The sequence below is a fragment of the Eschrichtius robustus genome, chromosome 3 (genome assembly GCF_028021215.1).
Source record: "Eschrichtius robustus isolate mEscRob2 chromosome 3, mEscRob2.pri, whole genome shotgun sequence".
NCBI classification, from domain to species: domain Eukaryota; kingdom Metazoa; phylum Chordata; class Mammalia; order Artiodactyla; family Eschrichtiidae; genus Eschrichtius; species Eschrichtius robustus.
Genome location: NC_090826.1, coordinates 146920467 through 146992555, shown reverse-complemented (window position 1 = coordinate 146992555; position 72089 = coordinate 146920467). Strand labels below are relative to the sequence as shown.

At 43.3% G+C, this 72089-nt stretch overlaps 1 protein-coding gene across 1 annotated transcript; it reads left to right on the top strand.

Annotated features, from left to right (window-relative positions):
- The first annotated feature begins 21278 nt into the window (after positions 1-21278).
- SMYD2 (SET and MYND domain containing 2) lies at positions 21279-71697 on the top strand. Its single transcript, XM_068541438.1, has 12 exons — positions 21279-21781; positions 42482-42545; positions 51612-51722; positions 54136-54196; positions 54894-55018; positions 60061-60128; positions 62718-62820; positions 65099-65209; positions 65886-66006; positions 66943-67117; positions 69180-69288; positions 71263-71697. Exons 1-12 carry the CDS (start codon positions 21609-21611, stop codon positions 71341-71343), a joined length of 1302 nt encoding a protein of 433 aa, XP_068397539.1. The 5' UTR covers positions 21279-21608; the 3' UTR covers positions 71344-71697.
- The last annotated feature ends 392 nt before the right edge of the window (positions 71698-72089 follow it).

Here is a 72089-nt window from a genome sequence, read left to right as displayed (position 1 = left end):
TAGCATCCTAGGAAACTTCTTTCTCCTTGTGTATGTTTCCTAGATAACATATCATTCCCTTTGATTTATTTCCTTATTTTGGTATACCACATCCCCCAGTTAGTTCTGGGCAAAGGATTCATAGACTTCATGTTTTTTGAGAACTTCTGTGTCGGAAAATACCTTTACTCTGAATGATAGTATGGCAGGATATAAAATTCCAGGTTGGAAATCATTTGCCCTCACACTTTTTACATTATTCCATTCTCTTCTAACTTCCGGTGTTATTATTACTAACTCAAATGCTATTCTGACCTTCTTTGTATGTGACTTGGTCCCCACCTTCCACTCCTTCTGGAAGCTTTATGGTTTTCCCTTTGTCTCCAGTGTACTAAAACTTTATGGTGATCTCTCATAATGTAGATAGATCTATTTTCATCCATTATGCGAGGCTCTCGGTGGGTTCATTCAATTAATAATAGAAAATTTCATGTTTCTCTGCTGATTTCTATTTCTTATGTTTGTTTATTTTCTCTTTCTGGAACTCCTATTATTTAAACATGGGAATTCCTAGACGGATATTCTAAATTTGAAAACATTTTTCTATGTCTTGTCTTTGTCAAATTGTTCTACTTTATTAGAAATTTCCACTATTTCATCTTTCCCCTTTATTTTTTTTATTTCTGCAATCATCTTTTTAATTTCAAGGATTCTTTTATAGTTTCTGAATTTTTTTTATAGCATCATGTTCTTATTTCATAGGTATAATAACTTCTCATATTTCTGAGACTAATTTTTCTCCTCACAGCTTTCTTCTCTACACATGGTCTCTATTTCCTCCACATTTCTTTCTCAGTTTGGTCTGTCTTTCCTGTTAGAAGTTTTCCTCAAATGTATCTATTCATACCTTATAATGGAGAACGAAAAAAAAAAACAAATTGGAAGTTGTAAGAGAGCAAGGCTTCATGAATGATGGACTTCAATCTAAGATAATTTTGCTTGGCCTTTTCATTAAGGGATGCTATAAATACTTATGAGTCTGTGCTCTTGGGCTAGTCAGATTCCTCAGAGAAAGGACTTCCAATCTCCTGCCTGGCTCCTGGCATTTATCCCCTGTTGAGGGGATAAAGTTGAGATTCTCTCCTTTTTTATGATCATTCTAATCATCTGTTTTTAGAGGTTACCCCTCCCCTCAGCTGTGCTGGTGTCCTGCAGTCCAGAGCTCCTTGGGTTCACCTCTTCAGAAAATAAAACTCTTCCCTTCATATTATGGTGTGGAGGAATGGAGAAGGGGGGCAATTGTCAGTATGAGAATACTGATCTGGGGCTTAACTGATTCTTTAACAGCCTTGCAAACACTTCTGTTCTCAGCCCCATCTATACCTTAACTTTCAAAGACACCTTGTACTGCCAGCTCCTGCGCCTTTTGTGGTTTGGAAGTTCAAATCCAGTTGCTTCTGTGCTTTTTTCCACTGCAAGCTTTCAGTTTTCATGGTCTAATACCTGTGCGTTGCCTTTCTAACTTCCAACATTGCGTCATTGTTGTTATCTGCTCTCATGTTCTCTATGTCCTTGATGATCTATGCCTTTAAAAACACCTTTATTTTCATTTTAGTATCATTTTTGGAGGAAGCTGTGGTAATCACATATGTTCAATTCATCAACTAGTTGAAGCCTCCTCTCTCCCATTAAACTGTGACATAAATATGATGTCTTTCTCTGAATCACCTATATAATGAAACTTGAAGGTGTCAGAAATAAGCTTCTATCATAAAAATTTGTTAAACAACATCAGTGACAGAGAAATGCTCATATAAAAAGGATTTTATGTATCTGTTGCTCTGGTAACAGAAAAAAACAAGGACATTATAGATGCAACAAAGACATTCTCTAGAGACGCAACAAGGCATTGACTGTTTATATTGACTAGTAGATGAGGAAAAGTAAAAGTTTTTCCTCTTGTCTATGTCTCCTGAGTTTTAGTTAAATTTTTTTTCATAACTAGATATAGTCGGTTTTCTGTCACTACCAAGTGGAGAAAGGCCCTGAGCGAGAGAAATATAGTCAAGGTTAGGAAGCTGAGTCTCAACAATAAATCAAAGTGGAGCATCTGTCAAGTCTGGATCATCTGGATGATTCAGACCCATAGATTTTCTGTGATGACTGTCTGCCCAACAACGTGCCACTCCACCCCTGCTGTGTAGCAGCCCACGTGCTTCAAAGGGCATTGACCCCACTGACATCTCCAAAGATGTAAGCAAGTCAAGGGAATCCGATCCCTGGGTCACTGAGTGACCTGGGCCTTAACACCATCATCACATGGCATTCTACTGGTCACAAGGATTGACACTAAGCTCTCACTTGCCTACTAACTGAAGAAGGCATTCCTTTTCCTGAGGCATTTTCAAGAAAGCAAATAGCCTAGCTATTTTGGCAGCCTCTCTAGGCCTGTCAAGAAAGCCAGCTTTGGGTTGAAGACAATACATTGGATGGCAGAGCAGAGAGGCAAGAAAAACCCCAATATTGGAGTTTTGATAAACAAACCCAGAAGCCTGACTACCTCCATATTTTCTATTATACATGGGTCAGTAAACTCCCTTATTTTTAAAGTTGGTTGAGTTTGGGTTTTTCTTTTTCTTATCACATGCTTATGTTTTCTAGATTGCCTAACCACTATTATACAGTTCATTATGAAAAAAAAAAAAATGCTCCTGAACTTGCCCATATTTACCCAATTAACTATAAAAGAGTATAAAAATAGTTCTGACATTAAAATTCAGATCTTGACAAAATGTATTTATGCCATGGGCTTATTTGCAGTTGAGTGAACTCTTCATCTTCATGAATTGTCTTTATTAGATAAAACAACAAATATGTTTACATATTTTTATCTTTGCCTGGAGACAGCATTTCCTTCTCTCGCTCTCTCTCTCTCTCTCTCTCTCTCCTTGATTAGTAGTAGTTCTGCTCAGGCAAAACTTTTAGAAGCCATTTACTATATCATCAAAATGAGAACTGTCAAGTCATAAGCATTAGAAAGTGAGGAAATGATAATCATATTCCAACAAAACATTTTATTTAAATTCAGAAAATAAATACAGATGAGGATTACTCCACCTCAAGGTTTACTTGAAAGCATTTTTGAACTTTACTGCCCTAAAGATGAATATATTATTGATTAAATAACACTAGTCTAAAGCAGCTCAAATTGTAGCTGTCCTAGTGTCTGAATAATGCTGACATTTATAGAAAATCAAACCAGATAATGGATGAAAGTTAATATATTTTGCAAATGTAATTATTTGATGGACTACCTTCAGTAATTTAGGTAACTGTCAATTTTCCCTTTTATTTTGTGCAGTGTAATATTTTTCTAAACAAAATGAGAAACAAAACAAGTATAAACACATAAAACAGAATATTCCAAGGCACAGTCCTTAATATTCTTCTCTTCTCTATTCACACTCACTGTCTTGGTGATCATACCCAGGCTCATGGCTTTAAATAACATTTGTACACCAATTATGAGCAGTTTTAAGTCCCCACCCCTGACCTCTCTCCAATCTCACAACTTCTGTCTCCAAATACCTTTTTGACATCTCCATCTGGATGTCTAATCGTTTAAACTCAGCACGACCAAAACTCAACTCTTGCTCTTCCCCCTCAAAATCTATCTGACTTTCGTCTTCCCTATTTCAGTGCAAGGCAACTTCATTTTTCCAGTTACTCAGGACAGAACACTGAGTCACCCTTGACTCATCTCTTTCTCCCAAACACAACATCTAATTTATCAGTAAATCTTTCCTGTTGGCTCTACCATCAAAACATACCCAGAACTGGATCACATCTCTCCACCACCAATTCCATTTGCCTATGTGGAGTCACTGTCACCTCTTGCTTGGATCATTGCAATAGCCTCCTAATTGGGGACCCTGCTCCCACCTTTGTCTCATAACTTACAAGATAGATCCTTTTCAATGTCAAGTCACGTCATGTCAATTCTCAGCTCAAAATCATCCATGGCTTCCTATTTTTACTCAGCATGAAAACCAGCGCCTTCATAATGACCTCTATGCATAGCCCTCTACTTCCTCTCTGACTTCATATCCTTCTATGCATTCCCCCTTGATCACTCAGCTCCAGCCGCACCAGGCACACCCTCAGCTTTGATGGTCTTTCTTCCCTTTCTTCCACTTTCCTTCCAGATCATTGTGAGGTCATATTTGAATGAAACCCACCCTGGGGAGCCTATTTAAAATCGCAAACTCTCTTCTCTGCAACCACCTGTTCCAATTTCCTGCCACACTGTTCTATTTTTCTACTTTTCCTTGGCACTATCACTGTCTAACATTCTCTGCACTTTACTTAGTTATCATGTTTATTGTCTCTCTCTCCTGTCAGAAGATAAGCGCCATGCATTTAGGGATCTTGGTGTGTCCACTTGTGTATCTCAAACACCTTGATCAGTGCCTGGAAGATGGTGAACATGCAGTACATATTTCCTGAACAAATAAATAGGAAACATAGACTACTTACTATACATGCCTTACTTGTTGGTGACAAAAATGGAACAATCCTAAGACTGAAATTAGACCTTTTTTAGTTTTATAAAGGGCTTTACAATTTGCTTTATTTATTTTCCATTGCATGGAAACGTGAATATTTTTTGAAAATACGTACTGATGCATGTAATACTAGTACTAATAGAAACTCATTAATAAATAAGCTTTAACATCTCATACACCCACACATAACACATGTCTACAGATTTCAAAGCTTGCCTATGGGTTCCAACCCCAGCACACTTCTCTCATGTGTCCTAACTCAGTCCAGGCAGATATATTGGCTATATCCTTGGCTGGATTTTATCTTGAGATGAAGTTTATTTCTCCTCTAATTTTTACTCCCCAAATTCTAAACCTACAAAAAAGTTTTTAAAATAGTATATACCCCTTTATCTATTGTTGCCAATTTTTAACATTTGCCACATTTGCTTTCTTTCTTTCTTGTATATATTTTAATTTTTTTCCTGAACCCTTTGATAGCAATTTGCTGATATCATGATATTTCACCCTAAAATACTTCATTGAGCATCACTTAAGAACAAGAACATATCCTATATCACCACAATAAATGAATCCTACTCAAGGAATTTAACATTAATATAATATTTTTACCCAATATAGTCCATATCGAAATTTCCTCAGTTTCCCAGTAATGTTGTTTGTAGTCTTGTTTTTTATATTTAGGATATAACCATAGACTCTGCATTATATTTAGATGCCATATCTTTAAAATAGTTCCTCCTCCCTCTCGCCTTCTCCCTCCTCCTATGCCTCTCCTCCCTCTTCTCCTTTTCCTCCTTTTTTGTCTGTGATGTCATTGACATTTCAAAAGTGTCCAAGCCAGTCACTTCCTCATTACTAGATTCAGGTTAAAGATTTTCAGCAAAACCTCTCCCTTAAAATTAGGCTCTTGATGGATACTTTAATAGCTATAAAAGTGGCAGTTCAATGAAGTAGTTACAAGCCTAGATCATGCAGCTACACATACCTGGGTTTAAATCCAGCTCAACCACTCATGTACTGTGACAAATACTTAATAGTTTTTTGCTTCAGCTCCCCTATTAGATGGAGATGATCATGTTACTCATAGTGTTATGTAGATTAAATAGGTTAGTGTATGGGAAGCACTTAAATAGTACCTGGCATTTGGCAAAAGCTCTGTGTTAGCTCTACTTATAGTTTTCAAAAAATCTGGACTGATTTCTATTTAGTGGCTGAGAGGGGGACACAGGAAAACTATGAAAGGCCTAGCTTAGAATTTAATTGTCCCATTATTGTTTCTGGAAGTTCAGAGTGTTTTTTACCTCATCCCCTCTTGACAAATGGCATTGGTTGGAGATTCAGAAAGGAGAGTAAGGGTGGCATGTGTGTGTAACCCAGGGGAAAGGTTCAGAGATGAGCTGTCATCATCTGACACGCCTCTAGAGGGCAGCAGAGGCACTAGCGGCTCTCGGCTCGTTGCAAGTGAACCCCACGTGAGTCACTCCATAACCGGGGTAGGAGGTCGGCTGTACTTAACAGAATAAAGAGGTGTGCGATTCTTTACTTGGGAGATGAAGCAAATAACCACAAGTAACACCGACGTACATTATCGTTTTGGTAAGAAAGCTAAGCTTAGATTTAACTGTTTCCAAGACTAAATATATCACACTAGTGTGCATGCCTCATCCAAACCATGGTAACATGAAACTCACTAGGTCTGGTTCCAGCAATTTAATTCTTAGCAAGCAGCTGAGTGTTAAGAGTGACTCTGATATAATTGCTGCCAGTGCCAGCTCCCCATGGGCAGGGAATACCATCCTCTCCCAGCAGAACAGAGAGCCCATCGGCACGACTGCCACCTCTTCTTCTTTAGTTTCCAAACATGTACAGGGGTTTTCTACTTCATATCAACTTTGACCTCACGGTTAATGTTTCTAACTATCAGAATTCAAGTGTTCTCCTATAGCTTAGCTATTTCCAAGTGTTGAAATAGAGGCCTCCTAAAAATCTTTCAGAGCATTCAAAAATTGACTAAACTACAAATAATTAATTATCAGCAACATTCTTAGCACATTCTCAACATTTCAGATGGGCAGTACCTGGTCATGGGTAAGGTCGTGGACTGTGAAAACAGATAACCTGGGTGTGAATCCCAGCTCCACAACTAACTAGCTGTGTGCTCTTTTTTTTTTTTTTTTTAATTTTATTTATTTATTTATTTATTTATGGCTGTGTTGGGTCTTCGTTTCCGTGCGAGGGCTTTCTCCAGTTGCGGCAAGTGGGGGCCACTCTTCATCGCGTTGCACGGGCCTCTCACTATCGCGGCCTCTGCTGTTGCGGAGCACAGGCTCCAGACGCGCAGGCTCAGTAATTGTGGCTCACGGGCCCAGTTGCTCCGCAGCATGTGGGATCTTCCCAGACCAGGGCTCGAACCCGTGTGCCCTGCATTGGCAGGCAGATTCTCAACCACTGCGCCACCAGGGAAGCCCCAGCTGTGTGGTCTTGAACAAGTTAATCTCTCTGTACCTCAGTTTCCTCTTCTGTAAAATGGGGATATTAATAGTACCTACCTCATAGGGTTGTTAGGAATATTTAAGGAGTTAATATATGTAAAACTCTTCGAACAGTCCCTTGTACTTAATAAGCACCATAGAAGTGTTAACATTTATTAGCTAGGGTCTCAGGATCTTTGCCAAGCATTCAAGCCTTTCCCTTCCCCCTTCTCCCCTTTTCAACAACCATGGTGGCAGAGCAGCAACTAGGATTCAACGTACCCACAGAGCATTACTCTGCACAGGTATCTGTAAAAAAAGGAGCATTTCTCCTTTCACCCAAAACACATGGGAAGAAAACTGTACAACTTCAGCATCTCCTAAGCCTTCTCCTTTAAGTGCCCTTGATCCATCTAAGTCCCTTTCTATAGGCTCTGCATCATCTTCTCTGGACCAGCAAGGTTCTGGCTGATTTTCTTGATGCAGGTTTGGTTATCACTTGTTTCTCTCTTGATCACCTGCTCTAGCACAGCCATTCTAACCTCTTGAGGGAATACTTAATTGGTCACCCACAACTATGCACAAGCTTTTCCCCTCGTTTAACCGAGCGGAAAGAGATAGACAAGAATTATACATATTCCCCATGTTAACACAGAAAAATGAGTTCCTTTAGTAAAAATAAAGTGAACTCTTTTAAAGTTTAAAAAAAGAATTTAAAAATGTTTTGGAAAACAGATATTGTTACACCAAAACCAAAAAAAAAAAAATCACTTTAGTGATTTGGAGAGGAAAATAAACTTTGTTTAAAAAATAGGAGATTAAGAGGATGATGATGAATATATAGAAAACCAGATCAGCATTTTAAACTGACATCATCTTATGTAAAAACAGGATCTGTGTGAGTACATCTTGTTAAGAAAGACTTGTGGAATCACTTTTTACATAATTTTCTGAGAACCAGGCAGGTTCCATTGCTTAGAGTGGTTTGGGAGCAGTACAAATACACCAATTGTCTAGTTTTTTAGTCTGTCCTCTGAGCTTACCTTAGGCTTGCGGGCTTGGGTATCTGAAGCTTAGTTCAACAAATTATTGATTGCTCCTCAGACATACTTTCAGCACTTCTAGAAACCCAATAAAATCAAAATAGTTTATGCTATATAGTCCATTGTGAAAACTGTAGAGAACTGTAATAATACCATAGCACACTGTAAAGGTATGATCTTTCCATTGTAACATAGTGGTTTAAGCACGTGGCATTTGGAATCGAACTGCAGCGTTTCAAATCCCAGCTGTTCCACTTACAAGCTTTGAGATCTTGGGCAAGACTCAGTGGCCTCAACTGTCCCATGGAGATAATAGTACAGACATACCTCGTTTTATTGTGCTTTGTTTTATTGTGCTTTGCAGATATTGTGTTTTTTACAAACTGAAGTTTTGTGGCAACCCTTCCTTGAGCAAGTCTATTGGCGTCATTTTCCAACAGCATTATTTTTAAATTAAGGTATGTATTATACGTTGTCTTTTTAGATATAATGCTACTGCACACATAAAAGACTCCAGTACAGTGTAAGCATAACATTTATATGCACTGGGAAGCCAAATAATTTGTGTGCCTCACTTTGTTGCTATATTTGCTTTATTGCAGTGGTCTGGAACTGAACCCACAACATCTCCGAAGTATGCCTGTACATACCTGTAGCAGACAATATAGGCGTTTCTGACCCATCGCCTTCGGTAAGCAGCTGATGCTCTTCCTTCATGGATTCTCCCTCCACCCCACATTCCTTGCCACTCCTGTTGGTTGTTAACTAATAACTCTGGGGGAGAGTGGAAGCCAAGCTCCCTTTCCTAGCAGTTACCCCAGAGTTGCCCCTTAAAGACTTTGGCCTGATATGCATCCTTCCTTGGCTCAACTCCATTTCCTGTCCTGCTTCCCCCACTCCATACTGGTCTCTTCTGGGGCCACCTCAGGGATAAATCCCTTGCATTTGAACCTCATCTCAGTATCTGCCTCTGGGGACCTAGGACTTCACATTTAACCCTCGCAGAGTTTAGAAAGGATAGAGGAGGATAATACACCCAAAGCACCTAAAACAGCATCTGGCATATCGTGAGTGCTGTGTAAGTGTTAGCTATTGTTCTTATCTGAGGTTGGACCTCTAGTACCAAGAAAAGCCGAGGGAGCCGTATAAGGACTTCAACCTAACATAAGGCCACAAACATACAACTGCTTGAGAATTGTTGAGGGGACTGAATAATCCACATAACTGCTTTCATTTGCATCACTGGTTGCACCCTTGGCCTTAATTACAAGGGAATAAGTGCTTCTGGCTGAGTTGTAATATAAAGAGGCTGCCACTGTGTGCTCCCATGAGACCCACCACAGGCATTCAATTTAGTTAATAAGTATGGGTACTGAAGACTTGAACGTTCTCACTCCCATGTGCTACTTTTTTTTTCTTTATAAGTGGAAAGTCTTTGGTTCCTCCTTTAACTGGGTTTCATGGAGTAGTTTCAAGGTTGCTTGTCTGAAGGTAAACAGCAGGAGTCTTAAGAACTTAATTTTAAGAAATTCAAAGAGCAAAGGATGCACTTTGTTCTTCGAGTTTCTTAAACCTATATTTCATATCCTTTCATAATAATTTGTCTTTTATGGATAAAATATACACAAATCACTTAGAGAAAAAGACATCTAAAATGACCTTGGGAGACCAAGTTCTGTTTTTAAATGGCAGGCACAGGGTATATTATTAAGATTTCTATATGGTAGCATTTCTAGCACAGCTCAGAAAGAGCATTTACCATTTCTTTATTATTCAGTTCAAATATAAGGGCAAAGAAAGTTACTCATAGGATTTCTTTTTTCATGGTTTTCATTTATCAGCTCCTGGAAAAAAAAAAATGATATAGGCAAAAATCCCAACATGATAAAACCAGAACTAAAGTAATAGTGGTTGGGGGGAACCTCTAAGTGAATTATTATGATCCTAGGTCCTAAAAAAAATTATTCTTCTCTGCTTCTCTCATCTGACCCCACTACAGACTGGCTTTTGTCCACTTCACAGCACTTGAGCCATTAATGATCTCTTCCAGGACAAATGGAATGTTCTCTCTTCTACCCTTATTCACTTTAATCTATTTGTCGCCTTTGTTCGACTCAACCACTATCTTCCTCCTCCTCCATAAGCCTCTCTTCTCCTAATTTTGTCTGATCCTTTAGTATTTCCTTTCTTTTCAATTTTATTATATATTTTAAAAATAAAAATGAAAATGACAATTAGAGGTGAGGGGAAAAAAGCACCCCCCCACACAAGCCAAACACTGTTATTTCACTGGATTCCTCAGGTTTTTTTCTTATTGGTTTCACATACTATGTATAGGGTTTTGTAATCTTTTTCTACCAAATTTTTATTTTAATTATTTCACATGTTGCCATATAATCTCCATAACCTCCATCCTTAATTCCTTTGAATAATTTCATCTCTTTCTTTGACTCGCTCCTCTCCCCAACAAATCTGCTGATGAACAAAAGACTACTTTATATCCCACATTCTCCTTTTACATTCAACTCTCTCTTTTGTTCTAATGATATGAATACTATTAAGGAAACAAAACTCCAGGGTCCCACCAAAATACTTGTACCAAAATACTACTTATTCTGAAACTTAATCGGGCAATTCAGATCAAAGATGTAATCTTCTGAAATGCCTAAAACATAGGCATTTCTTTCCTCTAAACAAAAAAAAAAAAATCCCAAGATTTTTTCAGAGTTCCTAGAAAAATGACAGGTAGGTACAGGCACTTAATTAGTAATTTTTAACAAGATACTAGATTAGCACTTTCGAAATTCTGCTCCAGATAAAATCAGTGAAATACTAGTAGATGTTCTACTTTAAAAAGAGGAAGGGAGTGAGAGGAATTTCCATTATTAAAAAAAAGTTGGAAAATCTTAAATTAAAAAAAAAATTAAAGGGTTTCCTTACTGAGAGAATTTTCAGAACCTTTACTATATTAATCCCAGCACCTAGCACAGTTGGTAGGTGCCCAATAAGTATTTGCTTAATACATGAATGTGCACTGTGAATCTCCAAGAAATAATACTACATGTGACATGTACATTGCTAAAGAAAAGCAATTTATTTATTTGAGATATTTAAACAACTATTTAAAAGATTGTTTACTGCGGCATTGTTTAGATGAATTAAAAACTCCAAACAACCCTAACGTCCATCAACTTAGAGGTTGGTTGAATGAATTATGGTGCAATAAAAGGCCATGTAGCCATGACAAATTATAAGTTAATATTTATTGACACTAAAAGATGTCAACGACATATGAGAAAAAGTAGATTCTAGAACACTATGAAATTTTGTATGCTATCTGTCTAAATAGACAGATATATCATATATACATATTATATATATATATATATATATGATGACAAGGATATATACCAAAAAGCTTATAGTAATTATTTTTGGTTGGTGCAATGATTTTCACTTTGTATTTTATATCTTTATTATTGTGTATGATGGTTTGTGCAATGAACATGTCTTATTTAGTCAGAAAATGCAATAAAGCTATTTCAATATTTAAACAATAAATAAATATAAGCAGCATCGATTGAATGGAATTACACAGCACTTGGTGGCCACCAGTATAAAACTGCAGATAATAAACCAACCTTTTAGAAAGCTTTTCCAAGCTGAAAACTTTGATCACAAAATTATTTTTAAATACTCTATCTTGCTAATAGCAGCAATAACAAAATTAGTGGTGAAACTTATACTTAGAATCTATTTACTTCCTTGCATCCCAATTCTCAGTGTTACTTGAATATCTAAAGAACAACTTGAACTTCAGTGAACACCTTGGGAGCAGAAGACAGTACCTGGGGCCAGGATTGGATTGGCTCTCTCCTTGTTAACTATTACTGTGAAGAGGATCTATAACAACTTTAGCCTCAATTTCCTGAACTCTAGAATAAAGCTTAGGGACCAGATGATATGTAGGATTCCTTTAGCCAAAGTTGTATGATTTTATCTAAGATGTCTCATCTTAACTGTAATGAAATGCAGGGAATGCTATACAATGATTTAAATTATTTTTCTATCCTCTTCACCGATGGTAAACATTACAATAAATCATCAAATAAATATATACGCATATTTTTACATCAGTTTCACACAATGTATCAAAAGTTTTATGAATTTGTATGTGCTTTACCCAGCAATTCCACTTTTAGGATTTATCCTAATGAATTATTCAAGAATGTATATAAAGATTTAATTTGACAAAGATGTTCATTTCAAGATTACAATAGAAAAAAAAGAAACAACGGACATCGACAGTGTCCAACGGGATACTAATCTATACTAAATAGATTACTGTACATTATAGAATACCACAATAGTCATTAAAATGATGTAGAAAAATATTTGTCATAGAAAGAGATTTACAACACATTTTTAAGTTGAAAAAGCAGGTTATAAAACAGCATTTACAATATAATCCGTATTTGTTGTAAAATATTTATATGTTCATAAACAGAGGTATGGAAGGATCTACAACAAAATTCTACCTGACAATCACTGGGTTTATATGTGTTTTATAAACTTTATAAAGTTAATATACATTGCTTATGGAGCATTACAATCAGTGAACTTATGAATTTTTTCCATAGTTTGTTTCCCTTAGCACTCTGGATAACATAAATAAATCACTTATTGTCAAAAAAAATATGACTCAATAAAACTATATCAGTAAAGTCTTGCTTAAAATGGTAATGTTAATAACACCATCATCAAAGATGCCTAATCACTTTTCTAAAAATAATAAAATTGTGATAAGCACAGAAGTGAATTTTTAAAATGCCTTTGAAGAAATCATAGTTTCAACTGAACGTGGCCTTGTATTTCTTGAGCCACAGTAGTCTGTACATTAGATGGTACAGACAAGTCCCAGGGTCCATGACCAAGAGGAAGATAAAGAAAATCAAGGTGCTGTAATTCTGAATACTTAGCATTGGGTTATTTGAAGACTCACCATTCTGCACTAAGGAATAATTCCAAGTAGTCTCTGAAATGACACTGTAAAGCCCTTCTTAACATTCACACCTCTAAATTTCACAAAATAGTATAATTTATTAAAAAGCTGATGGGATCCCCAGAAGACTGACAATTTTTATTTTGCCTAGAATATTCTAAACAATATCACTTACAAATATTTGCAAATGAAGCAACTGACAAAGGATTAATCTCCAAAATTTACAAGCAGCTCATGCAGCTCAATATCAAAAAAACAAACAACCCAATCCAAAAATGGGCAGAAGACCTAAATAGACATTTCTCCAAAGAAGATATACAGATGGCCAACAAACACATGAAAGGATGCTCAACATCACTAATCATTAGAGAAATGCAAATCAAAACTACAATGAGATATCACCTCACACTGGTCAGAATGGCCATCATCAAAAAATCTACAAACAATAAATGCTGGAGAGGGTGTGGAGGAAAGGGAACCCTCTTGCACTGTTGGTGGGAATGTAAATTGATACAGCCACTATGGAGAACAGTATGGAGGTTCCTTAAAAAACTAAAAATAGAACTACCATACGACCCAGCAATCCCACTACTGGGCATATACCCTGAGAAAACCATAATTCAAAAAGAGTCATGTACCAAAATGTTCATTACAGCTCTATTTACAATAGCCAGGACATGGAAGCAACCTAAGTGTTCATCAACAGATGAATGGATAAAGAAAACGTGGCACATATATACAATGGAATATTACTCAGCCATAAAAAGGAATGAAACTGAGTTATTTGTAGTGAGGTGGATGGACCTAGAGAGTGTCATACAGAGTGAAGTAAGTAAGTCAGAAAGAGGAAAACAAATACCGTATGCTAACACATATATATGGAATCTTAAAAAAAAAAAAAAAAAAAAGGTCATGAAGAACCTAGTGGCAAGATGGGAATAAAGATGCAGACCTACTAGAGAATGGACTTGAGGATACGGGGAAGGGGAAGGGTAAGCTGGGACAAAGTGAGAGAGTGGCATGGACACATATACACTACCAAACGTAAAATAGATAGCTAGTTGGAAGCAGCCGCATAGCACAGGGAGATCAGCTCGGTGCTTTGTGACCACCTAGAGGGGTGGGATAGGAAGGGTGGGAGGGAGGGAGACTCGAGGGAAGAGATATGGGGACATATGTATATGTATAACTGATTCACTTTGTTATAAAGCAGAAACTAACACACCATTGTAAAGCAATTATACTCCAATAAAGATGTTAAAAAAAAAAGAATATCACTTACAGCCTCCATCATTTAAAAAGAAAAGATATTCTAAACTTAAAAAGATCCTAATCTCAGATTTTTTTTTAAGTCCTTTAGGAAAAGTCACTTTATCTTTATAAATATAAGCAGTACATTGTTCGTGTTTGTCTCATTTTACTATAGACTGGTGAAAGTTGAGCAGGCACTAGCACTGCTTTTTGAATCAGTTATCTAGTAAAGAGGTTCCTGTTTAAAAAAAAAAAAAAAAAAACCCAGGACAAACAAACACTATGTGTATTTAGTCAACTATTCAGAAACTTGTTGAGAAACGATTCAGATGATTTAAGAAAGTGAACTAAGTTTAATATTATTTAGGTTAGATAAGGACAATTTTTTTTCCACTTGAAGTTCATTTAAATAACAATACAGTAAAACTAAAATGAACTTAATCATCTTTCTTCCCATTTCCCAAACATGTCATTTATGTGTTGTATTTACAAGGTTTGTCATATTTGCATAACACCTCTACTATAATTTATTATTTTTCCTTTCAGCCTCTCTCCTAGGCAATAATACCTATGAAACCAGAGATCTGATGGGCAAGTGTACACATTTAACCGTTCTGCCATCTAAAGGATCTTGCATATTTGTCTCCACAAACACTCACCTAGTCTAACTTCCTCATTTCACTGAGGAGCAGCATGTTAAATAGTGTGCTTTTTACTTATGTGTTCATGATCTTACTTGAAGAAGATGGCAGAGCAGTTGATGGACTTGGAAAACGATAGCAATGCACAGAATCTCTTCATGGCCTGTCAGCTTAATTGTCTGTAAGATATGTGTATAATTTTAAAGATACTGCAAGTTGACCTAACTCTCCTATTACCAATTTCAATTTTTTTTTATGGTTCTTAAATGGCTCAGCACTCTCTACCTGGTATTATCCATTCATCCAACAAATATTTCTTGGGTGCCCAACTTGTATCTGGCACTGCCTGGGTAAAGCAGTGGGCAGAACAGACAACATTCCTTGCCCTCATGAGGCTTACACTGTAGTAGATTTTTGTTGCTTTCTAAGTATATGTCATGTTTCCTCTTCTAGATTCTAAGTCCCTAGAGAACAAGATCTGGGTCTAATTTAACTTTAACTCCTCCATAGCACCCAAGGGAGCGCTTTGCACTGTTATATCAGTAAATAATTGACTAGGGAAAGGATGCATAGCTCTTTGGTCTGTTTGACACTTTGACCCTGAGAACCACACTTATTAATCATTTTCCCTTTTTTCCACTTAATCTATTCTTTTTTCAGTTTTCAATTTTTCTGATTTCAATTTACAAAATGCTGAAGATGAGAAAAAACAGAGAGAAGGCTTGTGGTGGAGGAAAGCTAGCAAATGATGGAGCAAAAATGCACATTTCATCTGTTGCATTCAAAGTGCTATAATTCAGAAATGTGTCAGTGAAATAAATGCCTGAATGTTTAAATTTTCATAAAAAGTAGCCTTTAAAATATATTCAGATAAGAAAATGTTTTGACCTGTGTATACTTTCCAAAATCATTCAAAAAATTATTGGGGTCTTAACTTTGCTGTATTTAAAAACACTGTTGCATACATTCATTTTGTATCAAGTAAAGTCACAAATCCTCTTTTTCCAGCTTAAGAAAATGTATTGTATTTACCTTAAATTTTCATGATTTAATAAACATTTAACCTTACTAATTTTAATGCTTAATAGGAAAGAAAACTAAACCAAAGATTTTTTTTCAAAGTGTTGCCATAGCTCGCAGTTGAGATAATGACAGTCATTTTTGCACGGATTCTTCTTCAAGAATTCAATTCACAGCTATCGACTTTTTCCTCCTGTATTTTTCTCCCCTCTTATAAAAGAAATAAACTATACTGATATATTCAAATTCTGTGTAAAGATTAAACCTATAAGAGGGGTAGACTCAGGCTTTAAGGCTTTAAATATCATATCTCATCTCTTTTTTTGGTGGAACTCTTCTGCCCTCACATAAATCGGTGGGGATTTTACACGTAGCGCAAAACCCTGAAAATCTGGCTCCAGGGGAGTTGCTCAAGGTCATGGGCCTTTGGTAACAAGTCAAATTCTGTACCCAGCACCCCTCCTCCAGCCAGAGACACTGCTTCCCCCAAAATAAGGAAGTTGTTAACAGTTCTCAGTAAGACGGAAGTATGAAAAACCTCTAAACTTTGTTACAGTCAGTACTTTTTTTAAATGGGGAAAAAAAGGTAGCAAGAGATAAAGAAAAAAGTTTACTAGTCTAGATCAGGACCAACTATGTCAGTAATGGGCCTTTTCTTGGGTCTTTGCTGCCTTTTTTTTTTTTTTCTAATTTATTTTATTGAAGTATACTTGATTCTTAACCACTGCGCCAGCAGGGAAGTCCCTTGTGAAGACTCTCGTGATTGCATTGAGGGCCCACCTGGATAATCCAAGACAATCACGCCACTCAAGATCCTCAATTTAACACATCTGCGAGACCCTATTAAACCATAGAAGGTAACATTTACAGGTTCCAGGGATTTGGGCCTAATATCTTTGGATGCCATTATTCAGCTACTACAGAACTGCTTGCATGTGTGTTGGTCTTTTCACCTTTGTATAATAAGGGTCTCTCACAGTGTAAGCACATCATGTGTAGTCAATAAATGAAATACACGCAGAGGTATAGTGGTATAGGCTAGGGGTCCACTATCAGTGGTAATTGGTATTCCTGCTTTGCTAAGGCTTTATTTCCCCAGGCCAGAGTTATTTCTTTTATGTGCTAATCTGTGGTTGGAAGGATATTTTACTCATGAATCAGATCAACTTATAGGTTAGAGAAATTAAGTGAAGGGGGCCTTCATGCTCTCATGGCTTCTTCTGAGCTATGGTGAGGCAAAGTAACCAAAAAACTCCGTTCAAACTCCATTCCTTCCAAGCCGTGGGGTGGGAGGTAGTGGAAAATGTGGAGGGGCCCTGGCAGCTGAATGGCGACTTTCCCAGAATGTGAGAATGTGGCGTAGCTGTCTGACAAGCATGAGCTGCATTAAGAGTTCTGTCATCGGTCTACGGGGCTGGTGAGTTACCATTCCTTGGCAGTTTATTTTAAACACAGTATTCTTCATAAGCTAAGCTCCTAAATTCATGGCTGTTACTTAACTGACCATTTCTCCATCTCGAGTCATTTGAGTTCAGTACAGGCATTTTTCTGAAATGAGGCTGTTTCTTTTCCAGTGTTCTTAAAATCATAGCCACCTTCACCATAAGAATAAGTCTGTTCCAGCCACCACTCACTTGGAAAGACAACTCGGGGGTTACACGATTGTTTTGCTCAGCTGTTGGAAATCTTTCTCAGTGAAAGAGGAAAAAATGACTTGCAATAAAGTAAACAAGCAGATCACTTTGCACAAGTAATCCTTGAAACAGTCAATTGTTTACTGCATTATAATTGTTTGTTTACTTCTATGTCGGTCTTTTCATCTTTGTGCTGGTTAGAGCTTCCAGAAATCAGAAAGTTAAAAAAACCAGAGTCCCCAAATTTATCCAAGATTTGCCCAGGGAGGTGTGTATTTGGAAACTTCTGAGGCTTGAGAAAATTCTTTCATTAACATACAACATCCATTTGTAATAAAACACAATTGTCAAAATCGATTTAGGTGAAGGCGACTGGCATAAAGCTCATCTAACATAGTCTGGCATCTGCCAGAGGTTTTTTTCATCAGAGTGGACTCCTTGTAGGTTGTCCAACAGGACCTACTTACCTCCTAAAATCATCTAGAACAACACTCTCCCTCTAGCCCTGCTCTAGTCACCCTTTCATGGAGGTCATACTTCTTGCAATCAATGAAACTTCGGACATGTGTTTCTAAACCAAACTTGGATCTGCTCGCCCATGCACCATAAAGCCAATCTACTGATACTGGGTTGTGGTGGAGGAAAGTGCAGCATTTATTGCAGGGTGCCAAGCAAGGAGTCTGGGTAGCTAGTGCTCAAAAGGCCTGAACTCCCCAGTGGCTTTCAGGGAAAGGTTTTTAAAGGTGGGGGCGTTGGGGTTGTGGGGATGCATGCTAGTGGACATTCTTCTGATTGTTTGGTGGTGAGGTAATCAGGAGTCAACATCATCAACTTCCTGGTTCCAACCAGTCTAGAGTCCACGTGCTTGTGGTGAGCATGAAGTTAATTAACTTCTTCTACCTGGTAGGGATTTCTGTATCTGCAAAGCAGCCCAGAGGATATGGCTCAGAATATTATCTATGTTCCTTGAGAAAGAACTAAAGATCCTTGACTTTGTTTAATGGCTAAACTATTATTATTTTGTCTTGCTTGACTGTTTTCCTTTCTTTCTGCATTTTCTCGCTTCTCTGATTAAATTTACTGGGGGAAGGCCTAGGAGGCTAAAGTTTTTCTACAGACAAGAGGCAGGCAGGGGACCCTGTGAGGGTGGGGTCTGTTCTGAGAAGGCCCCATAGGGTCCTGCTCGATTACACACGCTGTTCTCTCTGCTTACATTGCTTGTCCCTCCTCCTCTTCTCTTAATCATTAAGTTCTATTCATCCTTCAGATCTTAGTTCAGTCATTACTCTCTCTGAAAAGCATTCCTAGATTAGGTCATACCCTCTAAGCACTGCCCTAGCACTTGAGACTGTTGACAGTTTGTATTTGTTTATGTGATTGTCTGATTAATGTCTGCTTCCTCTGCCAGACTGTACAAAGCTCCGTGAGGACAGGGAATAAGTCAGTTTTTTTCGTTGTTGTTGTTACCGTTATATCGCCAGCCTTTATCACTGTTGCTGGAACACAGTGAGCATATCATAAATATTTAAATGTTGAACGAATATGTCATGGAATCTTACACTAGCTCTGCCACTGGGTTATTAGGCAACTTATTTAACTTCACAGGGCCTCACTTTCCTCATTAGTAAGAAAATGCCTCTTACATTCCCCAAACTCTAGGATATTTATGGTTCCTGTTTTGAGCCTACAAGATTTACTAGGCTAGAAAGCCAGCACTGTTATCTGCCTGCCGTGGAAAAGCCATATGCCAAGCTAGAAATTAAAATTACCCTTGACACCTTTGCCTTTTTCCCTAATGCCACCGCCCTGATTCCAGCTTTCTTCCACTCTCATTTAAAATACTGCAACTGCTCTCTTTACTGGTGGTCCTGTGTTTGGTCCTCTCCTCTTCCAGTCTATCTGCAAAGCTGCCAGCAGAACTGTCTGTAACACTAGACTGATCGTGGCGCCCCTCTGCTTAAACACTTTCAGTGACTTCAACACCACCTGGGACAAAACTCACCCCTTGAGAAGATGCCCTTCCACTGCTCCTGCTTCACCTCCTGCCCTCTCCTTGAGAACTCATGCTCCACTCAGAACTCCTCTGGGGGCTGCAACTAGACACCTGTTTCCCATGCAATTCTCTCAGCCCAGAAAACTCTCCTCCTCTCCTGCGCTTACAAAGTCCCATCTATCTTTTAGACTCAGCTCAAACGTTACTGGAATGTGGCCCCCGCCTTGACCAAACCCTCATTCTCCAGGCAGAGTTTGTCACTCCCTGCCTGTATTCCCACAGAACACTTTGTACAATCCACCATAATAACACTTAGAGAGCTCTCTTTGCAGAGGGACATTTGGGTTAAGTGCATGGGCCTCAAATTCAGACTGCCTGGAGGCTGAAACCAAACTCTGCAACCTAGTTGTGTGGCCTTGGAAATTATTCTGAGTTTTAGTTTCCTAGTTTTGGAAATGGGAGATATATAACACCTACCTCATTGGGCAGTTGGAATTACAGATTAAATGGGATAATGTGTTTAAGGCACTTAGCACAATGCCTGGCCCATAATGTTCAATAACTAAGGGTAATTGTTGTTGGATTGCGAACATGTCAAATGCAAAGAACCTGGCCTACATTTTGCCCATCTTTGTATCCCAGCGACTGGCCATAGTGGATGCTCAGTGAATGCTTCTTGAAGTGCCTAAATGGGAAAGTATCCATGATTTTTTTTTTTTCAGGTAGGCCAGAGGCTTATTCATTTTAGGAATTTTATTGACGTGTCAAAAATTCTACTAACCTTATGACATACTCCAAATCACATTTATCTTTCCCTTTGCTAAACCAGTCCTTAACTTACACATGCAACATAATGAGATCAAACCTGAGTTTTAAGTATTAGTGTTTTTTGCTAAATTCTCTCTTCATACATTGAGTCCTTACTGCATGCACATCAATTTCAGCCTTTACACACTCCTCGGTGAAACAGATTATATCCTTCTTTCTCATATCGCATGCAAGTGTATAGGACTTACGTGCTCAGCCCTGTTCTATGAGCTTTGCGTGTCTTAAATCCTCTATGAGACTTATAACCTAATTGACTTTTCTAAGATGACAGTGCGTGGTCAAACCGATTAGAATCACCGCAAATTCTAGCCGTGTGTTCTGGCCACAGCATGGCATCGCCCCAACAAGTCTAAGTTCCTTGACTGCAAGGTTATCTCCTTCCTTCTCCGCATCGCTGCCTGTATGCAGAGACTGAGTGAGCAAGCCTGACCAGTGCATTTCCTTTTCCGTCTACGTAAGTAACTTCCACCAGAGGGGCAGAGGCAGAGTAGGTTCACAATGAATACTTGAGAGACTCTCTGGAAGATTTGAAGTCTCACAGGGTTTAAACACCTTTAACCTTGGGGAAGCACCCTTTAACCCTCAGCACATCAAACTTTGCTACTGCGGTTTCTCTTCGGTGTCCCCCGAGAACTCCTTCTAGGGTCCTTGACAAGGACAGAGGAACTGAACTTAAGGTTGAGAAACATCTTGGGCCGCCCCCTTCAATTAACCAAGCGCGGGTCACGCTACGGGATTCTCCGGGAGGCGTTGGCTACCTGACCCCCGGGCGACCCCATCCCGCCCACCGGAAAGCCGGCAGCGTCCAGCGCTCTCCGTGGAGACGCCGCGGAGGCGCAGACGCCTCCCGCCCTCCTTCCAGGAGCCGCCTGGGATGCAACTCCCCGCGGCTGCCACACCGGAAGCGGCCCCGGGCGCGTGCGGGGCGGCAGCCGAGGGTCCCGCACGCGGGGCGGGGCCGCCGGGCAGGTCCCCCGCCTCCCGGGGGCGCGCGAGGACCGGGCGGGGCCGCTGTCCCTTCCGGGGAGCGGTGGCCGCCGCCGCCGCGTCCGCCGGGCAGCTTCCCACCCCGCCCCCCCGCGGCTCTGGGTGACGCTTCTCCAATAACAGCTCGCGGGGAGCCGTAGCTGGGGGCTCCGCCGGCGCCAGGGCCCCTCCGCGCCAGCCCGGCCGCCGGCATGAGGGCCGAGGGCGACGGCGGTCTGGAGCGCTTCTGCAGCCCCGGCAAGGGCCGGGGGCTGCGGGCCCTGCAGTCCTTCCAGGTGGGGGACTTGCTCTTCTCCTGCCCGGCCTACGCCTACGTGCTCACGGTCAACGAGCGGGGCAACCACTGCGAGTTTTGCTTCGCCAGGTAGGGCGGTGCGCGCGGGCGGCGGCGGCGGCGGCGGCGGCGGGCGGGAACCGGGGGTGCCGCACGGACGGGCGGGCGGACCGCGGCGGGAGGAAGTGCGTGCGGCCCGCGGGGTCCTAGCGCCGGCGGCTCGCGGGGGAGGGGGCGGGCTGCTCCCTTGAACCCCGGGCCGGCTGTGCCACGTGCGTTAGGAAGGACCAGCCAAGTTCCCGCCGCACGTCCTGCACGGCATGTTTTCCGCCTCGCTCCCGCGGGATGTGCAAACTGGCGAGGGGCAGGGTCCTGCCCTCACACGTGGGCTTGGAGCCAGGCTTGCTCCCAGCGCTGGCACGCACTGCCCACTCGGTGCGTTGCCAGCGGGGCCCCAGGTTCGCGCAGCCACAGCCTGTCACCTTTAACTTGTGCTTCCTGCGGTGTGTTCTGTGCCCACAGTCTTTTCTGCCGCAGACTTGCCGTGTTTCCTCCAAGGAACTTAATGACACTTAATATTTCATGTAAAGTACATGGCCCCTCTTCTTTCTTGTCACCCTTTGCACTTGGTATTTGGAGAGAAGCCAGGGGAGTACTGACCACACACCCGTGGTTCAGAGGGGCTGCACTGGTGGGACGTATCTAGCCCTGGTTTGGGATTGGGAAAACATGGCTGCTGGGGGGATGAGGCAAAACGTATGGCTGGAATTGGTATTTAATTGTAGCATATCATGTATGTGTGTATATGTGTATATTTTCACATACACCAACACATAATTGTATCTTCAAGCCTTATGATAGTTTCAGACCTGAAAGTCACGTTAGAAATCATGAATGCAACACTCTTTCCATTTCACAGGGGAGAAAACTAATGCCCAGAGAGGAAGTGTCACTATGTATGTATAGTCACACCTATAGTTAAGAAAATGAAGTTTGGTGTCTTCAGTTCTGCCCATTTCCTACCTAGTTAAGTGCTCAATAAAATTACTGAGGCAGCAAGCATGGCATTGGAGTTAAGTTTGTACAGGGCCTTCCAGGACCCTGCTTTACTTTCTTTGAACCTCAGTTTCTTCCTCTTTGAAGTGGAGAGTCCTGGGCTAGATTAAGCCCACCTGAGGTCCTGCGGGTACCTTTGGAATACAGGTCTCAAGTCCAACACACGCTGAAGTATTCAATCTCCGAGACGTGTTCCTCTCATTCCACGGTAAGACAGAGCAAAAGAAGGGACAAAAGCTAAATACTATAGTAGTCTTGTCCAGACTCCCTGCCAGAGCTGTCTTCCGCTTGGGGGGACCTGGAAAGGAACTAGACACAGAATCATGCCGTGGGCAGCTTAAGGGCTGTATGTGATGTGGCTCTTTGAATTGGTGAGCCAAGAGCTAAAGGGTCATGGCACCACTTTGCGACGTTTGAGTGAAGTGAGCATTGGGTTTTCCCAAAGTTAAAAAGGCTGCTGTGTCTGGTCCCTTGATCTTCTGAGCCTTGCTGTGGCTCAGAGTCTGAAGCAGTGTGGGTGTCTGGAGTGGCAGGAGCAAAGCAAGGTCACCCAGCACAGAAGGGGCCTCCCTCCATCAGGGATCCTGGTGATTCCTGGGGTCCATCGTGGGAGAGAAGACTGCGGTACCAGGCACATAGTAGGTGCTCAGATGGTAGTTACCTGACCACTCCTCTAGTGAATTAAAGATCAAATCCAGCTGGGTTCTCAGTGGAGAAGCAGAGCTGAGAGATTCTTCTCTTTTGCTGTGAGCCTCCAAACTCTATCTACTACACACACCCCTGACCTTAGAACAGGAAGGTAGAGTCAGGTGCAACTTGGCAAATCACCCTGCCGCATGGGACAGTGTTTGCCTTTGTTTTCCCTTTTTCTGAATGACATTCATCAGTGTCACTGTTGCCTTAGATCCCTCACCAGGGCTACCCCCTGCATTGGGGTGGGACTGCTGCACCTCCCCCCGCTTTTCTCTGGCTTAGGTGAACTTCTGTCAACATCCACAGCTCCTTTCCTCTCTCTCCCCAAGGACTCATTTGAAATCAACTAAAATAACGCACAAGAAATGATGACATCATGATACCTGTGAAATTAGAAATATATTTGTACTTCACTCTGTGGTTTCCATTAAATGCGATTAGTTTGGAATTAGTGGCTAGATCATTCTCATAGATTTAGCACCATTTCCTCTGTCAACTGTCTGTATAGACCGAGGACAAATTATTCTGTCCAGCTGTACTAGAGGAACGCATATATGTCCCCACGGTTCCCCCAGGGGGTAGGAGCAGAATTCTCACATACTGAAGCATACAGGGCAAAATCCACGACTTCACCTCCCCTCCCATAAAAAGAAAACTACACCTTATCGTTTCTTGTGCCAGAAGTTGAAGGTAAATAATGTTGCTAAAGACAAATGAGCCACTACAGATCTCCCCTATCATATTAATTGTATCAGGGTTTGACTTATTTTGAAGGAAAGTAAGTGATTTTTTTTCAGGAATAAGTATGTTCTATAAGTTGAAAAATAATGGGAATTCTCTTAAGTCACAGTGGAGTGGGATTCTTACTGTCAGGGCAATGCAGACAAAAGTTTGTATTTGTATCACATTTTCTCAGGGTGACACTTGGGAAGATGTGTATCTTGCCTCAGCTGCTAGAAGGCAGCCCCTAAAAATATAAATGTTTTCCAGTTGGGAGCTGTCCTCATCAGACCTCTCAGAGGCGTTTTATGTACACACACACACACACACACACACACGCGCGCGCGCGCGCGTTGGCCTGGCCAACATTTTGTGGCACATTTTTTACATTATATTTCACTTGGTATTTGACATATTTTAACACTTGCTAGTATTTGTCTCAGGGAAAAATCTGTAACCCTGGGTTCCATCTGAACATTCATTGTGTGTGCAGTTCCTCAGGAGGGCGGATGTATCCCTCTTGATCTTTCGTTCTCTTGGCTCGTGGGTCATTTAAAGGCAGGAATATTGTCTTTTTTGTCTGTTTGTTCAGAGTATCGGGGCAAAGTAGGAAGGCCCACTTCACCTCCTTGGACTAGAGCTGTTTGAACCTGGTTTCAGGAAATTTATATTCTGTCTGGCTCAGTCAGAGCGGTTGACTTAAATATTAAAATGTTTGCGCGATCAAAATACTGTGATTGAGATGGCCTATTTCAGCAGTTATACAGGTGTAATGTCCCCCCGATTTTTTTCCTGTAGCAGCATTCATCTCTTCCCCACTGTTTTACCAAACTGAAATCATCTTTAGTTGATCTTAATCAGTATTAAGAGATGTGAACCCTTGATCCTGTTCTTAAGGTTCTCTGAAAGAGCCCTGGGCCTGAAGCTGCTGGCAGAAGCGGGTGTCATCCCCAGGGCTGCTGTGATTCTGCTTATTCCGAGAACATTCTCTGAGACTTGGAGAGTCTCTGAGGAGAGAAATGGCTTCAGATTGTTCTCAAATTATCTTGTTCTGTGAATGAAAAATTGGACACACGTGCTCCAATAAAGGATTCCCTCCATCTTTTTACATGTATTTTTAAGAAATGGGTAGGAAGATTAAAATACACAGACAACAGATTTCCTCTAAAAAGTTACATTAAAGAATATAAAGTTAAGCCATCTGTACAGTAGATAATGAGGTATTGGGTTGCCATTTTCAACATTTCAGTATTTCAAGTTTTTCGTTTATTTAGAGACTACAAAGGAGGGACTTTGGGGCCAGATTGACTGGGTTTGAATTCTGGCTTCATCCCTTCCCGACGGTTTGTCTTGAGGCAACTTATTTAAGCTCTCTGAACTCCCGGGTTCCTTTATCTGTAGACTGTGCACATTAACACCCACCTACTGAGCTGGCCCTGAGACAGTGAAGTCAAGTGCCTAGCACGGCCCGGACACTTCGGGAGCTGTCAGAATTGGCCCCGTGTCTCGCTTGTATGGATGTGTTTGATAAGCTCTCTTGGCTAAACGTTAAATAGTGTGATAACATAGTCTCACTTCAGGGGCATTTTTTTGTGGTGGTGGCATTGGGGTGGGGAAAACTGGGAAGGAGATACTGTACCTTATTGGCCAGTGGAGTCATCATTCAGATGGCATGTTGACCCAGAGTTAAAAGTGGCAGTTCTCAACCTCGGGTCCTCCAGCATAATAATGGGTGTCTGGGATCAATTTTCAGTATTTTTCGAAACCTGACAGAACTGATATGATTAGCCTACACAGATAAAGCTTTTTGAAGAAAATGAGCCTCGTGTAGCTCCAAAGTGCTTAGATACTTTAATACTCTTTTACCGTGGGATTAAACAAATGTTTGAAAAGAGAAATGGAGGAAAACAGAATTTTCCACCTAGCAAGGATACCATGGCTCCTCTCTGCTCTTTGCTTCCAGCATGATTCTTTCAGCTGTGGCAAGGAGCTGTCCTGCAAGACTTCAGATGTGCCGAGTGCCAGAACACGCACATTTTTCATACGCGGGAGCATAATTTCTGTTATAGCTTATCAGGGCTCAGTGACCAAGCTGCACATTTGGAAACGATTTGAGATGAAAGAGAACGGCAGCAGGATATCCTGAAGTGAAATTCAAACCCTGGTGAGTTAAAACCACCATCTAACACCTTTCCCTCCCAAAAGCAATTGCACAAAATCCTCTCACAAAAATTTGAAGATCCCATATAAAATGACGTTCCTTTAAATCGTGTTGCTCTTAGCAGCTCATAAAGCATTTCCAGATACATTCTTATTTTGATCCTCCCAAGGATGGCTTGTGTAGAGAAGACCTTATCCCATTTTATGTAGGAAGTAACTGAGTGCTGGAAAGGTTGTTTCCTTGAATTTCACATTTTTGAGGTCAGATATTTATTGAGCGCGCACTACGGCCAGTGTCTGTGTCCTTCATGGAGGGAACAATGTCTTCCTATTCTGAGTGTTGTTTTCCTTCCCTGCCCCTTTTGACCTGAATCTACCGTGTGGTTCACACCTGGACACCAGGACTTAATTCACTTCGGATTTCTCCTCAAGTGAATGCAATTTTTATCACCTCTTTTCTTTTGCTGCCCCTTCCCCCAAGAGATAATTCAACAGATTAATGCATTGTTTCTAAAAGTTCAACAAATAAATTGATCCAGCTGTCTTTTATCTTGTGCTGCTTTGGGTTCAGAGGTTTTTTATTCCAATGCTTTGGAATTTGCATAAGAGCTACATATATTCTTCTGTATTATCCACTATTACCTGATAAAATGTAAAAAGAAATACAAGGCTTTGGTCCTTTTGTGGGTTTGGGACATTTTTCAATATGCTTGAGTTATTTAAGACAAGTTGAGCATCTTAGTCTTCATAGCTATGTATAAAGAGTTTGTTTCTGTGCCCTCTGGTAGGGCAGCATGAGAGTATAAACCTCTTGTCCTTTTTTTTCCTTAAACATACCCAGTCTTCAGAACTCTACTCTGTGCAAGGTTAAATGGGCATGGTTTGGAAACAGAATTCATGGTGCAGCTGTGCTAAGAGGCCCCAGGATGGTATTCCTGTAGGACAAGCATATGGCACACTATCTGTCAGAAGATTCTTTAAAAGATCCTCAGAAATGTCTTAAATTTCTTTGGGAAGATCCAGGGCTCAGGGCTGTAGTTTGGCAGCAGCTGGTCTTCAGGAGAACTCAGAACGGGTGAGAACCTGGGACAGTGAAGTTGTCTGTTATAGAACTTGAAATAGAAAAATGCAAAGAAGTTTCTACTTGATTTTGGTGTTTGAGACGTACCTCTTTTGCCTGAGGTTATTATCCCCTTTTTCTTGCCAATATAAAGAAAATATGAAATAATTACAATTTTAAGCCACTTTATTTCTGCTTCCCAGGAGGCAATCAGTAATTACAAATATCCCTTATGTAATTGGAATCATCAATAATAACTAAGGTCACTCCCACCATACACACACCTTGTTTTCTGAACGTCAGATGTGGAGTAATCACATTTCTCAGTTCAAGGCATGCTTTCATCTGATCCGCATAAGGACAATTTGACTGAAACGAATTTCTCCTCTGTTATTGATTCTGCATTCCCATTTCCTGTTCTCTCACAGACAGCCCCTCTCTGGGTTTGCCTACTTGTCTTTGCACCTGTGAGTATATATGTCCTGATCACCTCCAGGGAGCTAGACAGACCTGGAACAGGCCACCCTGATTGTACTTGACCAGATGCAGACTTTGCGCCGTCCTTTGGTCAGCCTGGCGGCGAGGTGGTTTCTGGAGCAGTCCTCTTGCCCTGGAGAGGGGCCAGCTCTGGCACTAGAGGTCTCTCTGTCCTCTCTCAAGGGATTCGTAATATCAGCCTCTGTACACCACCATCACTCTCCCGCTCACATCCCCAACCCTTGCATCTCTGGATTTCTAGCAAATCTGTGGTAGTTTAGGGGTGCAGCCCTCCAGCGGGGAATTGACTGAAGTAACTGCCTTTTCAGGGGCTGAACCCATGACCTTGGCCTCATTAGCACAGGCGCTCTAACCAGCCACAAAGCCACACACCTCACTTTGTGTAACTTCTGCTGACTCTGTTCCTACCACCCTCGGAGGCCTCCTTTTCAATTGCAAAGGCGTTCACACCAACACAATAGAACAGAAGGAAACCAGATCTCTTCTAGACTTCTCTGAAGGCCAGAAATATGCAATTTAGCAGGAAAATAATACCAAAACGTCTTGAGGGTTCAGGAAAAAACAACTTATCTTTCTAGTGTATGCACTTGCTGAGAATCCAGCTGTGTGTCTCAGATTTTTCTTCAATCAAAAATTTAAAAATACTATGGAACTCCCTGTGTCAATTTATTAACGTAAAATCTAGGGACAAAGTGGAAGGTTTCAGATGACTGAGTGGAAATATGGCATGTACGTGATTAACATGGATTGGGTTTGCTTTTTAAAGAAGGAGAATCCAGAAGTACTTATCTTTGGCAAGTTTATAGTCCCTAGAAACCAAAATAAATGCTAGCTGTGATAGCTGAGACACCGGCGTGTATCAGCAAGTGCACTATGACGAACTAGGCGTCTCAGAGCCCCGGGAATCTGCAGTCACCGTGGGGGAGAGGAAAAACAAGGGCGACTCGCTTACCAAGAAGCGAATTTCACACTGAGGCCTGAAGACATAGGCACATATCCTGGGGGGAGAGGTGGAAAGAAACTGGCTGACCAACAAGATGCAGTTTTTCCTCTGAGTCAAGTAAAATCTCAAGGATTTTATATCCAGGCACTTGAAAGGAGTTATGTTGCCATCTGTGGCAGAATGAAAAGATCTTGGACAGGAGGAGCTTTTTCTCTTCAGTCTGTGAGGACCAGGAAACGCTCTTAAAGGGATGTGGGCCCTGGGCTCACATCTTGTTGATTTTCCTCACCACAGCAATGTTTGTATAGGAAGCACCCTTGTGCAATCCGAAAAATCTCTTATCTGTCAGTTGCACAAATCTGTAGCAGAGCGATGATTGCTGTTCACAGTGATAGCGTCACATGTTCTTAAAACCTCAACAGTAAGAGACATTTAATTATGAACAGATGGTAAACTCCCTGAGAGCAGGGATTCTGTTTTTAATGTATTCAGCAAATATTTATATTTATGGAGCCCTCGCTGAGTTCTGAATCCCTAGGAAACAACCGTGAAGAAAAGCAACACCCTCCCCTCCACAGAGCTTATATTCCAGTAGGTTTTATTCATCTTTATAAACCCGTTGTCAACTGAAAACAAGCACAACATGAGAGTTAAGTTTTATTTGGGGCAAAATGAGGACTGTAGCCCGGAAGACAGCCTCTCAGAGAGCTCTGAGGAACTGCTCTTGGGAGGTGGGGTGTGAGGAGGTCAGTGTATATGCGATTTTGGTGAAGGGGCAGACATGCAGTCAAGCACACATTTTGGCAGAAGGTTCCTGCCAGTCTCAGGAAGGTTGCTGCGAGTCATGGCAAGCACATGTCTCTGTTAATCGTTTCAGTGCTTTTCTGGATATGAGAAGGTGTCAGAAATTGGGCTCATAAAATCTTCTGAACATTTCTGACTATCCGAAGGCCTGTTCTGCCGGTTCTTTCCAGAACACAGAGTGCCTCGTTCCTGATCTCCAGCCTGAACTCCTTTCGGGGGTGTCGAAGGTCAACGACTGCAGTGGCTAGTGACTTCATCCTTGTAGAGGCAGATGGCAAGTGACAGTTTTTAGTTGACACTGTAGTGTATTGAACTTTGTCATTTTAGCAGATTTTTTTGTGAAAGGCAGTAAGGTTTTGGGTTGAGTGTTTTTCTTTTATGGAACACTGATAATGTATGTCATAAAGAAAACTCTTAACACGGAAGTTTAACCACACACGCTGGTTCATGACTTATGCAAACTAAGGGAGGGCTTTGATCAGATAATAGTTTGGTCTAATAAAATTGTGGCATCCCTGCATTGTGTTAAAATAGCAGCACTTTGGGTAGACATTTTTTAGAAGTTGATGAAATTTAGTCTACTCATACACCTGAATAAATATTTCTAAATACTACTTAAAAAAAAACCTTTAGGGTTTTTTGACCTTAAAAACTTTCAGGCTCACAAAGTAGTAGAGATTTAGAAACAGTCTACTTATTTCACTCAATATTTAATTGATTTCGGCACGTGTTCGGGCCTTTCAAGACACCCAGCTGCTAAATATTTTCTAGGCACAGAGGGGGAGAGCAGCCCACTGCCACCTTCTCTTTCTGTGGGTCTTCAGAGAGCGGCCCTGGTAGAACTCCACTGCAGGGTCAGCGCTGCCTGCTGGCACGCTCCCAGGGCTGGGCATCTGGGGTGATGTTTGGGTCCAGCTTGCTCTGCAGTGTTAGTTTCATTCCAGCAGCTCCAAACTGCTTATAATGGTACACACACACACACACACACACACACACACACACACACTCGTGTGTCTTTGCACCCATAGCACCTTGTGCATACTTTCTTCATCACACTCGCTCCTTGACTGCAGGAACCAGGTCTTACTCAACTTTGTAGCCTAGCACTTAGCCTGAGGCCTGGCACCCCATAACCTCAGTAAATATTTATTAAATGAATAGTCTCATTTATGCAACTTATTTTACTAGCGGTTCTTTGGTCAGGCCTCATCACCTATCTATATATGTACATCACGTACCAATATATATACAGCTCTGCTTGTTCTTGGAAATGAATCCTTATAAATAACCGCAGAACCCTTCATTGATCACTCTTTTCTTCAGGACAAAATCTTGACTGCTCAGGTCCTCCGTATTCAGTGCTCTTCCTACGCTGTTTAGCGTTATCCCTTGCTACTTTTTCATTTAAACCCTAAACAAAGTCTGAGTGGTCTTTCCAGTACCCCACAATGGTGCTGTGTCATTCCTCACTCTTCCCAATGTCCTCTTGAACCAGGAGTGCTCCTCTGTGCATTATTCCCCTACTTACCCTCTGCCTTCTTCCCTGGTAAGGCCTCCTACTCTAAGTCTGTTCATCCTGAACAGAGACCCAGCTCAAATTGCATCTCTTTTTTTTTCTCTTTCTGGCCGCACCATGAGGCTTGCAGGGGCAGGGGGGTCTTAGTTCTCTGACCAGGGATTGAACCTGGGCCACAGCAGTGAAAACGCCAAGTCGTAACCACTGGACCACAGGGAACTCCGCACATTGCATCTCTTTTTATGAAGCTTCCTCTTCAATACTTCAGCCCACAATCTCTTCATTTTATTTAGTTAGTACTTTATATTTATTTGACAGGAGTTTACTCTTTAGAGTTTATTTATATCTGTTCAAACGATATGTAAGTTTGAGTTATCAGGGTCCAGTCCAAAATTGGGGTAATTCACCTAAGTAAATTGACAATTCGATTTTTTATTGTTTGACTGTGGGAAAATGAAATGAAGAGGATGGGAGTGTCACCTCTTAAAATTCTTCTGTAACCAGTTAAGGTGCACTTTCTTGCAAGATTTAGAGCAGGTCACATGTTTCTTGGGCCAGAAGTTAATGCTTGTGTTTGGCTGCAGAGGGCCTGACCATATTCTGGAACTTAGGTTTATCATTAGGTTAGAAAGGTAGTTTTACATGGTCTATTTCTATTCTGTGGCCAGAATGTTGAAGTGAGGGATATTGTTAGGAGCATTTTAAGCTTTTAAATAGTTACATTTGTATGACTTTGATTTTGTCCTTTTCCTTGATATTTAATCACCTAGGTGTTGTAGAACTTAGGGCAACAGCAGTCATAGGAGAATCTAGTATTGTGTTCGTTACAAAGTACTGTTGCTAACGTCTGTCATTTATTGTACCATTGGAAGAAATGGTGGCTGTTACTTATTGTCAGTTCCTATATGAGAGAACTCATTCGTTGTTTCTTTCCTTTTTTTTTCTTGTTTAAATTGCATATTTATTTTTTCAGCTTTAAAAAAAGCTTTAAAATATACATAAAACTTAAGCATTTTTAATGCTTTACCATCAGTGGTATTAAGTAAATTTGTGTAACCATCACCACTATCCATGTCCAGAATGTTTTCATCACCCCAGACAGAAATTTTCTATCCTCTAAACATAACTTCCCATCACCCCAACCTGAGGGACCGCTGAGAAGGGTCGCTCTGGAGGGAAGCCCTTTCCCCAGGACCCGGTGCCCCACTCGGCTGGCACCCGCCAGACGCAACACCAAAACGCAGCCCCCAGCAGAGCCTACACCCTAGCATTTTCTCAGACTTAAAGCCGAGAACAAGTTAAGCAATTATGTGCTTCTTTAACCTCCTCTCTCAATATTGCACGTTCAGAATGAAAAAGTGAGGTGGACAGTTACATGTGATGTAGTATCCTTGATGGGATCCTGACACAGAAGAAACACATGGGGGAAAAACTAAGAAACTCTGAACAAACTATGGACTCTAGTTAATAATGTATCAATATCATTTCCTCAATTGTAGCAAATGTACAACTAATGTAAGATGTTAACAATAAAGGAAATAGTGTGTGTGCGCGGGTGTATGTGTGTATGTGGGGGGCTGTAATGAGGGCACTCCGTACTCTTAACTTTTCAGTAAATCTGAAACTGATTGATTGCCACGTTGCAGGGCGTGCGGGATCTTCATTCCCCACCAGGGATGGAACCCGTGCCCCCTGCAGTGGAAGCTCGGAGTCTTAATCACTGGATTGCCAGGGAAGTCCCTAAAACTGTGTTTTTGTTTTTGTTTTTTTTTCTTAATATAGTCTATTAACAAAGAAAGTGAGGCAGGTCTGTTGTGATGATCTCTTGTGTCAGAGAGCCCCTCCTCTTGAGGGCCAGACATCCTAACGGGCGGTGGGTGGCTTAGGTTCTGGGGAAAAGGATCCTGACGTGGCCATGCCTAGACTGCCCAGGGGCAGGCCCCGCCCTGTACGGTGAAACTCACAACTCTGGCCCCGTGGTTCCAGCATCCTAAGTATGCTCCCAGAACACCACGGGCCTGTTAAGGTTTTCCAGACACTGGGGCTGATGGTGGAAACAGAGGGGACACGAGTGACGGGTGGGTCTCATGGACAAGGGCCGAGTCCCTTCTGGAGGCGCGGCACAGGCCCCCTTGGGGTGCAGGAGCCACCTGCTGGAAGGCCTGCGGGTTGAGCAGATTGACGCCTGGGTCCAACGCGGGCTCCTTCACTCCAGGCTGTGCGGCCTCAGCAAAGTCTCCCCGTCTACAACACTGACCCCACACGGCTGTTGGAAAGATCTAGTAAGACAGCAAAAGTCAAGTGGTTCGCACCCAGAGGGTGCACGCCCGCCGCATACCCACTCTCTAGGGCTGGTCCCTGAAGTCAGCCGAGGAGAGGGGCGCTGCTCTGCTCAGCACGTGATCCACTGCCAGCTCTCTGGGCAGATGAACGGGGTACCCACTTCCCCAGGCCACTGTGTCCCGCCAGGCCTTCGCCCCGCTTCTTACTTGGCAGGGCATTCCGTGCACCCTGCCTTACCTAGGCCTGAGGCAACCCTGTTCCCCCGGTAACACTGTACCCATGTCACAGGCGAGGAAACTGAGGGCCAGATCACGTTTTAGGCGGGCTCTTTATTCAGCACGTGTTCGAACTTGACTTGCCCACGGCCGTGTGCGGAGGCCGAGACGGGCGGCAGCCCGCGAGCCTCTGAGTTTAGGTCTCTCCGGCCCTTCGCACCTGTTCAAAGACGCCGCTGTCACCTCGGTCAAGTACCCGGGAGTTGGCTCGGTCACGTGCCCCGTGGCCCCTGTTTCTTTCCTTTTGACTTCCCAATTGGTAGGCATCAGAGAAGTCAAAGGCAAATTGCAAGGAAGTGTCATTCTCATCTCCCACAAAAGTTGATATAAAGAGTTTCAGAGGAGAATGTTAAATTCAAAAGCGCAGACATCTGTTCTTCTGGCAGGCTTCAACTGTTAGGGATTTTACAGGGCCTGCAAGATGAGGCTTGGTTGTAGGTATTGTCCAGTGGCTGAAAAGAGTAATATAATGTTCTTTGTTCTGTAGGGTCAGTAGTTCTCTGCTCTGTCCATAAGCCTCATGAGTTTTTTTCTTTCTAAGGCAAAGGTAAATTTCATCTCAACTAGAGCCTGCATTAAAACAAATCCTAAATCAGCATCCTCACCGTTTTTTCATTGCTGAGCCTGACTTTTCATGAACCAGTGATGTGGAGAGTCACGTCTACAGTATTTCTTTAGCTTTATTGAGGAATAATTGACAAATATGATTGTATTTAAAGTGTACAGTCTGATTAGCTGATATACATAGAGGTTGTAGAATGATTACTAAGATCAAGATAATCAACACATCCATCACCTCACCTAGGTAACTTCCTTTTGTGTGGCAAGAATGCTTAAGCTCAGCTCTTAGCAACTTTCAAGCATACAACACTGTATTATTATTTTTTAAAATTAATTAATTAATTTATTTATATTTTTGGCTGTGTTGGGTCTTCGTTTCTGTGCGAGGGCTTCCTCTAGCTGCGGCAAGCGGGGCCCACTCTTCATCGCGGTGCGCGGGCCTCTCACTATCGCGGCCTCTCTCGTTGCGGAGCACAGGCTCCAGACGCGCAGGCTCAATAGTTGTGGCTCACGGGCCTAGTTGCTGTATTATTAACTGTAGTGACTGTGCTGTACCGTCGATCCTCAGACCTTATTCTTCCTACAGCCGAAACTATACCCTTTGACCTGCGTCACCCCGGTTCCCCCAGGGTCATCGTTTTATAACAAGGTCAACCATTCAGTGCTGACCACCAAGCCCAGCTTTCTCCTTGTAAATCACAGCTCCTATTCCAATATTGGGGAAAACCTATTAGTTGCTGCCTTACTGCCCTAAATATTTCTCGCCTCCCCGGGCGGCCCTGGGCTCTAACTTTTAACAAGCCTCAGAACAAAGCCCGATGCCCAGGGGAAGGTTCAGCCCTGCTCTGGGAAGACGGTCCCACAGCAAGTGGTCCCATTTTCACTGTTACATCATGGATTAAAGTGCTATGTGGAGCATCTTTCACTCTTACACAAAAACCAGCACCCTGAATATTATGCTTGTCCCCTGACCGGGGTTATAATAGGGTTCTGCCACAATTTCTCCCATTTTTATTTCTCTCAAATAGAAATTTGCTAGTGTAACCACTCTCTCTGGGTGGGAGGCTAACTTTGTTTCTGATTGTCTTATTTCAACCCGCGGAGAAGTTACATTGCGCCACTGGGGCTTTTTTCCTTTTCTCTTTTTCATTTGGCCGGGACTGCCTCTGTTCAACAGAGCCAACTTGTCATTTCTTCTGTCACCATTAGCTAAAAGTAATTGTTACTGCAAACCCACTCCATGCCAGTATCATTCTCTTTCATGGGGAAAACCCACGAAGCATTCATTTCAGTAGCAGAAAGGAGGGAGCTTGCAGGATCAAATCCTTTAGATCTCCACCAACAGCGCCTGTGGCAACACATTAACTAGCACGAGTTGTTAATTACAACCCTAACTTGTTGATCTTCCTGGCTTCCGAATTTTAAAAGCAAGAAAATTAATCACTGCCTGTGTCTCCTCCAGTAGAGAATGACAGGAGTGTGTCTTCTAAGTTCCGTCCCAGTCACCAATAATCAGATAGTTGCATTTTCCTGTAACATTTCTTTCCTCCCTTTGTGGATAGAACCATTTCTGAAGTTCAAAGAGCCCTTCCATTCACAGCAGGGTAGATGTTTGCCTGTAAAACAAAGGCTTTTAGAAGCATAAATCCTCTGACTATGAGTCTGAGTGACATTGTACTGAAGATATTTCAGGAGTTGACATCACTTAAAAAAAAAAACAGAAGAATGAAGGCTAATTAAAAGTCTAGTAGTCGCAGGCTTCAGGGGTTATTTTCTCATTTAATTTGCATAACAAACCTATGAGGTAGAAACTGTATCTTTACAGTGGAGGAAACAGGTTCAGAAAGGATTAATAATTTGCCCAAGATCACACAGCACCTCAAGCACCAGAAAGAAAAAAGGACTTGAGATAGGGAAGAAGGAAAAGTAACTCATCATTTTCATCCAACATTGTGAAGCGGGAATCAGGAGGAGGCGGAAAGAAAGCTGAGCCTTTCTTTTTTAAAATTTGCACTTGGCTTCTAGAATATTTGCTTGTCATAGTTAGAAAATACGGTGTCTGCCACTTTATTCTGACCATCATCAAGGTAGCTAAACAACCTAATAAATCCTGTGTGTGCCAGTCATTCTTAAGAAGAGTTACATTGTAAAGTTTGCATTGCAGAGAAGAATGCTTCAGCACTTTTCTTCGGCAAATTCAGCACTCAGAAACACTCAACCCAAATGGATGACCATAGGCCTAGGCCAGTGGGTCTGCATTCTGGAAGCACGTTAGATCCGGGTAGTTCTCTAAAACTCCCAACACACGTCAGTCTGATGAGAATTGCTAGACACAACCCCACCCCCAGACGGGCACATGCAGCCGAGGTTGAGAGCCACTCCAAGAGGTTATGAGTGATTCACCAGTAACTTTCCTTTAGTTCCCTTCCTTTTCAGTTATTTCACTTCATTCCTCCAAATGACCTTTATTAATCTTTTCTTTGAGGGCAGTTTTCTTTTCTTGGTTTTTGCAGTCTTTCCCCAAACCTCCTGGACAATTCAGATCAGGTTACATTACAAATGAAAGATTTACAGCTATGTCTTCTGCAGGAACAAGAGTGTATTCTAAAAGCCTGTATATTCCTACGGTGAAAATGGATCTCCCGTATGAAGTTTCCCTCTGGCTAAACTTTGCAGTCAGCAATAGTCACACTCTCACAGGAGCTCTCTCTTTCTCTCTCAAACACATACACAGTGCACGTGCCGGCTCAGCAAATTTTAGTTTGGGTTTCAACCATTAGACTTATGAAACGTGTGCATCTCTCCCTATGAAAAGCTATGGGAAAAACTGAAGCACGTATCAGGGTAATTGAAACAGAGCTCCCATCCCTACCCCATTTCGTCGCGAACTGCTATTACCAAATAGATCAAAGTAGACTCTTATGCTATTCACTCTCCGTAACTGGCTTAGCTTCTCTCCTTTTCTATTGTGAAGGCAGTTTGGCTCAGGAGAATCTTTGCTAAGAAAATTCACATGTAGCCAGGTAGATGACTCCATAAGCATATATATATACAGTAAAATCTGTCTCTGAGTCAGGCAAGACTTTTCTGTTGTTTGTGAGAGCTGCAGTGTTCTATCACCCAGTTCCCAGAGGACACAGGCCTGCTTGGACTGGCCCAGTGTCTGAGAAACACCTGGATTTAGCGCACTGAATGAGACAGAGGGACCTTCTTTGCACAGACTGAATACAAAATTAATCCTTATTTTATTCCAGTCTGCTTCAGGTGATATTGATTCCTCTGGAGTAGCTGATTGAGAGACCCTCTGTGGGGATGCTTCCTCCCCAGATCTCATTTTCAGAAATGATCCTGGATTCTCCCCATTGCATCTTTGAAGCCAAGTAGCATTAATGGGATACCACTGGAGCTGGGACATTATGCAGACCAGAGTAAAGAATGCCTCTATTTACACTTTGTTATTACTGTTATCCAGACACATAGATTATTTTTGTTTCATGTCACAGTACTCAAAGAAGGATATTTTTGCACGATGGAGACATAGTATGTACCTTGATGTGTGAATTCTGATTCTGCTACCTACCTTCTGAATGACCACGTTGGGTTAGATATTTCACCTCTAGGATCCTCAATATCTTCATTTGAAAAGCGGGAATAATAACTTCTTCACAGCTGATGGAATTATTGCAAGAGATCAGGTTTCAAACTTTTTGGTCTTTTTTTTATTGGAGTATAGTTGCTTCACAGTATTCTGTTAGTTTATACTGTACAGCAAAGTGAATCAGCTATACATATACATATATCCCCTCTTTTTTGGATTTCCTTCTCATTTAGGTCACCACAGAGCACTGAATAAAGATCCCTGTGCTATACAGTAGGTTCTCATTAGTTATCTATTTTATACGTAGTCTTAATAGTGTATGTATGTCAATCCCAGTCTCCCAATTCATCCCACCCCCGCCCTTCCCCCTTGGTATCCATATGTTTGTTCTCTAAGTGTGTGTCTCTATTTCTGCTTTGTAAATAAGATCGTCTGTACCAATTTCAGATTCCACATATATGCGTTAATATACAATATTTGTTTTTGTCTTTCTGACTTACTTCACTCTGTATGATAGTCTCTATGTCCATCCATGTCTCTACAAATGACCCAATTTCGTTCCTTTTTATGGCTGAGTAATATTCCATTATATATATGTATAACGGAGGTCTTAAGAGCCCTCGCTACCCTTAGAAATTGAGAACTCCAAAGAGCTTTTTTTATTTACCTTGGTATTTATCAATACCATATTTGTATTAATAATTAAAAATAAAGAATATTATAAAGCATTGATTTATTTTAAAATGACAGCAACCCTTACTGTTAATGTAACATTTTTTTAAATGAGGACTGTTTTCCAAAACAAAAGAATTAACGAGAATAGTGGTGTTTTACAGTTGTGCAAATCTCTTTAATGTCTGGATTTCCAGAAAACAAGTGGATTCTCAGATATGCTTCTGAATTCAGTCTGGAGAATTATGTAGTTTTGGTTGAAGTATGTGAAGGAAATCTGGCCTCAAATAAATATGTAATTGGAAGGGAAGGAGTATTTTAATAGCCTTTTCAGTTAATTGCGGATAGTCTTTGATTCAACACTAGATAGAACTCAGTAAGTGATTTTGTCTTAAAGACTAGTTGTAATGTGCAATCTGAAGCCATCTGTGAATTTTATGCACTCTGATACGTAAAATCCCTTAGTCTGTCTTGTACTTTGAATGACTTTTTTACCCATGTGTAATTTTTAAAACATCATACACTGGTCATTTGGAAAACATTGGTTCACTAAATTATGTAGACCTTCTGAAACTTTATTTCATCGAACCATATCAAAAAATCATAATTATGAAAACCACCACCAGTCTCATCAGACAAGAGACTGTCAAGCCTAGGGCAGCAGATGTATGTTCTGAAATTTTAATTTTTGCTCAAAAGCCCAAATTTTATCATTGGCAACAAACACTGCTAGTTATTTTCCTTGATGTGATGGGCTCACTTCATTCATTTCCATAATATAGCTGCCAGATACACAAGTCTGAATAACCAGTTTGTCTAAAGTTGTTCTTTCAGGTAAAAGTGGTATTTCAAGAAAACAGTGGCTAGTTCAGCTTACGGCTCCAGGATTGGCCAAGAGCTCTTCCTTGAGACAGCCCTCATCCTTCAGTAGGAGCAGAAATGCTTCCTGCCTTCTTCCCATTTCATCTCAGAATGTAAAAAAAAAACACATACCAAAGAGTTGAGGTTTAGTGACGTTAATATTTGTTACTGCTTCATTAGGGACACTTTTTTTTTAATTTATTCAAGTATAGTTGATTTACAGTGTTGTGTTAATTTCTGCTGTATAACAGTAATTCCGAGATATATATATGTGTGTGTGTATATATATATATATATATATATATATACATATACATATATATATGTATATATATATATACATTCTTTTTCATATTCTTTTCCGTTATGGTTTATCACAGGATATTGAATATAGTTCTCTGTACTATACATTAGGACCTTGTTGTTTATGCATTCTATATATATAATAATTTGCATCTATTCATCCCAAACTCCCAATCCATTTCTCTCCCACCCCTCCGCCCCTGTTGGCAACCACAAGTCTGTTTTCTATGTCTGTGAGTCTGTTTCATAAGTAAGTTCATTTGTGTCATATTTTCGATTTCATTAGGGACATTCTTAAGTGATACTGGCTTTCCCCCCCTTGCTGTAGTGTGTGGAAGTGAGGAATACAATGACCACTCAGACAGTTTGGTGCTGCTGCTTTGATTTGTACTAAAGCATCGCAGGTTTCACCCTCCAGGCACCTTACACCTTCTAGAGCGCAGATGTCAAGACAGAAAAGGCAGTAGTAGTATTCTGGAAATAGTTTTCACCTCACGGACTCCTTGAAAGGGTCTCCGGGCCCCCAGTAGTCTACAGACCACATCTTGGGAACCACTGGGGTGGACAGTAGGAATTATGTAACCTCTCGCCAATCCTGACAAGTTAACTCTTTCTCCCTGATCTTCATTGTTTGTGGCCGTGGACTTGGTGACTGGCTGGGCTGAATGAAACCCGGCCTTTGGGAGATTTATCATGTTGATGTAATCCCACTAGAGTTCTTCCCGAGCTCACCAGAGCCCAATTGCTTTTTTTCTCTCTGGGATGTTACCTTGAAACTGAAAACAAACCTTGGCTTCATGTTAGCTTTACTGCTGGCATCTGTGCAGGAAGATCTCTATATATAATCCTTGTTTTTTTGTATGGTGTAGAGCTAATAAAGACATTATTGTTATAATTTCCTAATCTTTTATATCAAGGGGTCTTAACTCGAGTTTCAGAGACTCTTCACTAGTCCATGTATAGACTTTAGGTGACTCGTGAGCCCTTGAAATTTCATAAAATTTTCTGTTGTTTTTTGGGGGTTGGGGAGAAGGTGGGTTGTTGGGGAGAGTTAATAGCTTCAGATTCTCAGAGAGATTTTTTGTGACCTCCTCCCCTGCAAAACCAAACCTTAACTAATGGTTGTTTCAGATGGACATTGTTATGGGTGGCACCTACCCATCCATTGTCCATTTCCAAACGCACTTCTTTTTGGAAAGAATTTTCAAAGTTCCCTCCTTGGCTTTGCCCGTCTGTACTTGCCATCCCTTTGGCATTCCTTCACGGTCCATGTCACTTAGCGCTTGCTCACGACTCACTTCACGGCTGTCTTCACGCGCATCATCTGTCTTTTTCCTCTTGGCATAAAATGCAGGAGAGCAGGGACTGTGCATCTCGTCCAGATGCATCTCCTCGGAGGGTATTTCAGGCCGGAGAATACACTCAGCCAAATCAGTGGGTTCCTTTTTGAACCACTGAGATGTGCAAACTTGGAACATTTATTTATACCTCAACCGCAAGATGCGTTTTTCTCCCACACATTCTTCAGTCTGCTTCTTGGAACCCAAGCGCTGTCATGAAAACTGCAAGGCAGTCTGTTTCGTTCCAACAGTAGCATTTTTTGGAACACTTTCCCGATTCCGTAGGAGTAGTGTGGTGACTACCACTTGCTGATGAGACGCAGAGGAGGACTCTGCAGCGCGATTATATGTATATCATGAAATATCAGCTCTCCCGGGAAGCTGCAGAAGGGGTGGGGGTGAGGGGGCTCCGCTGCAGGGCAGGGGGCACCCCTGACGGTAGCAAGAGTGCTCTTCGCGACATCAGCATTTCTATAAGTCAGGAAGCTGGCTTCAGTGTGGTGGGTGAGAATCAGACAGCGGGCTTTACAGATAGTGCTCTGATTCAACCATGTGGTGGTTCCCCACCTCAAAAAAATTTCTAAGAGTTCTATCGTATGTGGTTTAACTTAGTGGCTTCACAGTTTTTGAAAAAACTGTGGCTTGTCTGACGCAGCAAACACACCAGCACCTAACAGTTGGGAAACAACAAATATCCCTGTCCTGTGTGGGAAGCAGGAAGATAAATAATATGGCAGTGAACAGGGAGGACTGACCTAATTATGATGAGGCAGAAGAATCGCTCAGTAGGATACCGACAAGGTGGATGTGTGTACCAATCAGATCTGGGACTATTTTATTCAGGAATATGTTCCCACTTGCTGGGTTGCACTGTGTTTAAACTTAGCTTCCCAGACAACATTTGAGTTACTGACATCCTCCATCCTATCTTCTGCATCACTTTCGTCTCTAAATACTAGAAGTTGCCACTCACAGTGCATTTTCACCAGTGTGGGTGGACCCCAATCCTCCATCTGTACAGACTCAAACTTCCAAGATGGCTTTGTTTATTTCCGTCCCTGTCTAGCAGGTGAGAAAATCAGGACATAAGAGCCTTTGACTTGCCCCAAACTATTGAATGATAGTGCAGGTGATGGTAACAGCTGTGGTGTCCCAGGCCAGGCTCATGAGTCAAAGAGTGTGTCATTCGCCTCTTTGGAAAGTGCCTTTCATGCTGTCGGGGTCGGTAAATGTCGGTGCGTGTCCTCTTTGACTAACTCACTCCTACTCAAGGGCTGAATCTGGTCAAACTCTCCTTTGGGAAATTGCCACCTATCAGTGGGAGAGCAAGGTAAGGTGACTCTTGGCTCTGCTTTCGGACCAGATGGCTGTTGCTACTGCATGATAAAATGTGCAGCTTCACGTTTCCCTGCCTCTCGATACTACAGTGCCCTTTCTGTTTTTTAAGGAAAGAAGGATTGTCCAAATGTGGAAGATGCAAGCAGGCATTTTACTGCAATGTGGAGTGTCAGGTAGGTGTTGGGCCAGCTGGCAGGGAGGGCCTTGTTTCCTCAGAAGATCGGGACCCAACAGCCTTCTCGTCCTTGTCACGGCATCCCAGAGCCCTCCTGCAGCCAGAGCTACAAAGACTCCTTGTGGCATAGGAAGTGGCTGGGTCCCCCTGTGTGCTGGCCCGGGGCTGACGGGCAGCCAGTGATGGGCAGTAGCATTTTGGGGCCACACAGAAGATCAAAAATAAGGGAGCCATGTTGGATACAGGCATGTGTATCACTAAGGTCGACAGTCTGCCCCCCAAGGCTACCAGCAACAGACGGAACATGCAAAGATGACCAGTGAAAAATGTTAAAATGCTATCTTTAAAATTGTTTAATCTTTACTATCACAGGTCTGTATTTGTATATGTCCCTCTAGCAGGCCACACGTTGCCCTTGGGCTGGTCTAACCCAGCCTGATTCCAGCTAGACTTAGGTGAGCCCCTGGCACAGCCTTTGTACAGCCAGAGGCGAGCTGCTCTGAACTTGGACCTGGAGACTTGGGGATGGTGCCTCGGCAGCAGTCGGGGCTGAGTGGGTTCCGGAGGCGGGTTGCATGTAGACCATGGGCCATCTGGCTTGATGGGTACGTCTCAAGGGAGTCTCGTAACACGGAACTGGGAAGCTCAAGGGGGAGTTTGGAGGAGCTCTTGGTAGATTCTTTGAGGCACGAGGAGTGGTGTTTTCCAGACTTTTCTACTTGATACTATATAGTTACACAAAATGTTCATAGATATTTTACAGACAAAGTGTTCCATGTTCCAGCAATTTGAATTTGGGGAGAATATGATCTTCGACTTCAGTATACCCTCCCCAATCTGTTTTTTTAATGGAAACCTGCTGATACTCCTTGGGAAATGCTGATGCCGTTAAACAATGGCTCTATATGACAGGGAGGATTTTCAACATGTCTGTACCTCTTTTTGTTGTTGTTCTTCCCATACTTGATGTCATTCCCCTCTGTCCCCTCCCCCCTCCCTGGTCTGCCTTATTACCCACGATTTCATTTTTTTCTCTCTCTCTTCTCCCTATGCAGCTGGTCTCTGAAAGTCTCCTAAGGGCATTAGTTGGCAGTGGGAGAGGTTGCTAAGCTCCGATGTCTAGCATGTCAGTGTCATCTAACCGTAGCGCTCCTGTCATGGGCCCTGGCGAGAATGAAACACAGGCTGAGCCACTGGCTTGGGAAGGTCAGCCTTGGTTCTGAAGGCCACGTACATGGTCCCTTTCCCTGTGGGCTTCCAGAGATTGTCAGCCTGTGGGGCAGTGAGAATATAGATGGGTTTGTCGTTGAGTTTTTAGGGAGTGTGGCTTCTTTTGAAGAGGAGAGATCATACTTTGCTCCTACAGATCGTAGACAGAGAACTCTGTGGTTGGATTGCTGCGACATTGGAGAGATCAGTGAGCCCTGGAATGACATGATTTGGTTCCAGGCCTGATAAGTTAGCTGTTTCTATATTTAAGTTAAACACTCCTAGAAGAAATAACTCACGATGTTCTGGTTCTTTAAAGAAGCAAGCTAGTAACTCACAGACAGTTCAGACTATTGAAACACAGAAGAGTAGGAGGACATGGTCCCAGCTCTGCAAATGACTAGCTCTAGGAACTTCATAGGACATAGGCAATTCAAAGGACATCTCAGAGTCTCCGTTTCTTTAAATGTAAATGAGGACAGTGGCCCCTGTCTTGATGAATTATAAGGACCAAATGATTTGACAGATATGAAAGTTCTATGTAAACTGTAATGCTGTGTACAGGCGTGAGGGCTTATAAATAGTAATATTACAGTAATTCAGGCTGGACTGAAGCTTAGCTCTATGCAGAGAATAAAGTATACAGCATATGTTAGATTTAAGGGGCTTGTTTTTTTCTTTTTTAACTTTTTATTTTATCTTGGAATATAGCCGATTAACAATGTTGTGATAGTTTCAGGTGCACAGCAGAGCGACTCAGCCATATATATACATGTATCCAATCTTCCCCAAACTGTCCTCCCATCCAGGCTGCCACATAACATTGAGCAGAGTTCTCTGTGCTATACAGCAGGTCCTTGTTGGTTATCCATCTTAAATATAGCAGTGTGTACATGTCGATCCCAAACTCCCTGACTGTCCCTTCCCCCCACCCGAGGGGCTTGTTTTTTTTCACCTGAGAGAATGGATGGTTTCTAAGAACTTGAGATCCGTAATGGTGTACATTGTATGAGTAATGCTTGTTAACTTCCCTGATGAACTGTAAGCTCCGCATTAATATAAAATATGAGAATCTGTGAGATGCTGAGCTACCTCTGGGTCTCCTGAGCGTGCCGCTGAGCTGTCTTCCATTAGGCCTCACCAGCTGGTATTATTCTGATGAATCATCGTGGTCCAGGTTGGGGTCTTGAGGTGGCCATTGTGGTCCCCCTGCCTTTAGGACCTAGTCTCCCGGATTTGCACACTCACAGTAATGGGTGCCCTGCCTCGGGAGGTTCACAATGATCGAGTTCATCAACCCATGTTAACCAGAATGCCTCTTTTTTCTTTTCTTCTTCTTTTTTTTTTTTTAAAGAAGGTTTTCTTTTCTTTTTTTAATTTTTTGGCCGTGCAGCGCGGCATGCGTGATCTTGGTTCCCCCAGCAGGGATCGAACCCATGACCCCTGCAGTGGAAGCGAGGAGTCTTAACCACTGGACCACCAGGGAAGCCCCCCAGAATGCCTCTTTATTACTTTACAGCAAGCAGCTTGAAGTCTGTACGTTCTCCTCTTATAGACAAATTGTACAGGTTAAAGCATAATGCGATTGCTTGTATCAGGGAATCCCAGGATGGGGGAAACAGTGCTGTGACTGTAAGTCATGTTGAAGGTCTGGGCCAAAACAGCTTCCTGTGTCCAGCCTCGTGATGTGTAGTCTTCCCTGCGTCTCGCCCAGTTTCTGTGCTAGGACACCCTCAGTCCTGGAGAGCACTTCTGCAATTCAGTTTTCCTGTGCTCTGTGAAGTATCTCTCGTGACAGAAGTAGCCTCCTAGAGGACAAGTGATAACACAGCTCCCAGAGCCACTCATTTTCTACAGGTGAGGCTGGATTTGACCTGTAAGTTTCGTTTTTGTTTCATCTCTCTCCTGTTGTGGAAGGAAGAGGCGAATAGTCATTAAGGTATTCTATCCTACGGTACTGAAGAACTGAATAAGTGCAGGACACTGTCTTACAATGAGATAGAATGGTCATAAAGTTTTAATCAAAGTAAGTGCCTAGAAATAAATGGCTGTATAAGGGCTTCATCCATAAAATCATTAGGGAGGAATCTGGGGCATTTGCTCCAGATAAAAATGTATTCAGGGTTCTGCCCAAGGGACTGCTTGGATAGGATCAAAGTGGAGATTTTGCTGCAAGTGGCACAGAACAAGAGCAGCAATGAAGAAGGTAAATGAGTGATTCTCCACCTAAGAAAGCATGGCCCTCAGCTGCTAGTCATTTACTGGGCCTTCTTCAAAGGCAGACCCCACCCACCTGGAGTCACCAGGGGGTCGGTACCACACATCAGATGATGGGGTTGGAAAGGAGGTTATCAGTAGATAAGAAAACAGTGTCCACCTTGATTGGGTGACCCACCCAAGGGGACACAACAGCAGAACCGAGACCAGACTGTGCAGACCGCCTGGGGAGGGCTTTCACTGCTTTCCAACACCGTGCTTGGGGGTGCTGAGGACCCTCCAGGAGAAGAGGCACTGTGGGAATGTGTCAAAGACTGAGAAGTGGCCTTTCATTGAGGTGAAAGGGAAGACCCCTTCCAGTGGTGTTGTCTTTCCAGAAACCTCTCCACGAGTGTAAGGCACACATCCTTCCACAAACGCAGCATCTCAGGAGACCCTCAGCACTGTGTTTACTCTCCCCGGGCCCTCCTCTCTAATTGCAGGGCTTTAGGACCGTGCTTTGTTGTATACAGTTTGGCTCTGTCTTGTCCCATTTCCTTTCCTCTTCATTCACTTGGCTCAGTGTGATCCTGCCAGAGGAAAGATTTTAATTGACGATGCATGAAAGGGTAATGGGAGGAAATACAAAAGAAATAGGAATTCCTTTTTAGTTAGGCTTGGTTTGTAACCTGTGTGTTTTAATGAACTATATTTATTTTTATAAATACGCTTGGAAAGCTAAGTGTATTATTCACTCACTTAAGACGTTTTCATTAAATCGTACTATGACACGTTGAAGAGAATAGTTTTAGAAAGGTATTACATAGAGGAATTGCGGAGTAGAACTTTCTAGGGTATTGTTTCTTAACATTAACAAATAGAAGAAAACGATTTGTGTTTTGTAAACAGAGGTGATAGGATTATGAGTGTGCTTTTGAAAGTAGGAAGGGGCATATCCCAATGGAGATTTTAAAAAGCATGTGTGAGGAGCTTATGATCAAAGATTCGAGAACATTCTTGACTTCTATCATCGATTAGAAAGTAACTGAAGTGTAGAAAGTGTCCAAGAAATGCTCCCATGACCCTGTCGTTGTTTGGGTGATTAGTGAATGGGGCCAGAGTCACAGGTTTAGTCCTGGTTACCTTCGCTTTGTCCTCTTAACCCAGACACAGGAACCGTCTTCAATAGAGCCACTCTTTTTTCTAAATGGTTAATATCACCAGTAGGAAAAAACGTGTAGGAATGAATGAGTGCATCCCAATCACTCTTTTATGGGACGAGAAAACAAAGCAGATGTCCTTGTGACGGGGGCTCAGCAGTGTCTGTCATCTTGGTTTGAGATGGTCTCTAAGCCCCTGATTCCCTCTTCATTCTTCCTCTCGCAGAGGATGGCAGTAGAGAACAGCAAGCCTGACATTTTCTTAACTATTCCACATTTCAGGAAATCACCTATGCGTGTGTACAAGTAGACATGGTCTAGATTGAAAGCCCCATTAGAACAAGAGAAACACCAAATGCGAGAGTTAGAAAAGGGGACGTCACAATAAAAATCCGGTCTCCTTATGCAGGGAGGCAATAATATCGTTTGCTCAGCAGAAAACTGGATGACATAGCAATCACTCTTTTCTTCCAGTGTTGGAAGTGCCGATGTACCATGAAACAATTTTGCAACTCTCTTTACGCATCTTTAAGCATTTTTGTCCATGCACAAAAAGGAAAGTCATGCAGAGCTGTTATTACATTGGCTGAAAATGAACTAGACGTTTAAAAAGTGTACCAAAAAATTCCCTATCTTACTTTTACAATAGATTTAAGTGTTCAAATGTATTGCACGAATAATCTGTGCTCAATATAGAAAAATCAGAAAGTAAAGACTGAAAGAAGAACAGAAAGAGTAGCCATACTTCATAATTTTATCCTTCCAGAGAAAATCACTAGTAACACTTCGGCATGTGTCTTTCTGAATCCTTCCTGTGCATTTATTTGTATATTACTTTCCTGGGAAATGGGATCCATTTGAGTTTACATAAAATTTTATAAAGATTGCAATCAGGCAAGGAGTAACAGCTTGAATTTTGAAGAAAACTAGTAGAGAAAGTTTTGGAAAAATGGGCAAAAATATTTTTAAAAGCATAAAGGGTTGCAAAATCATTCTGCGTACAATGAAACTGCCAGTGCTAAAAAACAAAACAAAACACAAATAAAGCACTATTAATTGATAAGACTTATTCCTATCCATCAGGTTAGCTTAATTTTTTGTTTCAATTTTGTCCAATCTGATTGTTTATAATTTCTTATGGGCAAAATTGGGGCAGATTATATCAGGGTATGCTCAGAACCTATCTGACATTTCTACCAGATGTTCTTTCCCCCCCCACACCGTTTTTTTTTTTTTTTTAAGAATTAAAACCGAGTAGTACCATTGTGGCACATCTCTGTCATTTCCACCTTCTGACAGAAAGTGAAAACTTCTTATTACCTAGTAAATTTCCCTTGATGAAACTTATATGATTCTGCACGTCCTTGAATTTACCCAGCTCTCTGATTTAACTGCTCTGTGTGGGGCTGTATCACATTCTAGGTGCTCTTACTTTTACCTTGTGTTCCAATATAGTCATAAGCTTCTTGAAGTCAAAGACTGCATCTCCCACCTCTGCCTCTACGGTCAGTCGAGGGCTTACTGGATGAATGAAAGAACCGGTAAATGAACAGTTACCAGCATTTGTTGAGAGTGCAGTGTGTGCCAGGCGCTGGTCTGAATGCTTCTTGTGGGTTAGCTTATTTGCTGGATACCCACAATGACCCTTTGTGGTTGGTTGCATGAATGCCTAATTATCCCATTTGAAGGTCCTATATTTGTTGGTAGTCTTCAAGCTTTTGTGTCTGATTATCACTGTTGGAAGGCATAAAATCATAGACTCAAGAATTCTGGACCTGCTAAATAACTTAGGGATCATGTTATTCACAGCCAAGGATATGGATGCAGAGGGATTAAGAGGCCTGCCTGGTGTCACATAGCTGCTTCGCTGCAGAGCCGGGGTGAGAATGCAGGTCTCCCCGAGCCCCAAACCAGTGTCTTCTTACTTCACAGCACTCTGCTCGCCCCCAGAACGTGCCCTGTAGTTCGGTTCCCTTCCCTTTGAGGACATTAACGTCAATAAATGTCTACATTGTATGTTACTTTTTATTCACATTAATTTGACATTAATTCTATTAATAATATGTAAGTCATATTAAGAAATGTTAGCATTAAACTTATTTCTCCCAGGAGCTCATTGTTAAACACCAAAAGACACCACCTACAATTCAGAAAACTAGCATCTTCAAGGCCCTGCAGAGACCTTGTATTAGCGTTCCTGGGGTCATAGTGGACACGTGTGTGTTCCTAGTTGTCAGTTATCCATCTGTCCCCAGCTGGTGGTCCTCACTTCCCTTGGATATCCCAAGGCCAGGCTTGAAGCCCTCTTTGACTTTCCCTTTCTGCCTTGCATCTGGGGAGGGAGCTGGTTTGTCGGCTGGGAGCTAGACCCACCCGCCCCTACCATGTTGCCTCATCACCGTGCTCTCCTTTTAGGCTTTGGCTAAAAACAGATCCTCTTCTTCCCTGTGCATATCTTGTCATTTCTTTCTCCCCCTGTTCTTAGTTATATTTGGCATGGTGTTATTTAACACTGCAGAACATCTTGGCACAGAACTTGAGCCAAGGGTCTGTGCCACGGGCTGCCTTAAATCACTGTGACATCGTGTCTTTCCTTCTTGGCACGGGGGAGGGCAGAGAGACATCTTCATTCATTCAACAACTTTATTGAGTGCCCAGTAAATACCAGACACTGTTCTAGGTTCTGGGGTAACAGGCGTACACAAAACAGACTAATAAGGTCCTTTATTTTAGTGGGAGCAGGAGGGAGACATAGTAAACCAAACAACTAATCAATGTGTAATATGTCAGGTGGTGAGAAGTCCTAAGAAGAAACATAAAAGCAAGGAAAGGGAGAGTGTTGGGGAGAGTGCTGGTTTTGATAGGGTATTCATGGCAGGTACCTTGAAAAGGGGCATCCGAGCAGAGACGTGGAGGAGGGAGGGAGCGAGGTGGATGTCTAGGGGAAGAGGCGTCTAGCCAGGAAATACCGCAAGTGCCAAAGATCTCCTGGCAGGAGCAAGCATGGTCTGTTCAGGGAGCAGCAAGGAGACGTGGTGGCCAGCGTGGAGTGAGGTGAGGGAGCATGGTGGTGGTGATGAGCTCAGAGCAGTGGAAGCGGGGGGGCTCCTACCGCGTGTAGCCTCACGGGTCATCTTTAAGTCTTGGCCTTTCGCTCTGAGGTGAGAAGTCATTAGAAGATGCTGAGCTGAGAAATGGCAGGATCTGAGTTGTGTTTTGCAGAATCAATTACTCTGGCTGCTCTCTGGAGCAGAGTCGGGTGGGGGCAGAAGCAGGTGTCCAGGTAGAAGGCGAGCAGCCACAGGGCGAGGTGTCGGGTCTGCACACTCAGTAGAAAGGTGGGGGGGTGGGGTGAGGCAAGAAGTAATGAGAGGCTAGGTGTATTCTGCAGGCAGACAGGATGGATTTGCCAGGGAGATGAATGCGGAGTGGGAGAGAGAGAAGAGAGGCAGCCAGGAGGACTCCAGGGTTCTGGCCTGAGCACCTAAACCATCAGACTTGCCATTTTCTGAGGCAGGAAAGGCGGAGGGGAGAACACGATGGTACCCAGTTCCGTTGCAGCAAAGAGTGTCTGCAGACTCCCACAGAGTCCTCTCCCACAGCCTCTCAGCCCCATCACGCCACCGCGGTGGGCTTTTATTGGAGCCCGTGTGGTCCAGGCAGTTCCCAGTCACCCCACACTAACCCTGTCGCTGGCGCCGGCATCATGCTTTATGCGCGGTGCTCAGTGCCTTCCTCCACGGCACCCGCGTCCTCCTACTTCCTCAGCCTTCCCGTCTCGAAGGGGGGCATCTCCACCCTTCCAGGAGTGAGCACACGCCCTTTACCCCCCAACCTGGGGCAGAAAGCTTCAAGACAAGTGATAGAAAGGAGTACAGTTTTCCTCTTCTATCAAATGACTCTTCAGGAAGTCTGTGTTCCTAAATATTCCCAAGAGTTGCCCTGGCCAGACTCTTAGAGGGCCCTTGACAAGGCCCTCATTTGTGTTTTGTTTCTATCACCTGTAAAAGGGTGCTGTGCTGTGTCTGTGTAGACACACACAGACTAGGTGCTGTGTATGTGTCACTTCTCGGTTATTTGCCCTGAAGTGAGAACAGAGCCAGGACAGAGCCGTAGGGAGCAGAGCCAAACCAATGGCTAATGCCCAAGTCACTCACCCCTGTGACTTGACAGCGACCACAGATAATGGAAAGGTGCGTGTGTTGTTTGGAATGATGAGGGGCACGAGATGCTTGATGAAACAACACAAAGCAGATTTTCTCTTGCCAACGACCTTGGCCAGGCCTGAGTCAAGGTTATACAGCCACAACTATCTTAAAGGATGTTTTCGTCTCTAGCTTTTGTGAGCATCGTCGTGTTTTCCAAAAGGAAACATATTTCACTTGACCTTAGTAGGACTTACTGCATCCTCTCTTCTCGAACTTTATTGCAGTATGTGTGTGTGTGTGTGTGTGTGTGTGTGTGTGTGTGTGTAATAATTGTTTTTTTAACTTTCCCAGAGAGAAGATTGGCCCATGCACAAGCTGGAATGTTCTCCTATGGTTGTTTTGGGGGAAAACTGGAATCCCTCAGAGACGGTAAGGCTGACTGCAAGGATTCTGGCCAAACAGGTGAGGAATTGGGATCATGTTCAAGTGTGTTTTATTTTTATTTTTCTTAAAGGTCAGAAAGATGAGTGAGTGGCCCGTGGTGATCATCTCTCGTTAAGTGTCCTGGGACCCCATTTCCGGTCCCATCCATATGGATGGGGTTGGGAACAATGCTGCAGGTGTGAGCTGGTTGGTTTGACCTGTGCAGCTAGGATGTCACTTACCCCAGGCCAGGAACGTAGCCACAGTTACTAAATTCTGAGCTTTTTATGAGACAGGTTTACATAGAAAAATATGGCCTTTCAGGGCGTGAAAACCTGACTGACAATAATTGGAGCGTCCTAGGGAACCAGACTGGCCTTCGAAGCTTTGCACTGTTCCCGTCTTTCCCCAGACACAGAGTGCACACTGCTCCCCCCTCCCTCCGCCTCTGTCCTGGGCTGGGTCCTGCTCCTCCCCGTCTCGTTATTCGCCCTGCCTTGGCAGGCGGGGAGTGGGGTAGAACAACCAGCATGGCATGTGCAAGGAGAGGAGAACGAGAAGGAGCGGAAAAGTAGGAATCGAGGCAAGGGGGGAGGGGAGGAGGGTGGGGATGACGACAGCCATCAACAGTTTCCTCCAAAGAGGAAGCCGGGCTGGCTGTCCTGACCCCTTGTTTGCTCAGGCCTTATTGATTGCATGATAATAAGACGCCTGATCTTGACAGGACCAAACTAAAAGGAGGGGCGGAAAATGCCATAGCACTTGTCCTTGTGACACGATGAAATAGGTCTCAGGGAGCTTAGAAGGTGTATGTCCACGGAGCTGCTTGCTAGTGATAAGCTGCGGGCAGGGCCTCTGTACTGTAACTCTTTTAAAGCTGAAATTTCATCTGCCTCTTCCTTCTGTCTTCCCCCACCCCACCTCCCTCCGTTTAAAACTTTGTTTTTTCCTTCATCGAAACCAGATGTGATCATGACCAGCTCATATCTGTCCCCAGACCAAGTTAGGCTCCTCGGCATCGTAAACAGAAGAACATTTCTCACCTCTGAGGTCATGCTTCTGTTATGTTCAGCCTGGGTCAGGTGCTTGCAGACATGCCCCTTCGCTGGCTCAGCCTAACCGCAGGCATCAGGGCTGGCCTGTAGAGTGAGACCGAAAAATCAGAATGCTTTTTTGCTGGAGGAGGTTAACTTTTGGGTCCTTACTAAGTGTCATCTTTAAATGTATGCCAAGTACTTGGTCGGAAGGAAAGGGTAGGAGAAAATGGTGTGACTGGGTGAGGTGTCAGGGTAAGTAAGCCATCCGATTTGATCCATAAGCATCTTGGGAGGATTGGGTGACCAGTCTGCTGGTTCCCCCCCAGCCCCACCTCCTGACGTTATTGAAAGTGTGGTGGTTAAGAATTCAGAAGGAGCCGGTGCCCTTTCCGAATGAAAAGTTCTCCCAGGCAAAATGACTTACTAATCTTATAGAAATGGATCCTGTGAATGGGAAGATTTCGGCTCTAAAAAAGAACTATTGAAATGTTTTGGCACCAGGAGGGTAGTCTGAAAGCTGTGATGAGTTTATACCAGTTTCATTCAACTTTTATTATAATTACTACTATGACTAATAGTCTATTAAATGAAAAGTTACCTGGCCATCTTTTCATCCCTATAGGACTTGATGATTAAAAAACCATACCATTTGTATTCTAGTCACTTGCAAAGGATTCGGGGAGACAGGCTACCCAACTACCAGGGGGAAGCGTAGCATGTTAACTAGGGAGGTGAGAGCGCCCGGCTGGACCACCTGTATACCCAAGTTGAATAGCCCGATTACAAAGACACGGCCTTGGGCCAGCTCTTGAGCTCTGCGTTTGAACTCTTGTCAACACCAAGTTTATTCATGTTCTCAAAGCCTGGCGGGTTTACTATTGTCAGCTCCTCTTGGGGTGTCTAGAACAAAGCCGGCAACACGTTTCAAGTGAATCTGGGCTCACGGATACAACCGAAAGTGTTCTTTTTAAAACATGGAATTTGAGATCATTTTAGCCTATGCTTAAAGAAAGTGTAAAATGGCTGGGGGGTTTGATTTTGTTCCTTTTTAGAAGGAGAAATAATAAATGGGATGGTTCATCTGTAGACTAGGTCCTTTTAAGTCAGGGACCTAAAAAGTTGTTTTCCAGCCACCGTTCTTTCCCATAACAAGCATTTTTGAGCCTACTGTGTGCATAGCATTATCAGGGTGTTAAGAACGTGGCAGATGCTTTTAAAAGCTTTTCAAAAGAGTTCTTTGGATTTGGATGTTAGGCAAACGCTCTCAGAGCCCAAATGGCAGACTCCTTGGCTAGCTCTCTTTACTTCATTCAGAACTATTGCCTTTTTCTTCATGTTGATGTACAAGTGAAAGCACTGTTTTTTGCACTAGGTGTTGAAATCTGTGTCTGTGTGATTTCTTCCCCAATTACTAGAAAATCCACCCAGAGAGAACACCTTCAGAGAAATTGTTAGCCGTGAAGGAGTTTGAATCACGTAAGTCTCCCTGTGACTGGCTGAGGAGTTGTCTTACCCACACATTATCTGTGAATTAGACAGGATTGAGGAAAGGAAGAGATAGCTGGATTCTTAGTGGTGGTGGGGATTTTACAATTACCAGTTTTTATTTTGACTTGTGTGCTGTTTTGAAAAATGAATATAACTTTTTTTTTTTCTGAGTTGCTAGGACTGCTAGGAAATAATTAAGGGGAAGTAGGAACTTACAGGATGAATTATTACATCCCACGCTATCTCCTGCTGGCCCTCCTGGCATGCTGAGTATTTTTTGGATCTTTGCTGAATTGCAGTCCTGTAAACAGCTGACGTCCTTACTGAAAGGCGTTAAATCAGGGGCTGTCCACTTTCTCGATCATGACATAGACTCCAGGGCCAAACGGGGGGCCCTTGACTTGACCAAGCTAGTTATCAGTCATCGCCACTCATTCCTGACCTTGTTGCTAATGGTCAGTTGAAATTCCCTGTCCTGAGTGACTTCCAGTTGTCAGAGGAAGAGAAGAAAGAAATGGCACGCTTTTCTTGCCCTAGGGTTTATCAATTAGACCAAATGAGGGGGAGGAATATTTCCTGGGGGCTCCACGTATTTTTTTCTGCCGCTTCATGCCATTTACAGTACCAAAAGGATATAGCTAGAAATCCAGAGTTTTCTACCAGCTGAATAATGGTTTATCCACAGATCTGGATAAATTAGACAATGAGAAGAAGGATTTGATTCAGAGTGACATTGCTGCTCTCCATCACTTTTACTCCAAGCACCTTGAGTTCCCTGACAACCATAGCCTGGTAGTCCTCTTTGCACAGGTAAGAATGGGAGCATCAGGTGACACTTAGTCTAACCTTTCCCTGCCTGAGTCCCTCTCCCCAGCACGTGGTCGGTGAAGATGAACGAAAGTAGAATGATGGCATCTACTTGGCAACATGGTTCTTGACCTGTTGGGCCCTGTTTTGCATAACCTTGCTAGGTGACCTTGAGCAGATCAGGGTCCTGTCTGTGCTGGCCCTCACTGATGGTGGCACATAGGAAATTCGCCCTACCTCTGCCTCTTGCTGCAGGAAGGGTTTATGAAAACAGAGGAGTTGCCAGTGCCCCAGTACCATGGCATACTGGAAACTGTTTGGATAGAAAAGACCATTTGAGGTTCCTACATTAAATTTTACTCTTCTCTTAAACCTTCCCTTCTGACAGTAGTGGGCTGTTTTTGGTTGTTTGTTTTTGTTTTGTTTTGTTTTTTTACTCCTACCAACACTGTATTGATAAATAGAGGCAAACACAGACGGCCCCAGGAAGGATAGTCACCACGGAGAGGAGCCCAAGTGGGTCTACGTACAGGAAGTCTTTCCTGATGGCTGTGAAGAAATCCTATTTAGAGGAGCCTAGGTTTACCAAAATCAGATATGATAAAAAAAAAAATTAAAGAGGCTTCTAGACAAGAACAACTTAAGGGCGCTAAGGAACTGGCAACCAGCCATTTGGAAAGGCCGAGGCTCCGTTGGGCATGGCTAGGACATGAGAAGACAGTGTGGCCGGCACCCTTTGGCTGGACACAGTCTGGCTGCATCAGTCTTCCTGTTACCGTGAGGGTGGCCCTTCTGGCATGACTTACCAGATCGGATTTCTCTCCCTAACGTACCCTTGCGTTTTCCCTTCCAAGCTGAACGTGTAGTTGAAGGTGACCTTCCCAGAAGGAGAGATGCTGGGATACTGCTCTGTGGGCACAAGTAGTTAACATTCCCCTGCCAGAGCCTTCAGTGCCTCGATGGATAAAAGAGCTTGGGTAGATACTTACACATTTTCACCTTAGAACAGAGTAAGCATCGCCTATATACCCCTTGACCCACTAATTCCATTTTTAGAGATCTAGCCTAAGGAAGTAGTCAGAGATTATGGACAGAAATTGACATGCAAATTGTTTATTGTGTGGTTCTTTTAAAACCAAAAAGAAGAAAGAAAAGTAAAAAAAAGAGAAAAAGAAAAGGAAGTACATATTATATAAATGGTCAGCAGTAGGAGTCTGGTAAATAAATTTTGGCTTAGCCTTATGATGGAAGGTTATGTAACCTTTATAAATTAAATTTCAAAGAATATCTGAAGATGTGAAAAGCGTTGACGATATAACATTAAGTGTAAGAGCAGGGGTATGTGTAATATGAAAATTTACTTACGTAAAACAAAAAGTTGAAATGGAAGTTCACTGTTGGTTATCTCCTGAGTTGTGGAAAATTTTTGCTTTTTCGTTGGACGATTTTTCTGGATTTTCTACAATGAGCATGGATAACTTAAGAAAATACTGAAAAGATGAAAAGCACCCATAGTTCTCCCACTTTAAAAATTGCACATATCAAGAAAGAAGTGAGTCATCACCACTTCATTCACCTACTTGAACCCCTCCGTGAGAAACACTGCGAACAGTTTGATGAGTTCCTTGATAGACTTTATGTTTATATGGATATATTTCTATTGTGTGACTGTCATAATCAGAAAAAAATGCTGTTCTCGGTAAAAGAAAAAATGGGTTCAAGTTATGAGTGTTAACAGACATAATGAAAAACCTTCCTGATTTCATTATATGATCCTGGGATTATTACAGCATATTTCCCTAAGCATCCTAAGTCAGTGGATTTGGGTGACAGTACAAAGTTGAGGAATTGACTTCTCTTCCATTTTTTAAAAAGCTAGATACATGACTTCTTTTCTGGATTAGATGAGGCATGGTTCTGTGAGAAAGCAAGAGAGATGAAATAAATATAGGTATCTTTTCACTGCTAGCTGTGGAAAAAATAACTTTTTTCCAACACAGTAATGCATGCTGATGGGACCTCTCAATGTTGACATAGTAGATATGGGACCATAGTTACCAAAACTCAAGGCACTTGGTGTCACAAGCAGAAATATATTTGTGCTGAAAATGACTCAGAGTCCTTGAAATTTGGACTGACTCAGAAAATCCAGGAGATAGATACAGATATATATATATATACACACACATGCACACACACACACATATATAACTATAGGTAATTAATTCCTTGAAAGACTTTATACTTATCAAATCATAATATCCACTCTGAGATTGTGTGTGTACACATAGGTGCACATGTACGCACACATACATATCTTTTTTCCATATATAAATTTGAAAAGGGACATTCAGTACCCTCAAAGACAACTCTAAAGCAAAACTGAAAAGTGCTGTTCCAGCCCCATGCCACCTTCTGGTCCTGCCTTTCAGCCCTCAGCTGCCTGTCTGCTGTTCCAGCCTCTGAGCCCTTTCCTCCCTCTGGTTTGTGGGAGGGTGTTGTGGGTTAACTCGTGGCCCAGCAGCAGCTGGCCGCAGAAGGTGACTGCACCCCTTTGGCAGCGCTGAGGTGCATTTTAATCACCGGGAACATATGCATGGTTGGGAAATGTATTTTTGGTGTGCAGCCTACATCTAGTCTAAATGCTGATTGTGAGAATAGCTTCAGTAAGGCACTTAGGCCTGATTTGACTTGGAAAAAAAGCACGATGGCCCGTGCATCTCTCTTAACAGGCAAGTTCACTTTTCTTCCCTAGGGATATTTCAGAAGGGAGGGAAAGCTAGCAGGCAAATTGCTATGCAAGTTGGCTTAAACACCATTACCACCCACCTCCAGGAAAGGAACAGTGATGAGACTTTTGCTCACAGGAGCTGTTCTTTGCAATGAAGAAACACACTCTCTCCTCCACAGTGAGAGGAGGGCGGCAGAGGGAATAAAGCCGACCAGTGGTCGTGCAACATTGAAGCCTGAAGGCATTTGGAGTCATAGACAGTCCAGCTGAGAACCTCGAAGAGGAAGAGAGTACGAAGCAAAGGGGCAAGTCTCCTACCCCGACCCCCCAAAGCTAGTCAGGAGCTGTCGGTTCCTAGATCAGCTGTAAAATTGCTAAATTCTCTCATTCGTTCTTCCACTTTGCAGACGTTTGTTGTCATCCTGTGGGTACCAGCCACTGCTGAGGCATGTTAGTATCCAGTCTGAGACTGGGTATAGATCATTCAGTTCCTAGTATGGTGCAGGACGCATACTTCATGCTCCAGTAAATTTTGTTGAATAAATGAAGGTGCTGATTTCTTCTTAACATAATGTTGGTTGATGGTCACTGATTAATGATAGTTGGTAATGTCCTGATGACAGAATAGGTTAGAGTACCTGAAGCTGGCACAAAAAATAGTATGCTAAGTCTTCTACATAAAAATACCCAACACCTCAGGATTTCAAAAACCGTATATTGTTCTACTAACCTACTGCCATCTCTTTTTATGTTGAAAATTGTAAATACTGATTGTAAATGTGTTGAATTGTAAAAACTGCAAGTTAAACCCATCAGAGCCTTTACTTCTCTATGTACCAAGATTTCCAAGCCTTTGACACTGGCCCTTCAATTTTAAGTAAAATTGCAACATTAAGAATCCAGAGATGAGACCAGTTTTAGAAGAAGCATGGTACAGTGAAAAGAAATACTTGTGTTTATGACAGCTTTGCTATCAGAATGTCTAGTTTGAATTTTGACTCCTCTTCTGCCACTTGCTACTTATATGGCCTTGAACAAGTCACTTAATCATTGACTTCCCTGAACCTCAGTTTCCCCATCTGTAAAATGGGTTATGCCAGAGTAGTAGTATGGATTTATGAGAGGGTGAATATGCAGCACCCAGCCCAGTGCCTCGCCCAGAGTAAGTGCTCGGTGGGTGCTAGTTTTACAAAGCCCATCCATTGGCCTGAAACGCTCCAATGTGGTGTGTCTGGTAGGAAGGAGCCTGACTGCAGCTCACGGGGGGAAATCATTCAGCATGTGGGTTTCACAGACAACCTCATATCAGTGGGGGAGAGCAGGGCTCTCAGCCTTTGCCACTGGCTTTGGGTGAGTCACTGCTCCTCTCTGACCTTATTTTCATCATCTGAAAAGTAAAGCGACCGAGTCCCCTTCCAGCTGTGAGGTTTTAGATCCAAATGAAAAACACCCACCGAATAAACTGTCTCCCAGGAGCCTGGGTGTTCCTGGAGAGCACAGATTTTGGCCCGTTCTTCCTTCTCTGCACAGTGCCCAACATATAAGGGTTCCTCGGAGGATGTCTGTGGAAAGAGTGAGTTTATGAAACAGCCGGAAATTGGGGAAGTATAGTCCTTACTTTCAGCCTATGAGCTCTAAATTAGACTTCCAGGATGTTGAGAGCTGCCCTTGCTGATTTTCAATGTAATATTTCTTTTCAAATATTGAACAAGTGGCCAGTAGTTGATGTGGCTGAGGCATGAAGGAACATTCTCAGTCCCAAGTAGCTTCAGGGCCTTGGTCCCCCCGCCTCTCAAGGGGATGGACAGCAGTTGGATTAGCTATGTAAAGGCTTCATATTTGCCGCCTCACCTTATGAGCTAGGTACCAGGTTAAGTGACTCCTTTTTTTAATGGAGGAAAACCGAGGGCAGAGGGACACGGTGATGGGCTTAAGATCCCACACCAGGTCTGTGACATAATTAGGATTAGAGTGCAGATGTCCTGACTCCCATGCAGATCTGCAGACTTCAGTCCTTGGAGCCTTAGTGGTTTGTTGTGCTCTTGGGCTACCATGGGCAGGTGGGCAGGTGGGCTAGATTAAGGGTGCTTCAGCCCTGACAGTTCTGCTTATATTTGTTTACACATGAGACTGATCTGTAAGCTGTGTTTGAACATAAGATACCTTGGCCAAAAGAAAGGTTTTCAAATCACTAAACCAAACATCTTCCTAGTTAATTTGTTAAAGGTCAAGATTAAAGAAATGATTTCTATCCAGAGAGAAGCTTTAGCTCATTTTTTTTTTCTTTCTCTCTCCCCCTCCTTTCTCACTGCAGGTTAACTGTAACGGCTTCACAATTGAAGATGAAGAACTTTCTCATTTGGGATCAGCAATATTTCCTGAGTAGGCTGAGTGTGACTTCATTTCTTTTCTTTTTACTTATTTAGCACTGATTTGATTTTTTTTTTTTTGATTTTTAAATAACCTCCCTAACTACATGTGGCAGACATGAAACTCCAAGTGAATTAAGTCCCCTTTTTAATTATGCCAGATTTCAAAATATTTCCCCTGCATTTAAGGATCTGAAGGTAGTAGTTAAGACAACAGTTGCTTGTTAAGTCCTGCTAGGTAGAGAGTTGTTATTAAAGAATATTTTAGAGTGTGCATAGAAGGAACAGCCCAGGCCCTGCTGAGAAATTTGCTTTTTGCATATCTGTGGTTCTGGGAATCTTTGGGTTTCTTCCACTCAAAGGAAAACATTAATTGCCAAGAATTGGCTGTAGACTTACGTAGAGACTATGTAAGCTTCTTGCCCATCTGTCCTTTTTGAAAAATACCAGTATAGAAACAGCACATTTTGGAGGGAGAATATGCTAAAGCAGTGAACTAGGGAAAAATTTCAAAGAACTATAGGATTTTTCTTTATGTTAGGAATACTCAAGAAATTCAAGAAAGGCCAGCCAGTTGAGCAACGGAGATCATTATAGCTCTGATTGTAATGGACTGCCAAGCATGGCTTTGCCGTTATCTATTTGATGGACAGGATAGTCTCCAAATGCGTCAGTCCCCTGACATCAAGCCCTGGCTTCACAGATGGAGCAAAGGAGCCCTTCCTGCATCCCCTGTCTTGAGTTCCTCCACATTGTAGATTAGTTTCATCTAAAAAGATGTTGCTTAATATAAACTACAGGAGCCTGTGCCTCTAGGTTGAAGCGATTGCAGGAAACCCTGAACACCCATGCTTTGGCCGTGGATGGAACGTGAGCCCTACATGTCTGTCTGTTGCTGCCCAGCTCTGTGCATCATACGGGTCTGAAAGAGAAGAATCTGTTCAGGTCCATGTCCCCTGATCAGCTGTCACAGGCTTTCTTGAACCAGAGAAACAAAATGTTTATTCCCATAGTTGTATTACTGTTTCTGTGGCCAAAATGGTGTCATCCGCAGTTTGAATTCTGATGGTGAGGAAAGAAGTGGTTTGGGGATAGGTTCTTTGGGACCTTTGCCCTTGGGAAAAGGAAGGAGAAAAAGAGAAAGGTGATTAGACCCTCTTTAGAAGGCTCATCTTGACATCTTCAGCCCTGACATGAGCTCTGGAATGTCTGCTCTTGGTACGTGAAAGGTCGAAAGCAAGGCTAAGAGTGGTGGTGCTTGAGGTTTCACCCTGTCCAGCAGTTGCCGAGAGAACGGCGGTACCAAGAGCGTGAGTTGTGATAGATGTCCTGCCTTCGGGCAGCTCCCCCGCCTTCATGAGAAAGATTGCCAGGAGTCTGTCTTGAAATGAGTTACTTAATACTTTTGCAAAATGGTTCTAGAAACCTGCTCTTCCACTAAGAACAACCTCTGGTGCCTTTCTTTATCAGATTTCCTAGGGCCTGATTCCCTGTGCATGACTTGCCGGGAAGCAGGGTGGAGGTGACCCTCCCCACGGACAAGACAGGGAAGCCGCCGCATGGCCCTGCCCATGGCAGCAACCCCCTTCACCCAGACCTCTAGCAGCCGCTCCCCTGGTACATGACAGTCTGGGGGCAGCTCCTCTGCATCAGGCTCTCCAACCCCCTTGCTTTTTTGTGATCGTGGAGCAAACAGGAGAAGGGGTTTTGGTCATTGGGGGTCAAGCGAGTCACACCGGCCACCAGAGCCATGATGCACAGGGATGTGAGTGCCCATCTGAGCCCCAGTTTGGATCCAGGCAGTTTTAATTGGAGGGAAAAAAATCCCTTTGGCAGAAATCATATCAGCATTGTGATTTCCAAGGCAGCATTTTCAGAGATCAAGCACTTTTCCCCTGTAGTTTAGAAATTTCTGTTCTCAGAACTTTGACCTTGATATAATCAGAAAGCTCAAAGCCCTCGCATAGGCGACTCTCTCTGTCCTCGCCGTCCCTGTAAAGCAGACCGCAAGCAGCAGGAGCAGCAATGTCCCAATTTTCCAGATGAGGAAATTGAGGTGCAGAGACTCAGACGGGCTCCTCCAGGTCTCTCAGGGGATCACACACCCTCACTCAGGAAGCCGGCATCTCCCGCGGTGGCGATTTCTCAGCATCTGAAGACAGCATGTTAGAAATCATCCTCTGATATAAAAAGCTACCTGGCAGTGACAGCCCATTTGCCTTGTACGGTGTCCGGTGGAGAGGCAGTTCACTGTAGGTGTTGAGTTTTGAGTCCTGCATCTAACAGGAAGGAACTTGTTGTTGTTGCTGTTTTTATCGTTGTGTGTGGGGTTTTTTTTGGTTTTGTTTTTGGCTTAGATATCACCGTTTTGGATTGCAGATTTCACTTTTCAGTATTGTTCAAATTTAAGATGTTAGATATTGTCATAATTGCATGCACAACAACCTCTTAGACTCTGATGGCCACATGTTAGATTTTTTTTTTTTTTTTTAATGTCTTACAAAGATCCAGTTTCTGTAACTTAGCAAGTAAGTGGCCAAGGAGTTACCTAACAGTCCGTCTGCCTTCCTGAGAACATTGGGTTTTCTCTTCTGATTGACAGTGTTGCACTGATGAATCATAGTTGTTGCCCCAATGTCATTGTGACCTACAAGGGGACCCTGGCAGAAGTCAGAGCTGTACAGGAAATCCACCCAGGAGAGGAGGTGAGTGCATGGCCGAGGGCATCCGTGGTGGTGGGTACCATCCTCAGTCCCTCCAGGGTCCAGGATCAGACCTGTGGCATGATCCAAACTTTCGGCTTCCATTTGGCGCTCGCCATGTCCATCTGTGGCCAAGAAAAAGAAACCAGGGAAGAATAAATTCGAGTAAGTTTCCTCACAAAGATTTATAGAAAAATGAGACTGCCAAAATGACCAAAATGCAATCTTAGAGTCTGTGTATTCCCATTTCCAAATAATTGGGTTTGAGTTTGTTTCTGATTCATGAATTTTGGCCTGTTCCCCCCTGGCCCGCAAAGAGAAAAGCAACCCGGCAGTAGCTAACGAGTTACAACTCCAAGTGACATCAATGGTTCACGTCGTATCAGTTCCACATCTGAACTTGGGAGGGTTCACTTTCTAGGAATGGAATGCTGATGGCCAGGTGTACACACTGATGGGACAGAGAGGCAGTCTGTGGCCAAGGGCCACCATTAGCTTCCCTCCCTAACTTAGGGATATGGAGCGAATCTGGTCAGTGATTCCCTTCTCCTTTCCTGTGCTGTGGGTCCATGACTACCATGTCAGGTGCCTTGAGAACTCTGGCCAGGCCTCGCCAGATGTATGCTATACTTTCTTAAAGTAAATCCTAATATCCCTAGCAAGACACATGAATTTTTAGGGAATGTAATCACCCACTTTAGGTACATTTCAGTTTAAATAATCTCTAATGCTGTTTTTTAAGTTGCATGTCTGGATATTTAGAATTGTTTAAATATCATGATTAGTGTGTGAAATGATATGGGCCTCGGTTTCTCGGGACGTTGTTAACTAATCCACAGCTAAACTGAGAGCCCCACGCCCCAGGTACAGATCAGACTTTCCACCCTTTGTGGAATTCTTCCTGAGGAAGGCATCTTGTTTTGAGTCAGGGTATCTTGGTTTCCGAATGTCTTGTGGAGGCTGCCCAGTGCCTCTTTTGTTAAAACAGCCGATTGCAGTCAGTAGGAACCTAAGTCACCAGGACCCATGCTTGGGGCTGCCTGGAGCAGTTTGTCACCTGGACTGGCTGTGTCTGGGCCACGAGCGGCCTTTGTCGCCATCTTCTGGGCCCTTCTGTCTGTTGCACCATGTGCCCATCAGTCATTTCAAAGAGATGAGGCAGGCTCTGGCCACTGGGGCAGGGCAAGGCTTGCTCCTGTCGTTTTGCCCTCCTGCTGTCACAAATCAGAAATGCAATCTCCTCCTTTTGGGCAAGTCACTGTTTTGGGGGTTACCTGCCCTACAAAGGGGAAAAAGCCACTCCCTGGGGTGTCAGATGAGCCACAGGGTTTCTGTTACTGCCTGTTGCACTGGGGAGAGCTCAGGGCACCTGCAAGCACCTAGCCTGTGTGGGTCCCCCACCCTCGCCTGCCTGCCAGCGCCCGAGGTTACTGGCACAGTGACGGCTTTGGGACATCCATCTGTTCAGTCAGACGTTGGCCTGATGGTGTGGGATGAGCAGCGAGTGCCATCCCAGTGAGTAGATAATGGACAGTTAAATGCCGGCCTCCTCCATATGCTCCAAGTCTCAGTTATAGAGCCCGTTAGAAAAAAGCAAGGACGGGAGAACTTGATGAGCCCAAAGGTATGACTCTTCCAAGTACTCTGGCCCGGCTGGGTAAGGCAGCAGCTTGCTGGTGGCCCAGGAACTGCATCCTCCCTGTGCTGGCCTGTCCCGGCCTGCTGAGCCGAGCTTCCTGCTCCTTTGCCGGCTGATGGCAGGGTGAAGGGAAACATACCGTGTGTGTGTTCATGTTCCCCCTGCACCCACCCAGCAGTGCATCTAGGCCGTCCCAGGTTGTGAGATCAAAGAGGCTAAACAAAGACCAGGAAGAGATAGTGCAGGGCCAATCCCAAGGATGAGTAAGCGCTTTGCCCATCATGGCCTTTGCTTCTATACACAAGACAAGGGCATCTACTGCTGGGCCAGAGTCACAGCTTGCTCTCTGGGGAGGAAGGAAGCGGGATGCTTTCAACCTTCCAAATTACCGTTTTAGGGATTCCTTGATTCTGTAGGAGATGGGTAGAGAAGCCCTTTCTCTCCACCACAAGGAGGTGAACAACACTAGCGGACGCTCAGTTTAAGGAATTCGGTGTGCTAAGGTAAAGACTGTATCCTGAGCTCTGGCCCTCCTGTCCCCCTGCACGGTCACCATCAGGAATGTTTGCAGAGGCGACAGGCAGGATAAGGTGTGAGTTGGCCTGTAGCAATCTGCAGCATCAACTTTTTGGACCCCCTTAGGTTTTTACCAGCTACATTGACCTCCTGTACCCGACAGAAGATAGAAATGACCGGTTAAGAGATTCTTATTTCTTTACCTGTGAGTGCCAGGAATGCACCACCAAAGACAAGGTAAACTCCCCAACCCAGCACAAGTGCCGACTGTGCTCTCTCTCTCAGGGCCTCCGTGCCAAGCGAGCGCCCCTGTCTGACTTGGGGCGTCTCCTCCTGTCGTATTTTTGAGGCTTTAAACCCGCCTTACTAGCATAGCCCCAGGGGAATCCAGTTAGACCAGATCTTTGTTCAAACCTGATTCTCGCAGCTGATTAAAACATTTCCATCACATTGTTCAAGTAAGAGAAGGATTTGCCAAATTGCTATGTCTTGAAAAGAAATGGCTGCTCAAAAGAGAGGGAAGGGAAAAAGCACATGAGAAACATGTTCAAGCTTTCCCACCTATTCACCAGAATCTGAAGAATTTTCTCTGGCATTGTGCAAATTATTTTGTCAGTGCCACCCCTCCTTATTCTATTCTCTTGATTTCACTGATGTCTGAACACACATATCTGCCCCCAGCAAACATATTCTCGGTGTCTTGCCTAGATAAGGAGGGTCTAGAAAATTAATTTTTTTGTAAAAAAAGTAATGAGTATTGAACTTCTCTTAGATCCCCTGCCTGATTCCCTTTCATTCTTTTGTAACTTTAGAATGGGTAGGCCTCTACCTCTGCATGGGAAAACGTGCTATTTGAGAGGTCTCCCCATCAGTATGGTTTCCATGGGAAGTAACCTGTGGACATTTCCCTCAGGATAAGGCCAAGGTGGAAATCCGGAAGCTCAGTGACCCCCCAAAGGCAGAAGCCATCCGTGACATGGTCAGATACGCACGCAATGTCATTGAGGAGTTCCGGCGGGCCAAGCACTACAAATATATCCTTTACAACCATCCCTCCCTTACAGGGGGTGTTGGGGAGTTGGGCACGGGGAACAGGAGAAGAATGGGTTTCAGATTCTGAATACTGGAGGAAGGATGTGTCCTGGTAAATGTTTAAAGACTTACTCCCCATCCATCACTTGGAGTCAACTACGTCAGCATTTCATGATGTTGACCTTATCTATTTCTCCTCGTTTGACTAGTTTGCTCAGGAGCACATCCTTGTGGAAGACTTTTATTGTCTAAAACTGCAGAACAGTTCCTTGAAGACCCTCACTGACTGGGTATCTTCCTTTGGGCAAGGCGCCTCACCAAGGGCTTTGCTGTGTAACAGATGGAAACAGGCTCATAGATAGCAAGTAACTTGCCCAAGGGACACCGTTCACCAGGGCAGAGCCAGGTTTTGCCCCAGGTCTGCTAGCACAATCCATATTCTTAACCGCTACGGTATAGCATTTTCTTGGGTGTTGAAAAGGCATTAGATTCGTACTGAAGAAAGAAAGAAAACCAGTGACAGGAAATTGGAGAAAGGCACTTTTTTTTCTGAGTGTAAAAAAGAACGTTCCCATGGTGGGGACTTTTTCCTTAAGAACTTTAGCGAAAGTTCTCAGCTTGGGTGAGGATTTAAATTTAACTAGAAAATTGAAAATTTTTGATTCTAGTCAACATTGTTTACAGCTGAAAGGAGGCTCTGTTCCCTGTGGCTAAAATTCTTTGTGTTTAACAGCTGAGGTCTCCAGTTTTTTCCTAGTCTTTTTCCTCCAGAAAAATGTGACTCCTTTCACCTTTGCCCGGCTTTCTGTCATTTACTTTTTCGGAGGGTGAAGGTAGGGGTGGAGTGAACAAAATAGTTTAACTCCTTGCCCCTGGGGCCTTGGGAAGCCTCCTGGCTGATCTGCCAGTAGCCTGTCCTTTCCTTGACTCCAGAGCACCCCCTAGTGAGCTGCTGGAGATCTGCGAGCTCAGCCAGGAGAAGATGAGCTGCGTGTTTGAGGACAGTAACGTGTACATGCTGCACATGATGTACCAGGCCATGGGCGTCTGCTTGTACATGCAGGACTGGGAGGGAGCCCTGCGGTACGGACGGAAAATCATCCAGCCCTACAGGTGATCGCAGTGGCTCTTCCCATCATCTTAGCACAGAATGGAAGTGGGTGATTCAGAATGGTCCCTTGGCTGTTCTGTCTTGACGCTGTCATGCTGGAGCACGCCAGGAGCAGCTCTCTCTCCTCTGTACACATCTTGAGGTGCAGGCGCAGGGTGCTTCCACTGGGCCCGGCCTGTGCCCTCCACCACCCAGAAGAGGCACCCGGGGAGGCAGGTTGAGGTGACACAGGGGGTGCTGGGGCAGGGTCCCTCCCAGGACCCCTCCAGGGTGCTCCGTCCACAGTAGTTAATTCAGACCGGTATTCAAAAGCCACCGGTTTGTTTCGTTTCCCTCCCATGCCTTCCAAGTTAAATGGCACTTAGTAATCCACTAGTGGTGGTCTCAGAAACCCTGCTTTTCTGTCCCCTTCTTTTGCTTTTTTCAGGGTGCAGCATCAGTTTTGCAAATGGGGAAACTCTGGGACTGGTGTCTTGTCTGTGGTTATTTAATATCCTCCCCTAGATTTGAATAAAACAAGTTGGATTTTTAACTTGTGGTAATAATGAATGTTAACCACGGGGAAGTTTCCATGTTGAGAGGGTTAGTAAACCTTAAAGTGGGTGACAGAAGGAGGCTCTGAGTAGCCACTTCAGGGCCTGGCTGGCCTAGATCAGATCACTGGGGCGTCTGTTAAACACGTTGACATTATGCATTTACCGGGTCCTCTCCAGGCAGGACCAAGTGGATCAGAATCTCTGGGTATTGGACTTGAAATCTCTGTGTTCCAGAAGCACCCTGAGGGCTTTTGAGAAGCCCTCAGTACTCCTTCAAGTTCTAAGATTGGGGACTGTAAAGTTTATGTCCAGTCTGAATTTCCACGACCCAGTCGGCCCTCCACTTACCGCACAGTGCCCTGATTAGCCAGCGGGGGGAGCCCATGGGGGAAGCCAGCTCCTAAAATCTGCCCCTGGAAACAGAATTTGACACTTCAGGGATAATCTCAAAGCCTATCCTTCTTCCTGAGGTGGGTGAGGAAGTCCTCTGGGCCATGTACACTTCCCTCTGTAGATCGGGCCATGTACACTTCCCTCTGTAGATCTGTAGGGAGAGAGACAGAGAATGAGAGTGAATGTTGGCCTTGTGGTTGCTCTCCCAGCAGGGCTTGCTGTGCTGGACCCTCTGTTAGCTTAGGGAGCTCTTCTTGGGGGCCCAGCCCTGGCCTTCTCTTGGTTGCTGGCTCTAGGGATCCCTCTGGGCAGCGAGCTGCCCGCTGCCTAGGAATACAGCTAGAATGTGTCTGTTTTGGATGGACTTTGAGGATAGAGCAGGTAGAACAGACCAGCCTGTAAATAAACACCTCGAACACACACACGTGTGTGCGCGCGCGCGCACACACACACACACGCACACGCACACACACACACACACCCTCCCCCCCCCCGCCTCCTGGTCTCTGTTCCTAGGGAGCTGGCTCCTTCCTAGGCAGGCCCCATCAGTCAGCCTTCAGTTAAAACCAGAGAGAACACCTGCTGTCTACAAAGCCTTCTCCTGGGCAATAGAGAAGGAATATCTAGAAGAAGTAGGAGGTGTGTACCTGACTTCAGAGAGCTTATAATTTTGCCAAACCAACTGATATCATAGAGTGTGACAGAAAGCCAAGGTCTTGAGACAGTGGTATGTTTGTATCTCTAAGTATACTATCTTTTTAATATGAGGGGATAGGCCTGTTGTCCTCATAAAGAGGGGATTTTCCCAATGCCCTGCGATGCGTGCACCTAAAAGACAAAAATCTGGGGCTGGGACCGAATGCTGTGTTTATACATGTTTCTCCATAGGATCTCCCCTGTAGTTTTTATGTGGTTTTTCAGAAACACACGAACTGCATAAAATGAAGTGCATCCACGATGGGTAGACAGGGTTGAACCATCCATGCCCTCCACCCAGCACCTGCCGGGGTCTGGAGGAGCCTGCCTGCTGTGGAGGGTGTGGCCGTCAGCTGGGCGACCACAGCTCACCGCACCCGGCCTGTGGGCTCCCGGCAGCCGTTGACAAGGTGGCCTGTTGTCTCTTCTCTTCTTCCAGTAAGCACTATCCTCTGTACTCCCTCAACGTGGCCTCCATGTGGCTGAAGCTGGGAAGATTGTACATGGGCCTGGAGAACAAAGCTGCTGGGGAGAGAGCTCTGAAAAAGGTATGTGTGTGATGGGAGGTTAGGACGCCCAGTGCCTGACGGACTCCTCACACGTCCCTTCCTGCAGGACTCGGGTGACTGACGGGGTCGTCGAGAGAGACTAGCCCTTGGCCGCCCTCCGGCCATAGGAGTGGGAGGGGGTGGATTCGGCAGGGGGCAGGGTGGTAAGTAACTGAGCCTTTGGCAAGTTTGCATCCTGACCCTTCTGTTGGGAAAGGGGTGTCCACATTGTGGTTACAGGTTCACGGCTGTGGGGAAAGGGGTACTGCCCTTTGTCCCCTGGGAAGCCGTGGAAGTGCTATAAGTATGTGATCATGATACGAGGCTGGCATTATTAAAATGTCTTTTCTGGTCCACTATTACCGATAAAAAGAAAGAAAAAATTAAAAAGAGGCCATGGATAGGTCAGGAGACCGTAGTGAGGGAATTCTCCAAATTTCTGCCCTTCAGGATTTCCAGACTCGTGTTGCCTGATTGTGGTGAAATCAAGGCAGTTGGGTCTGGAGAGGCCCTCAGCCTGAGGATTATCCATTTGCAGTTTCTAAAATAGGCTTAGTAGTCATTGTCAGCGTTCATTGAGTATGGTTATGTGCCAGGACCTGCCAGTGGGCCAGGGGCCAGGCCCTGCCGCTCACAGAAGCACAGCCACTATGCCAAGTATTGGTTCTCATTGCTGTTTATATAGGAATCAACAGTTGATAAAATACAATCTTTGGGACAATTATTATTTATGTAGAAGACAAAAGTTGTTAAAATATAACCTTTGGGACAGTCTGTTTATACCTGTTAAGAGAATCTTTCTGAAAGTTGGGGCCGTGGACTAGGCCTGGATGCCTAATTCTCCAGATTCCCCAAATCTTCCCAATACGGTATACGGAAAGATGGAGTAAGGTCCGACATCCCAAATGGAAGGGCCAGGGCTGAGCCAGCCTAGAAGTGGGAGTTAAGAATAAAATTTTCTGTTTTTAAACTGTGGAATTTGTCTTCTAAGATGACATTTATTGCCTTGGTGAGGTTGGAAAAAATTTAACCAGTTAGGTCTCAACGGCAGAGTGCTGTTAAGTAACTAATTGCTGATCACTGAAGGATAGAGTAGATCTGAGGGAGAAACACGAGTCCTGACGTGAATGCAGAGGGCAAGGAGAGACATTTAAACCAGGCGATTCCTGAAGGCTTGCACTCCTGTTGGTTTGAGATCTAGGAAGAGAATGGTAGAACAGAAAGGAAGGCCCGTCAGAGTCACAGGCCATCAAAAATTCCCTGTTTGGGGGACGTGGGAATAATTTAAGTTTTTCGATCTGTGAAGAATACAGTTGAATACAAAAGAGCAAAATAAATTATTATGGATTACATTAGATATGTAATTCCTTTATGCCAGACACTATTCTAAACACTTGATGTGTATCAACAACTCTGAGAGGTATGTATTATTCCTATTTTACAGATGAGGAAAGTGAGGCACAGAGTAGTTAAGTGAATTGCCCAAGGTCACACAGCTAGAAAGTAATGGAGCCACTGGAAACTCTTGCACTTAAAGAAACCTTATTAAATATGTGCCCTCTGGATTCCTCACATGAAACTTGTGCCTATTTTTAAGTTTTTAAAGAATATGTATAAAGACGTAAGCATGCACTTTTTGAAAGGGAAAAACTTTTTAGTCATGTCTTACACATCAGTAATATGAACTAAAATCAAAAAGGTTTGTCCCTAAATCAATTTCTCTATCATTTCTTCAGCTACTGAAGAATGTTTTCCTCAGCAGTCGAGACTGGGTGACTAGTTGGATGTGAGAGAATCTTGTCCTTCTTTCTTTTTTAAAAAAAAAGCCAGACTCTGGAGGCTAACACAGGCTCTGAAAGCCAGTTTGCATCCTGTGCCTTCAAGCAGAGAGGTCCAGCCTGAATTAAAGTTAACCCCGGGGGAGGGGCAAGGGGACTGGCTTCAGGCTCTCAACCCCTGTTCTCTCTCTCCTAGGCCATTGCCATCATGGAAGTAGCTCATGGCAAAGACCACCCATACATTTCTGAGATCAAACAGGAAATTGAAAGCCACTGAAACTATGCTGACATTTTAGTTTTTACTTAAATCCAAGTGCAGAAACCTTCGAGGATTTGACTGTTTCAAATCATACACGTCATGCCAGCATCTCTGTAAACTCATTGGAATGAAAACACGACTTGCACTTAACCTTACAAATGGCTTACTTGGATGTTGGTCTTAATCTTTAACCTTAACATCAAATTAATTTTTGAATGCTTTTTTTCCCTAAAAGATAATGGCATGGTTTCATATATTATAATATACTTTGGACAGATTGCATTTAAAAATGCAGTTATTTTTCCCTTCGTGCCTACTGTAATGTTCTAAACATACATGAATTATGAAAGAGAATTAAAAAAGGTAATAGTATATGAAGTTTGTGTTTTCCTCTGTCGGTCGTGGGGCGGGGGGGATGTCGAAGTGGTGATGGAGCCGGGTCTTGGCACGGATGTTGCACCTGTTCTGCATCAGGCAGGGAGCCCCGGCACGCCCACCCCCAGGAGTGGGCTCTGCGGCCTCCTTAGCCTGCAGCTGCTTTCCCTGTACAGTGCCCATGGAGGACGGCAAGACCCAGGACTGAGAAGGTGCAAGAGGGAAGAAAGGTATCAGTAGCTGGGAGCAGTTGAGTGATATGGGTGCCCCTCCCTGGCAGGAGAATGCATCAGTTTCAGTTTTTCTGTCCAGTGTCTGGTATCCCTTCAGTGCATAATGATTCTGTGCAGTACTCTCCTTGTTTGGAAATACTCCAGGGTAAGCCTGAG

Excerpts from the sequence above, each read along its gene's own strand:
- SMYD2 (XM_068541438.1), top strand. The coding sequence starts at position 21,609 with ATGAGGGCCGAGGGCGACGGCGGTCTGGAGCGCTTCTGCAGCCCCGGC. Across the intron at positions 42,546-51,611 it reads ACTGCAATGTGGAGTGTCAG|AGAGAAGATTGGCCCATGCA; the intron begins GTAGGTGTTGGG and ends TAACTTTCCCAG. Across the intron at positions 55,019-60,060 it reads TGGTAGTCCTCTTTGCACAG|GTTAACTGTAACGGCTTCAC; the intron begins GTAAGAATGGGA and ends TTCTCACTGCAG.